The 60,948-nt window shown below is 39.5% G+C and overlaps 3 protein-coding genes across 3 annotated transcripts; 1 reads left to right on the top strand and 2 right to left on the bottom strand.

Annotated features, from left to right (window-relative positions):
• Window positions 1–29,857: 29,857 nt before the first annotated feature.
• Window positions 29,858–31,920, bottom strand: LOC149663991 (zinc finger BED domain-containing protein 4-like). The gene is made up of 3 exons (XM_089841980.1): window positions 31,618–31,920; window positions 31,188–31,560; window positions 29,858–30,360 (listed from the first exon to the last, which is right to left on the bottom strand). The coding sequence occupies exons 1-3, from the start codon at window positions 31,918–31,920 to the stop codon at window positions 29,858–29,860; spliced, it is 1,179 nt and encodes a 392-aa protein (XP_089698106.1).
• A 9,205-nt stretch (window positions 31,921–41,125) lies between these two features.
• On the top strand, window positions 41,126–42,149 carry LOC149663992 (uncharacterized). The gene is made up of 4 exons (XM_089841981.1): window positions 41,126–41,149; window positions 41,205–41,355; window positions 41,472–41,671; window positions 41,733–42,149. Exons 1-4 carry the CDS (start codon window positions 41,126–41,128, stop codon window positions 42,147–42,149), a joined length of 792 nt encoding a protein of 263 aa, XP_089698107.1.
• Window positions 42,150–53,655: 11,506 nt separating this feature from the next.
• Window positions 53,656–58,369, bottom strand: LOC149663993 (uncharacterized). The gene is made up of 5 exons (XM_089841982.1): window positions 57,257–58,369; window positions 56,549–56,995; window positions 56,110–56,251; window positions 54,267–54,411; window positions 53,656–53,707 (listed from the first exon to the last, which is right to left on the bottom strand). The coding sequence occupies exons 1-5, from the start codon at window positions 58,367–58,369 to the stop codon at window positions 53,656–53,658; spliced, it is 1,899 nt and encodes a 632-aa protein (XP_089698108.1).
• Window positions 58,370–60,948: the final 2,579 nt, after the last annotated feature.

Here is a 60,948-nt window from a genome sequence, read left to right on the forward strand (position 1 = left end):
ACATTTAAATATTTTGCAAAAGTTCAATGTACATTGAAAACTGAAATAGTTGAGAATGTGTCCGAGTCGGGACCACCTCTGATAGAACAAAACTAAAGTTGCATAGATTTTCGAAGGCTTCTTGGATCATTCTTGAGCGCGACGTGCAATATATGTATCTGTAACTTATACCCTCTTAATTTTATATAACATTCAAATACTTTCCAAAAGTTCAATGTAAATTGAAAACTGAAATAGTAGAGAGTGTTTCCGAGTCGTTACCACCTCTGATAGAACAAAACTAAATTGCATAGATTTTCGAAGGCTTCTTAGACCATTATTGAGTGCGACGTGCAATATTGGATACCCTCTTAATTTTATACAACATTCAAATACTTTCCAAAAGTTCAATGTACATTGAAAACTGAAATAGTAGAGTGTGTCCGAGTCGTTACCACCTGTGATAGAACAAAAATAAATTGCATAGATTTTCGAAGGCTTCTTGGACCATTCTTGAGTGCGACGTGCAATATTGCATACCCTCTTAATTTTATATAACATTCAAATACTTTCCAAAACTTCAATGAAAACTGAAATAGTAGAGAGTGTATCCGAGTCGGGACCACCTCTGATAGAATAAAACTGAAGTTGCATAGATTTTCGAAGGCTTTTGAACCATTCTTGAGCACGACGTGCAATATATGTATCTGTAACTGTATACCCTCTTAATTTTATATAACATTCAAATATTTTGCAAAAGCTCAATCCACATTGAAAACTGAAATAGTTGGGAATGTGTCCAAGATGGGACCACCTCTGACAGAAGAAAACCAAAGTTGCATAGATTTTCAAAGGCTTCTTCACTGTTAGAAAAAAAGGTGTTTCATGGGTGTTCGAAAATACCTTGAGGTGTTTATACACTCTTTTTGGAGTGTTTTTTAACTGAGATGGTGTTTTCTCCGTAAAAAGGTGCTAGTTGACTCTTTTAAGGTATTTTTTAAGGAAATGGTGATTCACTGGTATGTAGACACACCTTTAGGTGTTAATTGACCCTTATTTAATTGTTTTTTAGACGGAAGTAGTGTTTTTAATATAAATCTGTTCGAATGGTGCGAATAAGCACCTTTGGGCTTAACTTTACACATTTTTAGCTGATATGGGGTTTTTTTTAAGTGAAAGGTTATTGATATGAGCTTAGAGGGAAATAATCTACTAATTCTACCTGCATAGTTAAGCATCCTAAAAATAACCCAAAGATTTTAAAAATCTTAATTATTTAACATTTTTTGGGACTAGCTTATTCTAATATTTGAAGGAATTTATACTTATTTTGATTTTTCAATCATTGGAAAATAATTCTCGAAGAGTTCAATAGGCTGGAATGTCTTGGAATTAGAGTAATTAATAAAATTATCACTTGAATTTCCCCTTGACACAGGTTTTTCTCTCTCCGAGTGACGATGACGTCACGGAGAGGTATTACACTGGACGTATCTGTGTGTCTGAGATGAAACAAAGCTTTATAGCTACACAACTACTAAAAGAATCGTAATGCCGAAAAATATTTAAAATATTTCCATTTAATATTCTACAAAAAGTAAATGTTATCGTTTTGTAAGAGATCTTATCATCCTACTCGCTTTATATTAACTTTGATATGCGTGTTGTGTCTCGATTCAGATGCAATCTTCATTACTCGTTCTAAATAAACTCTGTTTTTTGTCATTCCAAAGAAAGAAGTTTATCTTAAATAATTAAATAAATATAAGTAATATGAATTATTTTAATTGACAGTATTTTACGTTAATTATAGTTAGGTCGGTTTAAGAAATTTAATTCCTAAAATAATTTTAAACATAGCTATATATAAAGTTATACTTCTAGGAAACACCTATATCAGAACTTTTGTAAATTTTGGGTATATAAGGTGATTGATTCACACTAAGAGATAAGAAATGCGCAATTGCGTCAACCTTTGGTGGAAGCTCTGCCATTAGGAGGCTAGACGTTTCTCATGTCGCACGTGTGGCGTATGTGGTGTAAACGAAAGACTAGTGCATGGTGTTGTTTTTAGAAACCATTAAATACCGGTTAGCATTGGGTGAAACAATTGGTTGTTAGACAGCAGATGAAGGTGTAACTGATAGTTAATGATTGACGTTAAATGAGATGGATATTGCAACGAAGTAACATTTTCCGAATTTCTGTATACTGCGAGTCTGCGAACGCGTTCCGGAAATTACGAACACGTTTGCTTCGATTTGCCAACTGCGAACGCGGTGACAGACAGACACACAGACACGCCCAGTCACTCGGAAAGAGGTAAAAGTTCTACTTCATTACGCTATCTCCACATTTGTTTTTCTAATGGTATATACCACATACACGCTAATCTGTACTTATTGTCTTCTGACAACACCATCATATAGTCTTCTGTGTATAACCATGAGTTAATAATATGTTAGCTCCCTATAAGTTACTCAGGCTCCATAGGCGTAACGTATCCAGCGATTTCTTCCCATTTCGCCCGCGCGGGAAAAAATCCGAATGTTGCGCTCTCTCTAGTCGAAAAAAAAATCCCGCTCGCACGGTTCCTCGACCTCGAGTCGTAGGCTGCTTTTTCACCGAGGGAGTGTTTTAGTCGTGAATGTTTATGTTTTAACAATTTAACATTAAATCATGGCGTTTGTGTCAGTACTGAGACAAAAAAAAATGCAGGAACTCCATGGAATTTGCCGATATTGATAAAGAATGCTAAAGATAAGAGTTGTTATTGTGACTTGAAACCAGAAAAATACACAACTGAGCTAAATCCAATCCACTGATCTCGTAACTGTTTTCATAACCGAGGCTACTGAGCGAAATATTCGGCTGCTTAAATAGCTCCGATATCATTGGCTAGCTTCAACTACACGCGCTTCCGGGGAAAAACCGGAAAGAAGAGTAAATAAGATTTTCGTTCACGTGGCGGCCGCAGAGCATCGCATATAATTGGGAAGCCGGCGGCGCGGGAGAAAACGCTGGAGTATAAAAATGAATTGCCTGAGTAACTTATAGGGAGATAACATATTATTAACTCATGGTATAACACATACACGCCAATCTGAAACATTGGCTTCTACTCCATTATCATCGTTGGGATTAAGATGTACGCGCGATCGGCTTAAGTTACGAGAAACGACCAGCCTCCCAATGGCAGGGCTTCGACCAAATTAAGGTTCACGCAATAGCGCTTATTCCTATCATTTGTGAATCAATCGCCTTATATACCCTAAATTTCCAAAAATTGTGAAAACGGTTTACGCTAGAAGTCAAACGTCAACAATAGCTATGTTTAAAATCATTTTATGAATAACGTTCTTAAAACCACTTAACTAGAATTAAGCTAAAATACTGACGATTAAAAAAATTAATATCATTTATATTTATTTAAATATTTAAGATAATTTTCTCTCTTCGGAACGACACAAGTGAAAGTTTATATAGAACGAGTAATGAAGATTGCATCTGAGTCGAAACACTACACGCATATCACGAGTATGATAAAATTATATCTATCAAAACCATAACATATTCTTATTGTTGAATATTAAATGAAAATATGTTAAGTATGTTTTGGCATTACGATTCTTTAAGTAGTTTTGTAGCTATAAAGCTCTGTTTCATTTCAATATTCCAAGAAGATCTTTTATATTAATATATCAAATTTGGTGTTTACTTTTTAATTCAGCTTTACTACATTTATATACAGTGTAAACATGAAATTTAACTTTCCTAATTTCACTAAATGTTACTTCTAAATATTTTGGTAAGCGTTGTTTGGATTGGTTCCTTGAATTCGTGTGTCTTTGAGGAGGTCTTGACGGTTCACAGTGAGCCGAAAATTAAATACACATTTAAATGATGTAAATCAGGTCCTTAAATAGAACTATTGAGGATATACAGTAAAAGTTAAACGTAACCATTTCACACGCATCAATTCTTACACGGTTGAATAAGGCTTACAACAGAAAAAACGTTTACCCTTAATTCACTGGATTTGAGCAGCTATTTTGAAAGACTAATCTATGGTAACTCATGTGTTTTGAAAAAAATAATTTCAAAAAACACCATTTACAGAGTCTATAGACACCTTTCTGGTATAATTATAATCCTCTATTAAGGGTGATGGTTTAAACCTAACAAGAATTAAAAAGCACCAGCGTCAATGGAATTTAAAAACACCAAATTAGTCTCAAAAAGACCTTTTCTTAAAGGGTTTATTAACACTTTTTCTGGTATTAATATACACCGCTATTCAAAGTGATTAAAACACCTCACAGGATATAAAAAGCACCTTCAGAGAAGGTATTATTTCGCACCGTTTTCAAAGGTGCGTATTGACATCCTCTCGAATGGTGCTTTTAAACACCAATAGGGGTGCTGCTGGGGATGCATTAGGAAACACCTCTAAAGGTGTCAAACAGTTCCATTTTTTTTAACAGTGTTGGACCATTCTTCAGTACGACGTGCAATATTTCATACCCTCTTAATTTTATATAACATTTAAATATTTTGCAAAAGTTCAATGTACGTTGCAAACTGAAATAGTTGAGAATGTGTCCGAGTCGGGACCACCACTTATACATCCTCCTTGACTTTAGCGAGCCGGCGCAAAAATTTTCCGACACCATCACACCCTTTCCCCACTCAAAGTAACTAAGCAAGTACCAATCCATAACCTCTACACCTTAATGCCAATAAGGATGAATACATACATCTCCTTTGCTAATTACCACCTGGTATTATCTATCATTCGATGTTGCTAACAAAGACCAAAATTATTTTGCAATGTGCTAAGGTTGTACAATACCCAACAATGGTCTAAGGCTGTGCAGTGCATGACGCATAAGTTTTTTCTCCTTTCCTAAATCGTAGAAAATGTCTTTAGCCTACCTTTTCTCTCCCAAACCTGTCGCGATTTATAGATACAATAGTTTGAAGCGCTACACCCTTTCCCTCTTGAAGCTGGCAGTTTAACAGCTCTATGATTAGACAAGGTTATACGAGAAAGAATCACAACATTGTATAAAAAAACCGTGGTTGGTAAAGGCTTGTCTATATACATGTACAGTAACACAAACTTGTTCTGATGTTGTAAGACTGAAGTCAGGCCCGATATAGAGTAATGGCAGTACTACCTATGCAAACGGTATACCTTCTATCTCTTAGCTCAGTGTCATGCCTCTACTGGGCGCGTACAGTAGCAGAAATAGGGAACAGAGTAATCTGGGCGCGCGTCAAAGTCCAGGACCCCCTTCCTCGGGACGGTGGGATATGCGACAAAGGTAAAAACGAAATACTTATTTTTCGCCGTCTTAGTAAGCAACGTCGTAAAAACCTATTTTAAATGAGCCCATCTGAAATTTTAAATTTTTTATTAGGTGTTGGAAGGAGGGGCTCTATACTGGGCTATGAGTCAGACTGAATTAAACGCTAACCGTTCTCTATTCCTACCTCTAAAATTAAATCAATCTCTGTTGAGGCTTAATAATAAAGCCGACCGTAACCAAAGCTTAGGCAAAAGCATATTTCACAACTGACGTTCAAATGTAGGATCACGTGGAAAAACTCCCCTCTCCTCTCGGCACTAGCTGTAACTCGATTACTGCTCTGCGTAATATTGCCGCGCAAGCAGAGAGAGGGATACACTGTTTAGACCCGCTCTCTACCGCCTCTACTACTGCGCAGAAGCTTTCAACGTTGATGATAAACTCGAGAAGGAGGGGATGAAAAGGGGGAAGTTACGATTTTTCAACGCGCTCTCTTTAACACTATAGGACCCTTTCATACACCCTACTTCTTCCATGGTGAAACATTCAGGAAATACAGTCTCCGAATGATTTTAAAATTCAAATTAGGTTCAGATATTAAAGATAATTTGAAATAAGCACCACTGACTAATAGCTTAGCGCTGTTTTCCTGTTAACAAAATTTCCGTTGCACGCTCTATATGTCTCGCCATGATAGTCACATCGCGAGCAACTTTTATTAAATCTCGCGATACATTTCATTCGGCATGGAGCGTGCACGAGAATTTTGTCAATAGGAAGGCAGTGCGTTACGCGATGGGTCGGGGGTCATTATTCCAAATTATTCATAAAATCTGAACCTAATTGGAATTTCAAAATCATTCGGAGATATTTCCTGGACGTTTCACTACGCAGAATGGTCTTATAATTCGTAGAAGCATCGATAAAAAATAATTTGATTTTTCATTTCACCCTCCCATTAAACACATTCTTAATCGTATTCTAAAAGACAGACATAAACTCTAATGAAATTAGAAGGTAAAACATTGTAATATTAAAAATAGAGATCCGCCCTATTCGCTGAAATTTTTTTCTCCGTATGAGTAACCAGCCCACGTCGTGACTGGCATTAATATTAACGATAATTTTTCTTGACTAACTTAAAACATTATTTTAGTGTATGGTTTCAGGCTCAGCAGGGCAATTGCCCAGCCCATAGGTCCCGACTCGTTGCAAGATTTCTGGAGAACGAAGGAATTGACGCTTTGGATTGGCCCGCTCTCTCGCCCGACTTGAACCTCGATTTAGTGTTTATGTCTGTCATTTAATAAAATATTAAAAATGTGTTTAAGGGCTAAGGGAGGTTAAGTAAAATAAAATTGAAACTGAAAGTGACAGTCTTGTTTGTAATAAATTGTTCAAGAACGCAGACGGTATTTCCTGGATGTTTCACTATGCAAAACGGTCTTATAATTAGAAGACCAATCGAAAAAAAATAGCTTTATTTTCCTCTTCATCCTCCCCTTAAGGCTAGGGGATGTCCAATAAAATATCAAGCAACAATTCAAGCTGAAAGTGACTGTCTTGTTTGTATATAATAGTTCAATAAAGCACACGAGCATTCTTCAATTTGAAACTCGAAGGAAGTCTTGTCATTTGAAAATTTTCCTCCAAATTTTATAAATATTTTTCAACTTTTAACTAGTTATCAATAATGATATTAATAGTTATCCAAAATTTCTTTAAAAAGGATTGTTTTCTTTCCTACACAATAAAAGTCTTAAAACACAAAATGGCCTAATATCCCAATAACTCCCAAAGTTAGTATTTTTGCCATAGAAAATAAACGAAAGGAGTAGCAGACCAGCAGCGCAGAGAGACCAACTTCAAGTGTTAACCGTTCGGGTTCGTTTTAGCTGTTAGCTGTTATTTTCAGTTGTGATCATTCTTACCGGCATTCATTTTTTTTTTCATTTAATTTTTAGGCTTTTCCATTTGAACGCCAGTTGTGAAATATGCCTTTGCCCATGCTTTGGTTGCGGTCGGCTATATTATTAAGCCTCAATAGAGATAGATTTAATTTTAGAAGTAGAATTGGAGAACGGTTAGTGTTTAATTCAGTCCGACTCATAGCCCAGTATAGAGCCCTCCCTCCAACGTGTGATGAAAAGTTTAAATTTTGTGATTGCTCACTTAAACTATACGTTTTGCTGACGTTGCAGACGGGATCGACGAAAAATGCGTAATTCCTTTTTACCTTTGTCACTATGACCAGCCTCTTCTTTCATATCCCCCTTTCCGTGGAATTTGACGCGCTCATAGATTACTCTATTCTCTATTCCCACTTCTAAAATTAAATCTATCCCTGGCCTCACATTTGCGCTAAACGCGGGAGGCTATAGCCCAACTTCAGGCTCCGTTTAGAGAAGCTCAATCGCGTAGCGAACATTCCTAGCATAGAAGCCCTTCTCCTCTGAAGTTGTTTCATGTATAGAATAATCGAATTTGTCTATTTGAAGGGATCTCGTGCAGCGCATATGCCATCATGAATGCGATTTTCACTGGGCTGCAATGAGTCGGGCTGAAGACCCAAACGTAATTAATGTGAGTTCTAAATATTATGATATCATGGCCCAAATAACAATATTTTCAAACCGCTTATCCTCTTCAAAAGACGCGAGTTTTCTCTTAAAGGGAGGGGAAAGTGGAAATGAAAGTGATTTTTATTGATTCTTCTACTAATCATGAGACCAGTATTCATAATGAGAAATTCAGGAAATAACACCCATAGATTTTAATATTCAAATTAGGCTAAGATTTTAAGAATAGTTTCAAAAAAGGAACTCCGACCAATCGCGTAACGCCGTGCGTTTTTGATAATAAAATTCTCGTGACACACTCCATGTCTCGCGCCACAATTGTCACATCGCGCAAATTTTTTGAAGTCTCGCCATAAATTTATTCAACACTGAGCGTGCCAAGAGAAAATTGTTGATAAAAAGGCAGGGCGCTACACGATTGGTCGGATGTCCTTATTTAAAATTGTAACGGATCGCCCCGGGAAAAACTATGTGGCCGGTCGTGGAAGGGGATTCGCGTTACAAGTCCCTAATGTCCGATAGCGAGGGGAGTTATGTAGGCCTAACTCAAATCGTCACTATCGTCCCATAGGGGATTTAAACCAGAGGAAAATAAAACATACCTTGAAGTTGAGCTTTTGAAAAATTCTTTATTTAGTTGAATGATATTTACTTTGAAAAATATTTAAGCGAAGATCCAATTGTGGAAACGCGATGTCACGCGGAATACAAATCTTGTTTTTTCTCGAAATTCGTATAAATCAAAAAAAAACGGACCCGTGCCTGGTCCCGCGGAAAACGCGAACTAACTCGTTCGAAACGAAGCGGATCTGACCCGCAGTAAACAAAAAAGCGAACTTATGGTTCGAGAACCAAACTTGAACTAACTTGACTAACACAAACCGGCGTTTCTTCTCGTCTCGGTTGAGTTTTGGGGACAAGGGTTTTTCAGATGGGATAAGAAAGAAGGAGGGGAAGCTTAGATGATGGCGGGCTGAACATAGTCCCAAAGGTGGACTAGGGTGCTCAGCCCTCCATCATCGTCTGCAGCGGCTTCAGAGGTGAGGCCGCTGCATGCACCCCCTCGGAAAAGAAGGAGAAGATGGAGAAGAAAGCAAGGGTATAGGGAGAGTGAAGAGAGTAGGGGGGATATAACAAAAAGGCACGTCATAAATATTGGGTGTGTGTGTTATTTTTTTTCAAACGTTCAATCAGTGTGTATGCGAGTTTTCATATTTCCGTGATGGCGGTCCCTCAAGATGAATTTCCGGGGGCATAATGAAGAAAAATGACGTCCGACGGCTGCGCATGCTTGGCATACGTACGTGTGACTTGGGCGGTGAAACATTGGATATCCGTTCGGATGAATAGGATACAGGCGGACGGCTTGGCCATTTGGAATTCCCTCCCAGGCAACGGGGAACAGGTCTCGATTCTTCGGGGGTTCCTGGAGATAGGGGAGTTCTTCAAGGAAGAGTTTATCATATTCGCTGAATTGGTACAGCCTGTCCTGCGGGATGGGAAGTGGGCCATAGTCTTCAAAATCTCGGTAGGCCTGAGAGCGGAGCGGAAATGGATTTTGCGGTCTCGGGATAGCTGCGTCCTCGAGGTCTAGTATTGGTTCCGGCTCGGGCTCCGGCTCGGGCTCAGGTTCTGGCACCGGTTCAGGTGTGAGGGGTCGTGGTTCGTCCGCTATAGGCGGGTCCTGTGGTGGAACGTCAGCCTGGGGGGATACTTTCGGGCTCTTGGGCTACAACCTTGGGGATGGTGTTGGCGTGATCTGTTAAACGTGGTTTGGCCCCCTGGGGGAGCGAAAGAGCCATTTCTGGAGCCATAGGCCATGGGGCCGGATATAGGAGTGCAGCCTCCAACATTACTTCTTCCAGTGTACGCCTTGGGATTCCTCCGGTAGCGGCCGCCTGAGCTTGTACGGGCCCGTCTTGGATGGTGCGTGCGTCCGGCAGAAAATTTTGACGAGGGCGTGCGGGATACTTGTTCGAGCCCGCTGGGTCAGGGCGAACGGGGTCTTGTTGAAGGTCATGGCCCAGATCCTCGTTTTCTTCGTGTAAGAGCAGTATATCTAGTTCCGGGACCGGAGGTGCGATCCGAGGAGGACGGACTTTTTCGGAGGGCGTTGGTTCTTCTTCCCGGGAAAGTGGGCCGAACGAGTGGGCAACGGGGAATGAAATAATTGGCTGCTCTCTGGGGATTGGACGCTATAAGAAATCCTCAGGTGCGACTGTGGACATCCGGCCTCTTTGTCTCCGGGGAGCCACTCTCCAATATAGAGGAGGAGGGGTAGCCATCTAAAAAGGAAAAGATTTAGAAAAGAGTCCCATAAGGATATAGTAAGGGTTCCCATTGGGATCGAGTGTGACGAATCGCAATGGTAGGAACACGTTGTTCTGATTAAACAGCTGTGGGAGCCAACCGCCTCGGGTGAGCTAGTCGAACCCTTTCCCAAGGTGGTTTTGCAATTGGTTTTCGCTTAAAACAGAAGTCTATCGGGTCTAAGTCCGTAATGTTGTTTATGCGTAGGTACTGAGCGACTTCATTTGTTGAGCGTTTCATGCGCTTCTTTCCTCCCGGTGGATAATAGTATATATCTAGTTCTACTTTGCCGGGTTGTACGGTGTGTCTATAACACAGCTCGCGAACCCATCCTTTTTTGAATGGCTTCTCATAATTTGTCGGAAACTGTTCTGCAATCGCTGGAGAGTCGGGAGAATGCATATCTTCTCCAGTACTCGTGGATTCGGACAGTTCATCCATAGGAACTAAAGGGTTAGGATTCGTGGCTTCTGACTTATTCGAACTTGGTTCATTTGGCGGACGAGGGGCTTCCCCTTCCGGACTAGTAGATATGGTATGGAACTTCGGCGTCTTTTTCACTGGCTTTGTCGATGAACTAGTCGTCGTTGTAGCTCTCCTGCGCTTTCTTCGTTGTTGTCTGTCTTCCTTTCGGTCTATATCTTCTGAAGACGAACTGAGTTGGTCTGGTAGACGCAATTTTCTTCGTCTTTCAGTTTGGGGACGCGAGAGGGACGGTTCTTTTGACGACGTGCTTTTGCTGCTCGATACTTTGCGCAGTGGTTTCTTTCTCCTTCCAATGACTGAAGATGAGGTAGGGGGGTGACTTCTTTTGCGGGGATCGTGGATCTCTGGCTCGTCACTTGAGATACTGCTACTCATCATTTTCCGTGTAGGGCTTGGAGTTGGTTCCTGAGCGACGGACAAAGGGGTTGTAAGACCTCTCTTTTCCTGTTCCGGGTCCGTTATTCGGTCGACATCCGTCGAAGTACTCAATTTTCGGAGTGTCTTTTTCTTAGGTTTAATGTCTTCGGTTGTTGACGTAGTCGGGTGTTCTCTCTTTTCTCTCTCAAATCTTGAAGCTTCCACTGGAACTTGGGGTTCAGGGGTCAGTGGTGTGGCTTCCGGGTGTGTTACTATCGGACTGACGATCTTCTCTCGACCTTCCTCCGCTGGACGGACTTCTCCCGTTGGCGTTTTAGGTTCTTTCGATCTCGTTTTCGGAATCTTGTCCACAAATCGAAAAGGTCCGATCATTTCAACAACTTCCTCGAAGGATTCGGAGGAAGGTTGGGATCTTTCCTGGGGTACTTCTTGGGGAAGTGTTCCTTCCGGAGGTGGCGTGTTGGTTTCTTTTCCTGGAGGAAAAGGTTCCTTCGGGACAGTATTTTCATTTTCCTGAATGAGTTCCGCGGTTTGGTCTTCTTGTGTTACAATGGGAGGTAGTACTCTTTCTGGAGCTGGCGCTCTGGGTCTCCGTGGGGAGGAAATTTCTTCGAGTTGTTGGTTTTCATTTCTCTGGATAGGGTCTTCAGTGGTTATGTCAATCTCGGCTGGTTGTCCCGACTCTTCTCCTGGAGATGGCGTCCCTTCGATTCCCTCTAACGGTACTTCAGGAGTTTGGTACAGTTTGAGTTGAGACATATTAATCGGGCCGGTCTTTTGTCCCGAGATCATGTCTTCTAGGACATAGACTAGTGGACTCCTCTTTTCGATGATCTTGTAGGGATCTGTCCACTTTGGACATAATTTGGCCATTCGTCCCAAGTTAGCGTTAGACAGGGGATGAGTCAATTTCCAAACGATTGTCCCAATGTCGAATTCTAGATTTTCTCTTCTGAGGTCATAGTATTTTTTCTGTTTGGCTTGAGCCAATTTGGAGAAAGTCTTAGTTAATTTCCACTGATCCTTTAAGGTCTTCAGGGTCTCCGAACGATCTTCGAATTCCTCTATGGGCATCCCTATGTCGATGTCCCATGGGAGTCTCGGTTCTCGTCCCATGTTTAAATAAAAGGGAGATCTTTTGGTCGTTTCGTGGGGCGCTGAGTTTATCGCGAACGCAAGGGCGTTCAGAGTTTCATCCCACGTTCGGTGATTATTTTCAACGTATATGGAGATGGTTTCGCCAAGGACTCGGTTCACCCGCTCCGTGATGTTCGACTGAGGGTGGTATGGCGATGTATGAATAGGTCCAATGTTGAATAATCTGCACGTGTTGCGCCATAGTGAGGACACGAACTGTGTTCCTCTGTCGCTAAGGGTTTGTTTCGGAGCTCCCCATCGACATACAAAGTTCTTCAATGCGAGGGCACATGCGTCGGCTGTTATTCTTTTTAATGGGACTAGTTCCACGAATTTGGTCATATAATCCGTAAAGACAAGAAGAAATCGGTATCCTCTCCTGCTGACCGGAAAGGGTCCCATGATATCGACTCCTATTTTGTCGAAGGGTCCAGTCGGAACTGTAGATATCATAAGGCCAGGTGTCCTACGGTTACTGATCTTGTACTGTTGGCAAAGAACACATTCTCTAACGTATCGTGTGACGTCTTTGTCAAGATCGGGCCACCAGTACCGATGTCCTACTTTTTCTCGCGTCTTGTACTTTCCTCTATGGGCAGACAGAGGATGATCATGTAAGAGTCTCAAGGCTTCTCTTCTGAGAGATTGGGGTAAATAAATCCTTGCTGGACGAACTCCCGATGATTTCCGGTAAATGAGATTGTTTACCATCTCGTACTCTGTATTTTCTGGAGGATTTTCTTGTCGGAGTTGTTCAATGATTCCGCGAATAACCGGATCTTCTCCTTGAGCGGTGATGATGTCATCGCGATCGAAGATATGAAAATTCGCGTGAGGGTAAGGTGGTAAAATTTACGCGACGTGTGAATGATCCGATGGAGCGGTCGATTCTTCCGGTGACGTGATCTGATTATCGTCTTCATCCATGGTGGAGGCTATCGACATGGCGAACAGTCCTATGGGAGCTCGTGATAGGGCGTCGGCTACGACGTTTTCGACTCCCTTCTTATGCTGCACTTTGAAATCGAATGTTTGTAGATACATGGCCCACCTGACAAGTTTCGAGTTTGGTTCTTTGAGTCCAAATAGCCATTGTAAAGCCTTGTGGTCGGTGACGACGGTAAAGGGTTTGCTTTCCAAATAAGGGCGGAAGTGTCCGATGGCCCAATAAATTGCTAGACATTCCTTTTCTGAAGTACTGTATTTGGATTCCGCATTTCGAAGATTTCGACTCGCATATGCGATTGGAACTTCTCTTCCATCTTGGACTTGAGATAGCATCGCGCCCAAGCCGGCGTCTGATGCATCTGTTGTCAATATGCTCGGCGCATCTGGTTTGTACGCGGCCAATGGTGGTGAGCTGCAGATGGCATCTTTTATCTTCTGAAAAGATTCCTCTTGATCAGGACCCCATGTGAATTTTACGCCTTTCTTCTTCAATTTATTGAGTGGAGTAGCTAGTTTGGAGTAATGAGGTATGAATCTATGATGCCATCCTGCCATTCCAAGGAATCTTTGGACTTGTTTTAGTGTCTTTGGCTGAGGATATTTCTTGATGGCATCGACCTTGGAAGGATCGATGTAAATTCCCGTTTCGTTAATTACGTGTCCCAGGACGACTGCTTCCGATTGGGCGAAGCGGCATTTCTTCAATTGAAGGGTTAAACCAGCGTTCTTCAGTTTAGTCATCACGTACTCTAGAGCATTTTTCTGCTCTTTCCATGTTTCGGAGGCAATTAGTATGTCGTCGAAGTATACGACGATAGCAAATTTTTCTCCATCTCGGAAGACTTCGTCCATTAGTCGTTGAAAGGTACTCGGTGCGTTGCAAAGTCCAAACGGTAATACGTTAAATTCGTATTTTCAAGCGTGCGTTATAAAAGCTGTCTTTGGTGCACTTCCTGGTTCCATTTCAACTTGCCAGTATCCTGATTTCAAGTCCAATGCAGTGATGTACTTTGGCTTTCCCAATTTACTGAGAGTTTCGTCGATTCTGGGAATCGGATAGGGATCTTTTGCAGTGATGGAATTCAATTCTCTGACGTCGATGCAGAAACGGTATTTCTTCTTGCCTGTACCGGATCCGTCATCTTGTTCTAGAATCACCACTGGCGAAGCCCATGGTGACGTCGAAGGTTTGATTATTCCATCCTTGAGCATGTCATAAATGCTTTGTTCTATTATTTTCATCTTGGCATCACTCACACGATATGGTCTCTTATGTATCGGCTTAGCATTTCCGGTATGGATTTCATGGACCACTAAGCTGGTTCTTCCTAACTTATCACTAAAAAGTTCTGGGAATCGGAGAAGGAGTTCTTTCAACTCTCTCTTCTGCTTATATGAGAGAGAGGTTGATTCAACTGCTTCATTAACGTTCGAAACCATTTGGGGTGAGGGAGGAAATATATCTTCTGTTACTTCTACGAATTTCAATTCTAGTCCATCTATGTTACAGGTTAAGCTTCCAAAATCGATAATAGTTTTCCAGTCTTCAAGAAAATCTTGGCCTAGAATGGCATCACACAGAAGTGAAGGGACGATGTGGAACTCTTGACTAAATTTCCTCGTTACATCTTGTTCAAATGTTATTTCAAAATCTAGTACGGTTGAGCCCTTAGTGATGGAGTATTGCCCATTTCCCATTATGATACACTCTGTTTTTTCTGAGTTCGGTTCTAATCTGTTATCCCCTCTAAATCTTTGTATGGACCGCCATTGATCTTAACTAATCATGGAAACTTCTGCACCATTGTCTATTCTAGTCTGTAGGGTTTCATGTTCAAATTTAATGTTTATTAGATGTGGATTTCTTTTTCGGGGTCTTCTTCTTCTTCGAATTGTGGCCAATTGTAACGGTGGTGTTGTCACAATTTGGTTTTTATCTTGCGGGACTATTGGTTGGCGGGAGGGAGACGTCCTCTGGAATTCCCTCCCGGGTTGGCGTTTCCCGGAAACGGACTTCTCTGTCTTTCCACCCTTGGAGATGGACATTCACTGGCATAATGACGTAAGCCACCGCAGTTGAAGCATGTGATCGGTCGATCATCCTGAGTGACTCTCGGAGGATCTTGGTTATCCTGGCTTTGGTTCTATGGACGTCTTGGGACGAGTTGCCTCTCATTTTGTTGAGGCTGGTTTTCTCGAGGCTCAATTTCAGGATTTCTCCTCTCAAAGACTCGAGTTTGTTGAGGAAAGTCCCTGGGTAGGCTTCTTCTTCGAGGAGGTCTGGACGCAAGGTGGGATTGCCTTGGTTGGGAGTTTGGCCTCGGGAAAGGAGCTCGATAATCTTGATTCGGATAGCTTTGGGAATCATTTTGGACTGGGGGAGGATTGTAATATTCGTCCCGATGGGGGTTGTTAGTGTTCCCATGCGGGATGTCCCTGTTAGTATGAGTTCCCATGCTCGGGATATTCCCTTGATTTACTCTTTTTCTGGGGGCTAGATATGGTGGGATCTGTTGTATGGATTGCTCTCTAACATCCCTATTGTGTTGTGAAACTGGATTTGGGTTGTCTTGTGACGAGGAGGGTTGGTCTAACTCAAAAGTTTGCTCTATTTGTAAACAAACATCTTGTAAATCGGACAACGTTTGCGCTGGCAAAACCATAAGTAATCCCTTAAACTCCATCCTTAAATTTTGTTTAATTATAAGGAGTAATTCATCTTCAGGTATTGGAGGGTTTAAATTCTGATTTACTTTCACGAAATAGCCAAAAAAAATCCTCGATGGACTCATTTTGGTTTTGTTTTCTATTATGTAATGCTATTCGGGCCTTAGCTCCCTCATCCTTAAGCCCAAAACGCCGTTTGATACGTCCCTTAAATTCTGCCCAATCTACTCCTGGGGGAAGGGAACGGTACCAATGTAGGGCATTGTCTCTTAATATAATGGGCATGAAAAGCATCTTATCATTCTCACTGATTTTATGGAAGCTAACATATTCCTCGAATTTTCTTATGAATTCAGGAACGCTTTCATCCTTTCTACCATAAAACGCTAATCTCTCTGGGGGTTCTAAACCTTTCACATGTCCCTGATTTGATGTTGCCAGGTTTGTAAAGGACTGTAAGACTGATGCTAGAAATGCAGCCTGTTGGGCACCTCCCGTATTTGGATTAGTTTGGGGTTGCGGATTTGCTGTTCCCTGGGTTTGACTAGCACCCTGGGTACTTTGAGAGCTACCTCTAGGTGGGGACTGAGCAATTCCCTGTGGGTTCTGTCCTGTAGTATTCTGTGGTTGTCCAGGATTTATGGGACTGGGTCTATTTGGTCTACTAGGAGCAGATGTATACCCGACCGAGCTTCTACGGGGATTTGCCCCGATGGGGGAGGTACCTTGTACCGGGACTTGTGAAATATTTGCATTTGGCGTGGCCTTTGCTATACGTTTCCTTGAGGAAACCCAATTATTCAGAGACTGTTTTGCCTTTTCATATGCACTTAATTGAACTTCTACCTTTTGTTTGGTTGGGCTAGTTATGTCACTTAACTCGACTAAATCGGCGATACTCCCCGCGTGTCTGTTTCTAGTGAGACTACTCCCCTGGGGGTAATAACTTTGTCTTATGTTCTCAAATAGGGCTAAATTGTCCTCATGTCTAGGTCTTTCTTCCTTGGTATTGAGGCATGGGGTTAAATCCAGATTATCGTCCCATAGGGGATCGTTATTTGGGTTTTGGGAATATGCCATATTTAAATCACGCAATTTAGGGGGGCGTATTATATCAGCAGCCACGATGTTAGGCTTAGCTAACGGTAATGTTGAATCTGAGGAGTCCGAATTATTATCTTGAGTTGAAGTAGACTCAGTATCGCGTCTTTCACGGTATAAATTTAAATTTGGGAACGATTCGGGAGTGTTCATTTAATTCATAAAATAATTTATTCAAAAATATTTATCCCAAAAAGAATATGATCAAACACGCCGTTAATTCCAGACAATTAAATTCAATTAAATCCATAATAGTAGTAATAATAAGCCATAACGTGATTGAATAAAAATAAAAGCGGAAAATCCTTCTCGAATGTTCGCGAGGGTATGGGACCAATATGGCGGTGTTTTGCCTAAACGTGTATCAACCTGTTGCAACACTCACGAATCGAGCCCGAGCACCCCGACGAAAAAGAGACCGAGGCCCAAAAACGACGGGCACGGCACCATTTGTAACGGATCGCCCCGGGAAAAACTATGTGGCCGGTCGTGGAGGGGGATTCGCGTTACAAGTCCCTAATGTCCGATAGCGAGGGGAGTTATGTAGGCCTAACTCAAATCGTCACTATCGTCCCATAGGGGATTTAAACCAGAGGAAAATAAAACATACCTTGAAGTTGAGCTTTTGAACAATTCTTTATTTAGTTGAATGATATTTACTTTGAAAAATATTTAAGCGAAGATCCAATTGTGGAAACGCGATGTCACGCGGAATACAAATCTTGTTTTTTCTCGAAATTCGTATAAATTAAAAAAACGGACCCGTGCCTGGTCCCGCGGAAAACGCGAACTAACTCGTTCGAAACGAAGCGGATCTGACCCGCAGTAAACAAAAAAGCGAACTTATGGTTCGAGAACCAAACTTGAACTAACTTGACTAACACAAACCGGCGTTTCTTCTCGTCTCGGTTGAGTTTTGGGGACAGGGGTTTTTCAGATGGGATAAGAAAGAAGGAGGGGAAGCTTAGATGATGGCGGGCTGAACATAGTCCCAAAGGTGGACTAGGGTGCTCAGCCCTCCATCATCGTCTGCAGCGGCTTCAGAGGTGAGGCCGCTGCAAAATTATTCATGAAATTTCAAACTAATCGTAGTTTAAAAATCGTTCGGTCTTATTTCTTGGATGTTTCGCTGTCTAATGGAAAAATCAATAAAAAATTACTTTATTTTCCACTTCACCATCCCTTTAATGAACGTCTGATTTGTTTAAAAGTATTGCGCCACAAGACCAATCATATATATTCGCATAAGGTGCCATAACATCTAATAAGCATTATTACGACAAAGATTCGATACTCGATTATGAATTATCGCCACTCTAACCAAGTTTGCCAGATTGTGAATAAAGGCTGATTACTCGTGACCTATTCATCCGAATTGAATTTGGTTAAAACTTTTCAAATATGAATCGACCCCAAGGAATCCAAAAATCGCATTTATATCCTCGAGAATCCAATATTTTCAAAATTGATAATTTTAACATTTCCGGTTTCCGGTATAAGTATGCAAAGGACAACTGTGGAACGGGTAAAATATGAAAGAGGAATGCAAAACTTTTATAACGCACTTTATTCCAGAGCGCTAGCTTGAATAGTTTTTGAAATATAGTAAAATATGTGCGAAAAACGCAACGCGCAAAGACTTTTTTAACAGTCTGTACATGCTGCTAGGAAATTTTTTACACGGTCGTAATCATTGTAAGACATAGTACCGCGACTTACATAATATTTTTGATATATATCATTCATGCGTTTTAGAATAGCTTCGTACTAGCATTTAATAAATTCGGCTTGATCATTTAAAAGCTTGAAGTGAAATCTCATAAAACTAAATTTCTCGTTCATTTTCCCTGCTTCGGCCTTTGTTAGAGTGAAGACGCTACCATCCTCGAATACTATATTCCCCTTCATAACGGTTATTTTTATTTTCAAGTTCAAGTAACGATAATTACCCCAGTCGCCAGTTTCCATAGCTGAATAGATCTCCGTCCACTCCTCCATAAATTCCTTCAAAACGTCTTCCGAGATGGTGACAATAGTTCCGTCCTTTTTTGTCAAAAGTAGGCTTGGCTCGTATCCATTCACCCCGAACATGGCTGAGCATTCATTACCTAGTCTAACGCGGGCGTTCACGTGGTAATCTCCTACTTTGGAGGACATTCCTACGACAGGTCTTTACGGCTTAAAAGCTGAGGACTGAATGATCTTTATTGCGAGATTTTCTTGAGTGCGGGGTTGACTGGTGCTTTTCTTTTTTGTATTGCCCTTTATTGGCCACTCACCAGATGGTTTAGGACCTTAAAAGGGGGCGTGGCTAAACCATTTGTATTGTTATCAATGGAATCTGTATTTAGAGTGATTTATGACTCATACAAACGTGTTAAGACATTCCATCGGCTTTTTATTTATACGTAACCACGCTCAGACGCGATGGCTTTTAGGGGCGTGGTTGAGCCAGTTGTATTGTTAAGAATGGAATTTATTTTGTGATTTATTGCTTTGTTAGTTGGTGACTCTTCCTACCACGAAACATTTAACTGATTTTAGGTGTTTGCCCCGAAGGCATTATCCTGACAAGTCTCTACATGTTTAAGATATTTTTGTTGCGTTACCCGAAATTACAGTAATATTTTTAAAATACCAAAATTCAAATTCAGCTAGAAATACAGTTACTAGGATGAAAGTAACTGCCCTGGCTTTAAAGAGCTTCGCGAATTAACGTCTGCTTAGTAACAGTGTCCATTTTAATCTAACCTTTCATCCACTTATTGGGGATATAAATAGCGTCTGATTTGGTCCGGACCTCATTTGATTGTTAGACGCCGCCAGGATAAGATGAATCGAGAAATTACCCGTCTAGAAACGTTTGGTGGATTTTCGAGTACATTTGTAAAACCGTCAGAACTAGTCCGTCATGGGTTTTACTATTTAAGTTCAGGGACCGACGCTGCTAAATGCCATTTTTGTGTCTTAATACTACGAGGATGGGAACCTAACGACAATGTTTTCGAAGAGCATCAGAAATTCGAGGCAGACTGTCCATTACTTCAAGGATTACCAACAAATAACATGCCTATTTTCATCCAAAACCCATTGACTAAAGACATGCCACCAAACAGAAAGTACATAGATGTCCCTCAAAAAGAGTGGGTGAAAGAAAAAGTCATTCCGCCAACTCAGCCCATACCAACAACACTTACTCCGAATGACGATATTGTACTAGGAATTAAACGCGTTAATCTCGAGAAAGCTATAGTTGAAATGTTTATTCAAGAACTTTTACGACATGAAAGTTAGATCCTATTGCTGTAATATATTCCATACCTTATTACGTTTTTAAATTATGAAAAGTTTTAGAAGCAGTCAAAAAACTTGAAATGTAACTCTATCAATAAATATAAATTTTCCTTAATTTGTTCTTTGTAATGCTATTATACCTACTACAGTCTTGACAAAACATTTTCAGTGGTGATAGTGTAGGGTGTTTTTAGAAGCAGTCAAAAAACTTGAAATGTAACTCTATCAATAAATATTAATTTTCCTTAATTTGTTCTTTGTAGTGCTATTATACCTACTTCAGTCTTGACAAAACATTTTCAGTGGTGATACTGTAGGGTGTTACTTAGCTTTTCTCAACACATTTCGTGTTAAAAGTAAAATATTTTTGAACATTTACATTGCATTGTACCCACACGAAACGCGTCATTTAAAATTCCTAAAATCCCATAGGAATATATGTGAAATTGAATAATCCACCGAAACGAAAACAGTTGCATTTTAGCAACACGAAACGCGTCATTTGAGAAAAACATTTCAAATGTTTAAAGCGTTGAAATTAATTCTAACTAAAATTATTCAAATCATTCCTATTTTCAGTTTGGTCTTTGAGAGTTCCTCAAAATGATTTATGGCTTTGGGGAGGGGTGAATGACCTCTGGCCCCTTAGATGCATTGGAATTTATTTTTCTTTAATTGTGACACCCCACAAGTTGGTTTATGACCTTAAAAAGGGGGCGGAAATTGAACAAAAGAATTTATTTTGTCAATTCTTTAATTGGACCACACACCAGGTGGTTTAGGACCTTAAAAAGGCGCGTGGTCGAACCTGTTGTATTGTTATCAATGGAATTTATATTTAGAATGCTTTATGACTTGCCCAAACGTGTTAAGACATGTTTATGACATTAAGGGGGATCTATTTTTTTTCTAATTGTATCACGAAAGTATAAAAGGGCGGATCACGCTAGGCTACTCATTCTAGAGGGCCGGTAGGCCCTTCTAGATAAGAACGCACACCCTCCCGTAATGTTAAAGAAATAATTCACAGATTATAGGCTTAGCGTCCCTTAGAAAATGCATGGGATTTTTGGTGGTCCACTCCATCGAAAAACTCAGAAACTACTGCGAAGTTAAGGTTCGGAACACTTTTGAATTATCAAGCAACTATTGAATGTTGAACTTCTGAAGTTTGATTAAGAACAATTAAGTCTAAGTATTTTATTTTATTTAATTTATAAATCATGGTAAAACCGTTACATATATTACACTGTTTGCATAGTATTTTGTTCAGCCTTTATTGGGTTTGTGGCGCATAGGATAACGCGTCAGCCTATGGAGCTGAAGATTGCAGGTTCGAGTCCTGGCAAGATCGGTGTTGATTTTTACAGATCTTTTATTCAACATAAGTGAAATAATCCTATAAATACAATGTTTGGATAATTTTTTTGTTATGAAGTACGGGCTTGTGGCGTAATGGATAACGCGTTTGCATTCGAAGCAAAACATTGCAGGTTCGAGTGTTGGAAAGCTCGTTGTCTATTTTTAATGAAGAATCTTAGTATCAAGAAGTTATATCAGTATCTCAGAGAGAAGGTATAAGATACCTTTGTATTCACGCGCCATAGTCCCAGTCCCCCTTTCAAAATACAAGGGGGACGTAAAAGGAGGCGCCGGGCTATTTCGCATCTTCTCAGTCGGAAAATATGACTAATTTTCGTCACTGGCGTCGTCGCGCTGACGTGAGTTTTCAAGAACCAATGAGATGCTGGTTGTAATTTAGAGACGGGGATTGACTCCGGACCTACGTTTGGACTGGAGATAAAGCTGGAAATCTGGCGAATTTATACCTTCTCTCTGAGATACTAGATATAACTTCTTGTTGGTATATATAAGGGAAAATAACAAACTTTCAATGAAATGTGCGCGTGCTGGCGCGTGGTTTAGAAAGAACGTGTTTTTTAAATCTATACAAAAAGGTCAACTAAACTTAATTGAGTCATCAACCGCCTTTTTATATGAAATAAGTGAATTAATTTACCACCCGCCTACCAATTGTGAATTAATTTACCACTCCTTTGCCAAATGATTTAAAATTTTAATCTTTCCCATAAAATAATGAGAGGCACTTGGAGTGAGCCAATATGCTCACGAACATCTTACTGGAACATCGAATTAATGACGTTTGACAAGCATGTAATTATTATTTTTATAGTAGATTAATACAAATTAAGGCTGAAGGAACAGATATTATATAAAAAAGACTTGGTTTGCCCAAGCCTTAAAAACAAAACGATAAGAGTTTTTCCAGTTGTCTGAAGCGCGGATATTATTTTTTTCTATTGAATTTTAAAGACAATCCGTATTTTACTACTCTTTAGAATTTAATTCCATCACCTGATTTTACTGCTAATGGATTAGTTTCCTATAAATTAATTGAAATAAAAATTTACTTATCTCAGATTTTTCAACAACAATTCCATTTTCCTGAAACATTTTATCATGCATTTATTATTTTGAGAGATATCGTGTAAATTTAATCAAATTGACTCTTTCTTTTTTAATTTCCGAGAATTTTCCTTTCAAATGGTTTTAAACACATCAAGTTTTCATAATGTTGTCAACTAAATAGCAACTCAACCAACACTTCTAAAATCTTCCCCACAAGTACTGACATACACAGCTCAATAATTGTGACTGTGCTTAAAGAGGAAACGAACCCCTATATCAAATATAAGAAAGGTGATAACTGCCCCTATTGTATTCGAAAAGACCGCATATAATACATTATTACTGAGAGTATTATTTGAAAATTGAAGTACGTTCTTCATTGAAAAGAAAAAATTTCATGATAAAATGTTTCATTAAAATGGAATTGTTGTTGAAAAATCTGAGATAAGTAATTTTTTATTTCAATTAATTTATAGGAAACTAATACATAAGCAGTAAAATCAGGTGATTGAATTAAATTCTAAAGAGTAGTAAAATACGGATTGTCTTTAAAATTCAATAGAAAAAAAATAATATCCGCGCTTCAGACAACTGGAATAACTCTTATCGTTTTGTTTTTAAGGCTTGGGCAAACCAAGTCTTTTTTATATAATCAGTTTATTTCTGACCTCTGTTGATGCAAGCCAAGAAATTTTCTGCTCCCAAACAAAACTTGTGAGTTATTCCGTACCCATATCTTAGTGATTTAGTATTTTTAACTTAGTATTTTAAATTTTTTATAAGTATTTTCATTTTTATAAGTACTTTCAATTTTTTTATAAGTACTATCATTTTAACTTAGTTTTTTACAAGTGTTTTACTGTTTTAGTATTTGACTGTTTTTTATAAGTACTTTCATTTTAACTTAGTATTTGACTTTTATAAGTACATTACTGTTTTATTGTTTTAGTATTTTATTGTTTTAGCATTAGTGTTTTAGTATTATTATTTAGGCGTATTCAGATTTATTATTAGTATTTTGTGTTATTTGTATTTTTAAATTATTGCAATGGCCAACTCTAATGTAGAAATTTAACTCCCTATTGAAGTTGATAGTTTTTTAGTCGACTTTCCAGACTCGTTAGAAATAGCATCTTTAAATGCCGATGACACGTTCTTGGCAAACTATTCTACACACCCTTCTATGGCTAACAATAGCCCTCCTCCTACCCCCAGTCTATGGTTAACATTACCCCTCATTCTATAGGTAACAATAGCCCTCTTCCTCCTTTATCGCCTCTGGAAGAGGCCTTTCAAAACGACGACGTTTCTTTCTTAGCCGGCTATTGTACTCCCCCATGGCTCCATCTCAAAATGAATCAATGGATCAAGGGGAAGGACAGGTAGGGGGTGGGGCTCTTACTCCACCACCTCCATCTCCGCTAGTTGCACCACCAGGTGTAAACGTAATTTCTAGCGGGGTGGTGTCCTTCCCCAATTTTAATCTTGATGGATGGGAAATACAGGTACAATTCGACAACAACATCGTCGAATCTGTAAGCGATTTCCTAGAATACGTTTTGGACGACTGTTTACCCGATGACATGATTGCAATTTCGATGACAAGCATTAGTAATCCAGGCATTCAAACCGCGGACTTTAGTTTCAGAAGAAGGGATCAAATAGATATTGGATTCATACTAGAATTAGTCGCTGATAAGGCGTATAACTCGGAAGGAGGGTCCAAGCTTTTTCTCGGCCCTATAGGAATAATCATACAGCGCGTGAGGTTGCCCCAAGCCGCCAAGCGTTTCAGGCTATTGGTATCTGTAGCTTCGAGACTTTTGCCAGGGAGAAGAAATGCATTATACAAATCAAAAATAGCGATCGGCTATGTCTCCCACGTGCTCTAATTTTAGCTAGAATACACAGGGGGCATACAATGCATCCCCTTGACAAAAGCCTCGAGGCAGATTTCAAAGCCCTATGTCGTTCCGATATTAGGAAAAAGGCAGGAGAGAGGCTTAGAAAGATGGCGGAGGAATTAGCCCTGGCGGCGGAAATACCATTGGACGAATGCGCGGGGGCGGGTGCTCTACCTCGATTTCAATCATACTTGGTTGATTACCAAATAATAGTATTTACAGTTAGAGTAAACGTCCCCTACCGTATTTTCGGGGAACCAGATTTTGATCCCGGTACCGATGGTAATCCAAAGCCGCGGCTATACCTTTTTAACTATGAAAATCATTTTGACGACATCACTAAACCTAGCCCTCTCTTCCATTTTAATTTTTTCTGCGAAAGGTGCCTTGTGGGGTATAACAACTTAGACTTTAACCACGCTTGCAACAAGTATTGTTATTCCTGTCAAAGGGCCGAAGCTTGTGATGGGGGAGAAATAAGATGCGGGACCTGCCATCGCGACTTTAGGGGGCAAGAATGCTTTGACGCCCATACGGCTAGTGGAAGCAAAACCCTATCAGTCTGTCAAAGGGTTTTTAATTGCCCCCGTTGCGCGAAAACAATAGATATGGGGAAACGCAAGTCACCTCACACTTGCGGGGAAGTTTATTGCGTTGTCTGTACTAAATTCAACCCACACCCTCACTATTGTTACATGCAGGTTACTGACTCTAAAGCCCACCCTGCGTCTAAAGAAGCTAAGACCAATCCTTCGGTTACTATCTTTTATGATCTCGAATGTGTTCAAAATACCCCAGACCCTTCAAACCCCAATTCTTTCCTACACACTCCTATCTTATGTATTTCTCAAACAATCTGTGATCAATGCATTCTCGAGAAATCCGATCAATTTAATTGCGCCACCTGCGGCCCTCGAGAACGGGTGTTTCTCGGGAATGATCCTGTTCTGGATTTTTTAAATTATCTTCAAGAATTCCACAATTCTCCCAAAATAACTGTCATTGCCCATAACGCCAAGGGCTATGATTTACAATTTCTGTACAAAGCCATGTTAGCCATCAAAGCGTGGCGCCCTCAAGTAATAATGACGGGAACGAAGATTATGCAAATTCGATATGAGAATTTGACATTTATAGATAGTTTAAATTTCATTCCTTCCCCCTTATCTAGCTTTGTATCCACTTTCGGTTTAGACCCTAGTTTAAATAAGGGACATTTCCCGCACTTGCTCTTCAACTTTGTTCCCGAACACGTGTTTGATCCAAAAGATCCTACGCGTACAAATTATGTCTTGGAGGAAAGCATGCCTCTTTTAGAATCTTACGCGCCAGACCGGCTAACCAAAAAACTACGTTCGGTTTTAATTTCTTGGTACAACGAACAAGTTAAAGCCAAAAAAGGTTTCAACTTTGTTTGAAGAGTTGATCCATTATTGCCGTTTGGACGTCAGGATTTTAAGAGAAGGGTGCTTAAAGTACAGGGAGATTTTTGAGAAGATTGCGGACGTTAACCCTTTTACCACTGCCGTGACAATTGCCGGGCTCTGCAACGCCATTTTCAGGAAGGACCACCTAGCGCCAAATTCAATTGGAATTGTTCCACCTCACGGCTATAGAATGAAAGACCCTCAATCTAAAGTAGCCATCGAGTGTCTGAGGTGGGAAGCCCATAAGCGCGGGGTCATTATTAAGTCGGCTTTTAACGGTTCGGAACCTAAAATTTTGAACATTAGTCGACGGGCTTCTAGTAGACGATCTTGGCGCAGATCAAAAGGTCGACTACCAATTCCAAGGTTGTTTTTGGCACGAGTGTAGAAACTGTTTCCCGGTAAACAGAGACCTGGTTTTGCACGGTGACGTCACCCAAACTTTACACTCCCGCTATACTGATACTTTGAACTGTAATTAGAGGCTTAGGGAGCTGGGGTATAAGGTAATCGAAATGTGGGAATGCGTATTCCACAAATTGAGGGAGCAAAAGCCCGAAATTAACACCTTTCTCTCTTCCATTCATGTCCAAATCGATGCGTGGGAACCACTCAATCCCCGTAACGTATTTTTCGGGGGACGTACTTCCGCTCTGTGTCTTCATCACAAGGTTAAGCCGGGAGAGGAGATTCGATATGTCGACGTCACTAGTCTATATCCATGGTGTAACAAATACGGTAAACTACCTTACGGCCACCCTACGATCTTGACAGACAACTTCCCACCCATTAACGAGATTGAAGGTTTTATTAAACTGGATATCATGCCCCCTCGTAACCTCTTCCACCCAGTTTTGCCCCAAAAGATCGGGGGGAAATTGTGCTTTGTCCTGTGTCAGCTGTGCGCTGAAAACAAATATCAGGGGGATTACACACATTCCGACGAGGAAAGAGTTATTATGGGGACGTTTGTGGCGAACGAAGTCCATTTAGCGGTTAGAAAGGGTTACGTGGTTGTTAAAATCCACGAAGCCTGGTCGTATAAAATATCTAAGTACGACCCCGTAACTAAATCAGGCGGGCTTTTTAACAATTACGTCAACTGCTTTCTGAAGCTAAAACAGGAAAGTAGCGGCTGGCCTTCTGACGTAGTAACCCAAGCGCAGAAAGATCAATACGTAGCCGAGTACTACGAAAAGGAAGGGGTAAAACTTGATCCTAGCTGTATCGAGAAGAACGCTGGCAAGCGTACCATCGCCAAACTGTGTTTGAATTCGTTTTGGGGCAAATTTGGTGAGAGGACTCGGCTTGACAAGGTAGAAGTCTTCGATGATCCACAGAAGTTCTTTAACTTGTTCGATGACCCAGCATTTGAGGTCAAGACCAGTTTTTCTTATGAGATTTTTCTACATAAATTACGCCAAAATAGCACTATACGTATATAGGCAATTTTGTTTCAATATTTTCCTATAAAAGCACAGTTTTTACCTCTCCGTGTGACTTAGTCAAGGAGAGGTTCTGTAACGGCCATGTCTGTGTGTGTGTCTGTCTGTCTGTCCGTAGTTAAACCCACGTGACCGGGTTCGCAGTTTGCGTATCGGAGCAAACGTGTTCCCAATTTCCGGACCGAATTGACAGTTCACAGAAATTTGGAAAATTGAATTTCTCTACGTTGGCTACTCTATACTTGAGTTCTCACACCACCATGTTTGGTCTTCGTCCATCCCACATGAACACCAGTCTGGTACTTTTCTGGCTTCCAACACCACCATCTTCTGTTCTTTGTCAATTCCACATTGACACCAGTCTGCACTTACACTGGCTTCTAACACCACCATCCACTGGTCTTCCGTCTATTCCACATATACAGGGTGTTACAAAAAGATGTGTCACAAATTCAGGGGCGCATTCTACGGGTCAAAACAAGACTAAGTCACCAAAGAACTATGGTCCAAAACTGAACACCCGCGGAGATACGGGCCATCAAAGTATCACGTAAAATGCGATGAATTTTCCCTTCAAGTGAAGCGACGAATATGGCTTGACCAACTTGTTTTCAATTAATTGGTCATAATTGAAAAAGATTCGATATTTAAGAAACGATCGATTCTGGGGCAGAGCTAAAAGCATTTTAGACCAAAAAATTAAACATTTAATTTGGTAAAGTGTTTTAATTTGGCCTAAAGTTACAACGGCGTTTTCAGATCGCTGTAGTTGCTGAGTGGCTTGGCTTTTCATTCATTAAAACGATGGCCCATTCAACTTCTTTGTCAAGCAATTATGGGCAAATTCTTGATGCTCTCTGCTTCATTTTTGCGTTACCTTGGTTCACTGATATGCTCGTTACCTCGGAAACGAACAATCCAAAAATATCCCCTGAGTTTATCTTAATAATTCTTTTTACATGAATCGATTTATAAGTATTGCGATTTGCTTTGCGAACGTTTTGAACTTATATAAATTTTGACCATTTAAAGATATTTCATAAGTTATATTAATGTATATATTAGTTATAAGATTCACGTTTTGCATAGACATATTTGTTTTCGTATTATAGAACCTTCAAAACCTTTGTAAGAAAGCCGTCTCCGAAGGGGCAAAATATTCATTTTATGGAACAAGATCGTAAGCTTATCCCAGACGTTAATTCAAGATTGTTTATGTTACCTACACATGATGATGTTCTTAAACTACAATCAATTCGTTGATAACTGTATTATTATAATTGTACCAAAATAATCATTGTATCGAAAACTATAGTAACGACTGCTAAAACTCAAATGACCATAAAAGTACAAGGTTATAAGGGTTTATCATCATATCATAAATATTTAAACATATTTCACCTCGATAAATACACCCCACTTCTTCCATATGCAAAACAGTTCGGCATAATTCCATGATACCCGAATTGTCATTCTACAGGGGGCTCCGAATATGGTGGGAGATATTGAGTTGAAAACTCTTTCAATGGCATTTCGCCGTCCCGAGTTACCTTCTATAGTTTCAATTAATATTTAATTAAATAATCAATATAAATCATTCCACCCTATTATATGAGATATGTTGATCGCTAGATGAACGATTCAGCGTGTAGAATAAACGCTGCATTTTAGTCGTAGAGATACATTACAATTTGCCTGACAAATGTTTGAGATTATGTCATCATGACCTTCACAGATTTAAGGTAGTCACAATTCAAGATTACGTTTGGAGGTTTGCGGGGTTAACTTATTCTACCTGCCTGCGATAAGGTGTCGCCACAAGCAAAAGCCACAAACTGATGATTAAGCTCCCGTACGTTTATACCACATGCTGTGGATTAAAACACGATGTTGTCCCGCGAACCCGTTAAGAAACATTAAAGGGAGGGTGAAGTGGAAAATTAAAAAAAATTTTATCGATTGTTCCTCTAATTATAAGACCAGTGTGCACAGTGAAACATTCAGGAAATACCTCCGAATGATTTTAAAATTCAAATTAGGCTCAGATTTTAAGGACAATTTGAAATACTCCCCTCAGACAAATCGCGTAACGCCCTGCTTTTTTGTTAACAAAATTATTGGAGATACGATTAAAAATCACTTGATTTAAGATTTCACCCTTTCTTTAATAGACGGTAGTTGCTGTTCAAAGCGGTGAAGATTTATTGATGAAATATTTCGGAATATTAGTCTTTATGTCACTCTTGGTATGCTTTGAAGAAATTTGTGATATTCTGTTACAAATAATAAATGCAGATACCTTAAAACTAATTTTTCATTTTATTATAATAGTTATCACGTAATTAACAGAACTTTTGGAAAACTGTTACAAATGGCGGATTTTTATTATTATTAAAAGTGTGGAATAGCAAATAGTGCGTATATATGTTTAGGCGACTTGTACCTACAACAAATTTATAGCTATATATTAGGTATGCCTAGTTTTTGACACTGAAGTTGTCTATATTCTCTGTAAAATAAAACATTTTCGACGTGAGATAAGGAAAGCTGAGCTCTTCTAGCTCTTTCTAAGGATCCAGCGACTGAAAATAGACGTTCTACGTCGCTACTAGTTGTGGGGGTCGCTAAAAACCTTTTGGCTATGTTTGACAGATCTGGCCACGATGCTTCGTAAAAAGGCCAGTAATCTAATGGTGTCATAGCACTTCCTTGGTTTGACATCTGAACAGGCATGTTAGCATCCAGATACTGATCTAGTTGCGATAACCTTTTCGACGAGCTGCAAGGCTCGTTTTCGACAATGGCCTTTAAGAGACTAAATCTACCAGTAGGTTTATTATTAGTATCATGTGGTGTTGGACGGCGCTGAGGTATATACTTTTTAATAATGGACAAAGCCTCCTCCATTGTATGGGTTGCAAATTCGGGATAATCCGCTATCCACTCTGGTTTGCTGAAAGGGTCTAGGGAAAGTTGTAAATAACAGGGTTATAGCGGGCAAACACACATCGTGACTTAGAACCCTATGACACAAAACTAAGAGACAGTACGTTTATAACTAGTGATAATGGCCATTTACTAACTCCCCTTCAGATCTGGCAAGTATGTTTCGTTAATTATTCGAAAGACCGTATAACATAATTTATTAGTTCCAATTGCAACTATCTTTACGGTTGAAAAAGATTCGAGGAATAACGTTTCGTGAAGGAACCCTACTCGTTAGGCTGCTCTTCAAAGAAGACGACAGATGGAGGACTACCCCAGGGCTTGTACCCGTTCTGAGTTCCTTTTTACGGAGATGCCTAAAGCGTGAAGTCCCTTCACGAAACGTAATATCTCGTATCTCCACTAATTTTATAGATGGGCAAATGGTTCCTAATTGAAATAATTATGTACGCTTTGCAAAGGTCCACAGAAAAACAACTTAGCACAAAGCTTTCCTAAAATGATTGTGTTAAACTTCAGCTTAGAGGATAATTGTTTAAAGTATTTTGCAGAACAATAACTTAAGCCGCGTTTACACGAGAGACTTTGACACCACATAGAGATATTTATAAAAGGCCGATTAATGGCAAAATCAAATTTTTATTCGACCTTTTGAAAAAATCGGTGTCATAATGTCCAGTGTGAACGCGGCTTTAATGTTGGACCCAATATAATTATAGAGTTTTCAAAAGTTTTAAGCAGTTGGTAATTTCTGAGTCCATTATTATATCGAAACTCCCATATATAAGGTTGTCAATAGGGTTCTTAGCCTCATTCTGTTTCGTAATGTGTTGTATTTGCATACTTGAAAACATCATTAGTTTTTGTCGTGGGTCCAATATTGAAGCAATAATGAAATGCTCGTCTTTAATCGTTTCGTTAAGTCTTTTTGACATCTCCTTCAAAATAAGGTCCTGAAGTTCAACAAAAAATTCTGTACTGCAACGTCGCACTTGAATGAACGTTTCAAGAAGAACCGCAATGGTATCACTTGCAGTTGGACCCGAGTCTTGTAATTTAACTGTTGCATCTTTGAGAGGCTTAAGAAGGGTTAGGAGGTCTTTTGCTTCGCCTTCCATGGTAAATAAAAGATTGGAAATATTGTCTATCTCTTTGCTTAAAGCTTTTTCTTTTCTCGCTAAAGCTAGCGCATGTTGAACACCTTCCAACATGTTGCTCTAGGAAATGCAGTGATGTTTTAAATTCACCTTCATATATTATAGAACTGATCTTACCTCTGACAATCGTTCAATTGCGTAATAGAGGCTATTCCAACGAGTAGCACCCGGCAATAGCAAATCTCGCCCGTTCGTTAAATTCTTCATTTCCTCGGTAAATTTGGGAGATTTTCTAAAGAAGTTAATTACTTTATGTGTCATTTGGATCAATTTGTTAGCTCTGCCAGTATTCTTCTCTTGTTTAATGGCGGTATTTATGCACAGTTGAAGAGAGTGCGCAATACATCTTCCTCTGTGCCATTTCAAAGCTTCACTGGGTGCAAGACTTTCAACTACGATATTCGATTGTGTTTCACTCATCTTCTCGGCTATTGTTGCTTGATCATGGTGTACCTTTTCGCCAAAAATCAGTGGCCATGGACTCCATGCTATACAGGGTGTTTCTGAAAAGTCCATCACAAATTAAGGGGCGTGTTTATGGGACCAAACTGAGCGGAAAGTACCAAAGAACATGGGGTGTACAACATTTTGTTACGGAGATATGGCCTTCCAAACATTCGCCCCTAAAACAAGGAAATATCCAAAAATGAGGAGTAACACTTAAGACCGACTAACCAGCTTGTTTAAAATTACTAGACAATTTCAATAGCCTTTAATCGAACAATTGATTTCTACCTTTACTAATCAGAAGCGTATAAATGAGTAGAAGTATGCCTACGGTGGTAATGTAAAATTAATCCCAAGTGACATGATGTTTCAAGATCTTCCCAGCACCAAGTAAAATGGTTCTGATTGAAAGGACTTTTATTAGCACAGCGTAAACAACGTTATTTTCAGGAATTAGTCCAAATGTCCACGGGCGGCATTACAAAAACGAGGCAGTCTTTCGAATGATACTTGGACATGTTGGAAGATCACTGGCTTGTTCCTGTTATCTCAAACCGTAAAAAGCTACGCAAATCTTCATCATCACGGACAACACTCTTGTACGTTAGGTATGACCTTGAGAAAACCTAAAAGGACATCTCGAATGTATTTGAAAAACCCATCTCCAATTAAGGGGCGTGTTGTTTGTTTCCAACAGAGTAAACTCGCCCAGGGAACAATTACAATGCAGAGCCACGTTTCGGCGTTAATGGCCCACAAAGGTGGTCCCAAACAAAAGAACAAACTTTAATTTGTTTCGTTCAGTAAGTGTTTCATGTGTCATAGATAAAACGCCATGATTAATGCACAAAGAAAATGTTATTGACAAGTTTTCGGACCGCGATGCTGAAATGTGGTGGTGCACCATCGTGCATGAACCACATTCTGTTTATTAAACCTAAGGGTACGTCTTCGAGTAGTTCTGGTAAATCGTCCCGTAAGAACTACAAGTAAGCCACACCGTTTAACCTGGGCTCTAGGAAATATGGCCCAATTAAATTGTCACCCACAATACTACACCACACGTTTAAGCTGAATTGTACTTTGTGAATTCTAACGCAAGTTGCGTGTGGTTTTTTCTTAATCAGCAAACCAATTGGCGGCTGCTTGTTTTTGGATCGTCCTCGAAAATAGTGAGAACTTCGCCTATTCTTAAAAAACAGAGCACTAAAACAGAGCACTATGTTTTTTAAGAAAGGAATAAAAGAGGTTTCACGTACATGTGTTTGTTTTATTAAACTCATAATTCAACGAAGTCTGTTACAATGCCTTTCTTCACAAATGCCGAATATGCGGATATGCACCTAATGTATGGACTAGCCGAGGGGAATGCCGCTGCAGCTGTACGCTTGAATCAGGAAAGATTTCCGCAGAGGCGACTACCAAATCGACTGACGTTCGAGGCTGTGGACAGACGTTTGAGGCAAGATGGACGAATCCAACCGGCTGGACCTCAACCTAGAGCGAGAGCCATCCCAGAGGCCGTAGAAGACGAAGTTCTCACCATTTTCGAGGACGAGCCTGAATCAAGTACCCGCCAAGTTGGTCGCCGATTAGGCGTAAACCACACGCTCGTGTGGAAAATCCTCAGAAGCCACCGGTTTCATCCTTTCCATGTTCAAAAAGTTCAAGGTTTGAATCCAGCGGACTACCCACGACGCACGGCGTTTTGTCAGTGGTTTCTGGCTAAAGTAAACGATATCGATTTCCCACGGGATTTGTTGGTTACTGACGAAGCTAACTTTTCACGGGATGGTATTATTAACTTACATAATAAACATCAATGGTCCCAGCTAAACCCCCACGCAACTTGCGTTAGAAGTCACCAAGTACAATTCAGTTTAAACGTGTGGTGTGGTATTGTGGGTGACAATTTAATTGGGCCATATTTCCTAGAGCCCAGGTTAAACGGTGTGGCTTACTTGCAGTTCTTACGGGACGATTTACCGGAACTACTCGAAGACGTACCCTTAGGTTTGGTGAACAGAATGTGGTTCATGCACGATGGTGCACCACCACATTTCAGCATCGCGGTCCGAAATTATCTTAACGCGACCTTCCCTTTGCGGTGGTTAGGTCGAGGTGGACCTGTGGAGTGGCCTGCTCGATCACCCGATCTGAACCCTTGTGATTTCTTTCTTTGGGGCCACCTGAAAGACTTAGTTTATCAGACTGAAGTGCCCGATGTTGAAGAGCTACGTCGACGAATAATTCACGGCTGTCAAACAATTCCCGAAACTCCAGGCATTTTTCAACGTGTAAGGGAATCATTTGTAAGACGTGCTAATGTGTGCCTTAACGCGGGTGGTGAACACTTTGAACAATTTTTGTAACTAGTTGCAATTAAATGTTAAAACTTGTCAATAAATTCATTTTCTTCGTGCATTAATCATGGGGTTTTATCTATGACACATGAAACACTTACTGAACGAAACAAATTAAAGTTTGTTCTTGTTTTTGGGACCACCTTTGTGGGCCATTAACGCCGAAACGTGGCTCTGCATTGTAATTGTTCTCTGGGCGAGTTTACTCTGTTGGAAACAAACAACACGCCCCTTAATTGGAGATGGGTTTTTCAAATACATTCGAGATGTCCTTTTAGGTTTTCTCAAGGTCATACCTAACGTACAAGAGTGTTGTCCGTGATGATGAAGATTTGCGTAGCTTTTTACGGTTTGAGATAACAGGAACAAGCCAGGGATCTTCCAACATGTCCAAGTATCATTCGAAAGACTGCCTCGTTTTTGTAATGCCGCCCGTGGACATTTGGACTAATTCCTGAAAATAACGTTGTTTACGCTGTGCTAATAAAAGTCCCTTCAATCAGAACCATTTTACTTGGTGCTGGGAAGATCTTGAAACATCATGTCACTTGGGATTAATTTTACATTACCACCGTAGGCATACTTCTACTCATTTATACGCTTCTGATTAGTAAAGGTAGAAATCAATTGTTCGATTAAAGGCTATTGAAATTGTCTAGTAATTTTAAACAAGCTGGTTAGTCGGTCTTAAGTGTTACTCCTCATTTTTGGATATTTCCTTGTTTTAGGGGCGAATGTTTGGAAGGCCATATCTCCGTAACAAAATGTTGTACACCCCATGTTCTTTGGTACTTTCCGCTCAGTTTGGTCCCATAAACACGCCCCTTAATTTGTGATGGACTTTTCAGAAACACCCTGTATGTTTTAAGAACGTAATTATAAATAAATTTAACCTTTTTTCTCCAATAGACGTTTACTTTGATCCAGCTGTGTAGTGTCATCTTTCTTACAAGCAGAATCTTGATCACCTTCATGACTATCGTTGGTAAATATGGAACTGTTTTCATCATCATGACATGGCAACCAGTCTTCAGCAAATAGTTCAAACATATTCAACGCTTTTGTTATATTAGTTGCGTTGTCCGCACAAACGGATGAGATCTAATCGTAATGAATTGTCTTAACTATACTTATTAAACGTCGGCATTTCATGGAAACATATGGAATGCTGGTAACAAATATATTTAGAAACACACCCTAACATCCTCTTCAGAAGAGGTGTTAAATCCGGTCTTAATAAAGACAAGTTTGTTTCGTAACCTGTTTTTAAACATTCTTACATGGATGAAGGATGCGCGTGAAAAATATTCGACGCTCTACAGGATGTGCAACTCCCTATACTAAAAAGTAGACAAGTCGATACTAGCGCCGCCTGGCTACCAGCGCTGGAAACCCTCGCGGGAAAAATAAAAAATACAGGACATAAGAAAAAAACAACTGTTTTGCTTCTAGCAGACGACGCTAAGGAAAAAAAAACGATGGTAGCGCGTGTTTTTTTCTCGTGTCCAGTATTTTTTATTTTTCCCGCGTGGGTTTCCAGCGCTGGTAGCCAGGCGGCGCTAGTATCGACTTGTCTACTTTTTAGTATAGGGAGTTGCACATCCTGTTGAGCGTCGAATGTTTTTCACGCGCATCCTTCATCCATGATTCTTACAGAAAAGATATTCAACAAACCCTTACAAAAATCTTCTTAAGAGTTCTAAAGGAATTTCTTTGGAACCCTACGGAGCCCTTGGGATAGTTTTCTAAAGAAACTATCACCAAAGACTTCCTTGGAATTTCCTAAAGAATTCTTGAGATAAATTTCCAAAGAATGTCTTGGGATTATTTTCTAAAGAAATTCTTTAGGAATTCTTGAGATAAATTTCCAAAGAATGTCTTGGGATTATTTTCTAAAGAAATTCTTTAGGAATTCTAGAGATAAATTTCCAAAGAATGTCTTGGGATTATTTTCTAAAGAAATTCTTTAGGAATTCTAGAGATAAATTTCCAAAGAATGTCTTGGGATTATTTTCTAAAGAAATTCTTTAGGAATTCTAGAGATAAATTTCCAAAGAATGTCTTGGGATTATTTCTAAAGAAATGCTTTAGGAATTCTTCAGATAAATTTCCAAAGAATGTGTAGGGAATATTTTCCAACGAAATTCTTTAGGAATTCTTCAGATAAATTTCCAAAGAACGTGTAGGGAATATTTTCCAACGAAATTCTTTAGGAATTCTTCAAATAAATTTCCAAAGAAAGTCTAGGGTTAATTTCCCAAAGAAATTTGTTAAGAATTTTAGAGATGAATTTCAAATGGCCAGATATATAGAAATGATGCTTTACATATAATTATCTCAAAACATTTTTACCCAAATTGTTTAGCTAAAGTTTTCCTAGATAGACATTAACTTGATGGTTAGGCTTGTCCCGTAGCTAAGGCTCAGCAAGCGCTGAAATGGAATGTTATATTTACCTATTTTTTTTGCGTTTAATCATCCGTTTATGTAAAGGATAAAATAGATTAAAAGTAAAATAAGAGTAATTAAAATCGTTATGTTTAGATTTACAGGGAATCTAAGCTGTCAGTCGGAATTGTTGCTTAATTCTCTTATGGCATGTTTTATCTTTATTTCGAGCGTAATTAGAGTCCAAAATAAATATTTTTTAAATAACATTGTAGACAAAATTAGTTTAAACGCATTTCTGATACTCGAAAAACTCTCAGTGAATATACATTATTAAATTTAACAACAACGTCTGTATCTACTGCTTGGCCATTAAAGCCTCCAAAACCCACTTAGTACCCCATACAATTGCACAAGGTAAAACTTTCTGCCGTTTACGGATGTTTTTAAGTCGATTAAATGTCTGACTTTATAAGCAATTTCACACTGCATGCGAGAACTTCCCTCGCTATAAGACATTTCCCAAGTAAATTCCAAAGACATTTCCCAAGAAAATTCCAAAGATATTTCCCATGAAAATTCCAAAGATATTTCCCATGAAAATTCCAAAGATATTTCCCAAGAAAATTACAAAGATATTTCCCAAGAAAGTTACAAAGATATTTCCCAAGACTATTCCAAAGATATTTCCCAAGAACATTCCAAAGATATTTCCCAAGAAAATTCCAAAGATATTTCCCAAGAAAATTCCAAAGATATTTCCCAAGAAAATTCCAAAGATATTTCCCAAGAAAATTCCAAAGATATTTCCAAAGTAATTTCCAAAGAAAAAGAGGCCAATATTCCCCAATTTCCTAAAGAACGCCTTAAGGATTTCCAAAGAAATTTCCCAAGGAATTTTCTTAAGAGTTCTTAAGAAGATTTTTGTAAGGGAAGTTCAGCTAAAGTGAAATTGGGCTTAAGAAGCCAGCAAAGTCTAGCGACGAACTTTGATATCTTTCCCGACTCTGTTTGTAGGTTGAGTCTGCTTTCCTGTCTCCGGAGACTAAACCTAAAAAACCAATTCAACCCAAATTTCGGTCAAGCATGTCAAAGTTTGTCGCGAGACTTCGCTAATTCTTAATGCCTAGTTTGAGCGTGAAACGTTCACCACACGGTTTATGAAACCCAATTTTCAAGCCTTGTCTGAATAGGGTGTAACTGTCGGAATGAAAACTTTGCAAAAGCCCAACAAATGTAATCCTTATGCAATGAAGAAAGAAAATAGAATGAGGGTTCTTATAGCTACTGGAAGGGTATTAGTAAATGGAAAGATATGTTTACAGATATAAAGCTGCACCCACAACGGGTTCGTGTTGCTAAAGTAAATCGGACCAATGATCTGTAAAATAGAGCTACAAAAATTCGAACTGGGGAAATCCAACAACCTTCCGTTGTAAACTGGACCATTACGCTGTAAAAGGAAGATACAAAAACCCGTTGTGGGAAAATCGTAACCTTTCTAAAAGTGTCCAATGGAACGGAGTCAGACGATGAAACAGCACTTAACTGTAGATAAATAAATACCTGACGCGGATCAAGATCGACAGTTTGCAGAATACTTAGGAGCTTTTGAAGAATGTTTTCTCCTGAATGCTTTTCAGGAAAATGGATAAAAGCTACAAGACAATTTCGAAGAATCCAATCGCTGTCGGTGAATTGACATCTCACACCAAGTACAGGCTCCCTTCGATTACTAGACCATATATCCAAGGTTAAATGTACAGACTTTTTATCGGCCTCATTGATTAAGTCCTTTAATTTCGGTTTAATGTTTAACACTCGAGTTTCAAGTTCACGAACTAGCGTCCTGCGGCTAACAGGATTTAAATGTGGAGCTAAATATGTCATCAGTCGCCTGAATCCCCACCCTTCTACAACACTAAATGGTACTCCATCAACATTTATGAGGGCGACTAAAAGTTCCTTCAATACATCTTGTGCATTAGAATGTATGTCCACTTGCTTGAATTTCTTCTTTGGCAATATGCAAGTGCTGAGAAAGTCTTCTTCTAATTTTCGCTTAGAAATAGCCGTAGTTATTAAAAAGTCGTTATTCTTGGACTCCTGGTGTTTAGTCTAAAAATGATAATGTAATTTAAGCAGATTTAAAGTCAGATTTATAATATTAAAGTTCTTTAAAAAACCGGATATTGTAAATTACCTTAAATGACTATGCAATGGGTGATACGAACTTTATAAAGAGTGATTCAAAAAGGGTATTTGTACCGAGAAACTGTGGAATCTATGGCGATTATTAGCCGAAAACAGAGTCCTGCACGGGCCGGGCTCAAGCCCGGTCCAGCCCGAGGCCCGGCCCGATCGGGTCGGGCTGAGTCGGGCTTTCCACTTTTGAAAATTGTATCGGGCCGGACCGGGTCGGGCTTTCAAAAATTTGGAAGTAAACGGGCCGGGCCGGGCCGAACTTGATTCTCATTTAATCCAAAGTTCAAATGAAAGATTATTTAAATGAGTATAAGCTTCTAAGAACAAATGTGACGAACAATTATCAAAAGAAATGAATAATACACGACGCTAAAGCAAATATGAATTCAAATCATTGATTTTATGTAAAAAAATATAAAAATTACAACTGAACTACGTGTAACGGGCCGGGCCGGGCCGGGCCTGTTCAATTCATTCAATATGTCGGGCCGGGCCGGGCCGGGCTTGGTTAATGCATGTAACGGGCCGGGCCGGGCCGGGCCGAAAAACCAACTATGTACTCGGACTCGGGCCGGGTTTTGGGCTTATTCAAAATTCTAAAACCGGGCCGGGCTTGGGTCGGGCCTGAAAAACTCGGCCCGTGCAGGTCTCTGGCCGAAAATAGTCTATGATTTTAAATGTCCCTTAAAGCAAAGCGCGGGTCTAGTGGATCCCCTAAAAGTTAACTTTCCTCCTGAACTCAGGGTTTAGCTTGGCGAAGGCTAGTGGGCGGGATTTATAAGTGCACTTATAAATCCCACCCACAAATGCCTCTAGCCTTCGCCAAGCCAAAACTGGAGTTCGTAAAGAAAGTCAACTTGTAGGTGATCCACTGGACCCGCGCTTTGCTTTAAGGGACAATTAAAATATAATCTCTAAAAAACAACTGGGGCGCCTTTGCAATACCAATTCACACAAGCGCGCACCCATTTTTCTGTAAAATTTATTTCATACGTATGATATTAACAACTGAGTAATTAATAATTTATCTATGCGTAAAATACCCCAATCATAACTGCTAAACTGTATCCCTTAGGGCAAAATCCCGTAGAATGTTTTGGACTTCAAATCAATCATAGAACCCACAGTTGTGCGATAAAGCTACCCTTTTTGCAACACCCTCTATAATGATTTTCAAAACTTTGTAAAAAAAAGCACGTCAAAAGTAAAAACACATACCTCAATGTGTCGCTTGAAGTTGGCGGCTACAGAGTAGTGCAGCTTTTTCATACAGTGATTACATTGGAGGGCCACCTTCGATGTAACACTCCCATTTTCGACGATGTTACCTATGTACTGGTAATGGTTGTTCAGATTACCAGAACCAAATTTTCCTCGTAGAAACTTTTCGCTAAATATATCATTCTTTCGTAATATCACTTCAGTTGAGAGTGAAGTAATAATATCATCTAATTGCTGGGATTTCTCAGTACTAGAACCCGTAGCTACTATAACCGTGGAGGAAGACATTTCACCGCGTTTGACAAAGCCCGACTGTTGCTGATGACATAAAAACTCACCACGAACAACGTGAGTGACCGCGGATATAGATATTCATACTGAAACACACATTCTAGAGTATCTGTAGATCGCGTAGCGTCAATAGGCCAAACATTAGGTATTCTGTAAGGGGGAAAAGAAGTGGAGACAATATCACAACATTATCTGAAAGGTAGGCCTAAACAACTGTGTTCAGTGAACCTTCCGCATGCACTACCTTGTAAATGTTAACTTAAACATATTACATCATTCCTGATAAGAGAGTCTTTTATTGCGATATTCTTGAAATTCAATCAAACCAGCTGGAAACCCATTATCTTACGATATGTTTATAATCGTATGATACGTAAAGAGATTCAGTCGTATTATGGAGCGTTCACACTATCCAACTTTAGTCAGCTGACATAGCTGACCTGACAAGTCGGGCCGACATATCCGGTAGTGTGAATGCCGCACCTGACCCAACTTTTGTTAGACCACGAACCCGATTTTTGTCGCCCCGGCACCCGACTTGAGTCAGGCCGACTAAAGTCGGATGGTTCAATAGCCAATAAAGAACGCGAGAATATTCACGTGATAAATGACGTAAATAAATTTTTCCGCTCGTTTTCGTTTGTCGTCTGCTAGACTAGGGAAAAGAGGCTTAAGGCTTTAGCAACAAAGTTAAGAATATTATCATCATCATGACGTCCAAAAATAAACCAGAGGTAAGACTATGGTTTTAAATAACATAATTGATACTAAAAAACCTTCCTTTCGTAGAAATACAACTGGAATGCTGCCAACACGAGAAAGTTAATTGACGTCGTAAAAGATCATGAACATATTTATAATCCAAAGCACCAGAATTACAAAAAAAGCGGCTTGAGAGACCAGGTTTTTCAAGAAATAGGAGCTTCTATTGATTGTTCAGGTACGCTACACGTAGACCTTTTACAACGTCCTGCATGGTTGAAATGAGCATGCAGACACCATGCTTGAAATTCTGTTTACTGTTTACGTGTGGTAAAAGAAAACGTTTGAATACAGCATCCGATGTAAAGGCTCGTTGGGAGGGTTTACGAACGTACTTTCTGCGAGAATCATCCAAAGTGACGCAGTCAAAGACAAGTGGCGCTGGAACTGATGACGTGTACACACCAAAATGGGAATTTTTTAACGACATGGAATTTATCAGATCCTCTGTTCAACCAAGGAAAGGGCGGTCAAACATGGATATGGCTGAACTGGTAGTAGTTGTTTTGACTACGAATGTAGTTAAGATACATAACATATGCTTCCATTTTAAAGGCTGTCAAGGAAACCAATCCATCCTCTGTTGAAAATGCTCAATTTTTTGAAGATGAAATAATAGAGCCGTCAGACATTGAGGAGCAAGCGCTAACCAACAGCGAGACAGTGGACAATATGGCAGGGCCAAGTTCTAGCTCAAGTGCCACAGATGTAAGGTCTAATGAAAAGCGAAAAACGTCTCCGAAGCGAAAAAGAAGGAAGGATGATAGTTCGTTAGAGAATGATTTTATGGAGGAAGCCCTAAAGTGCCTCAAGTCTACGCCTCCAAAAAAAGAGGTGGTAGACGAACACGATACATTTGCGATGTTTTTAGCAACCCAATTGAGAATTTTGAGCTCGGAAGACTCCGATGAATTGAAATTAGCAATAATGAAATTAATTTTTGAGAAGAAACATAAAAAAATGTTCATGTGAATGAAAATGTATTTATTTGTTTTTAATTAAAAGAGCAGAAACCGCTAAACAATTATCATATGCCATAGAATTATTAATAATTATACAATCGTGCCCACTGTTTTTCATATGCACCCTCATTACAGAAATACGCAGTAAATTCATCTCTAACAGACTTTGCTGCTTGCGATGCATAGCACCCTTGATTTTGTAACGCTTTTAAACTGCAATCATCTGATTTCTTATTCCTGCTGGTTTCTACATCATCATCACCAATATCATCATCTAACATATTATTTGATTGTTCTCGTAAAATATTGTGCAATGTACAAATGCACAGAACAATCTTTTCTACGTTTTCAGGGCTGGCCTGAATAGTTCCCAGCAAAATGCGGAACCGTTTAGCAAGAATCCCAAAACAATTCTCAGATATCCTTCTGGCTCTTGAAAGCCTAAACATTTAAACATTCATAAATACTAAAGAAATAGTAATGAATTCATTACGTTCAGTTTTAACCTGTAGTTAAACACTCTTCTTTGAAACGTCAGCTCGTGTTTCGAAAACGGTCTCATAACATTAGGTTTTAATGTAAAAGCTTCATCCCCAACAATTACATAGGGCATAGGTTTGTTGCGGCCTGTTAATGCTTTGGGTTTTGGTAATTTATCCTTATCTTTGGTAAGTGCTTCGTGGAGTTTTGTGTTTGTGAACGTGGCCCTATCATGGCATCGACCATTAGTGCCAACGTCAACAAATATAGCCTAAAATGGAATATAATACTTTAAATATCATTCAATCCCTGGACAACATGGGGTTCGTTGTACTTTAGCATTAGCATCTACAAGAGCTAGAAGTATCACGCTGAAAGTGCCCTTATAATTGTAAAAATACGAGCCAGAGTTTGGTGGTGCTGTTACATTTATATGTTTGCCATCAAGAGCTCCAATACAATGATCGAATTGCCACTTAGTTTTGAAGTCTTCCGCTATTTTATACCAGTCTTCTGTTGATTGTGGGTAAAGAATGTGGCTGTCAAAACAAACAAAATTAAGAACAGTTCCAGATATTTAAACCCCGTGGCTTTAACTTTACAGTGGCGCTAGTTCATCATATATAGCTTCACAGGTCTCGTACACTATGTTGTGAATAGTACTTAGGCCCAAACGGAATTGATAGCTAAGGGAATGCATTGTTTCTCCTAAATGAAGACAAAAGAGTTTGGTCCCATTTCCACAAAAGAATCCCAAATGTGCAAAGGGATGTAACAAATCTGTGGCAAGAAATCTCAGTGTTACAGCGAGTGTCTCTGCTGCTGGTACTGCTTCTCTAAATAATGTATCTTGTTTTTCAATTCTAAATTTTACAGCGTTTAAAATGTAGGTAAAGGTCTCGTGAGACATTCGAAGATAATTCCTGTAATCCAGGGAATCTTCAAGCCTAAGTCCTTTAATTAAATTAAAAGCTCCTTTCTCGTTTCGTCTTGAAATCCATTCTTTCACCCATATTTTGCGCTTCGTTGTTTCACGTTTACGTTTCTTTTCGGCTAGTATCTTGATTCCCAGCAACGAAGCTGCTTGTTTCCTTCGATGATCGGTATGGAGATCCATTTACATAAAGGCTTTAAAATACGCAATGCAGCTTGGAGCTCAATCAAATACTACCTCAACAGTCGATAAATATAATAGTGGCAGACTATTCAGTCGAAAATAAGTTTTAGTTCAGTTCAGATCAGTTTATTAGGGGCATGAGTAAGAACAAATATCAAACTGACAAGTCAGATAGTGTGAACGGTGGGCTGACTCAAGGCTGACCTGACAAGTCGGTTCGCGAAGTCTGGAAGACTAGTCGGCTGACTAAAGTTGGATAGTGTGAACGCTCCATTAATGTTTTTTACACAGGTTCGAATAATTCGTAAAACAATTATACTTTTGTAAAAAGACTTGAATGGATAAATAAATGGGATTGACCCCTAAATACGGGTTTTCCCTCTTCGAGTTTGAACATTTCATTAGGTTTAAAACCAAGAGCTTTACTTTACCGAGTTAAAAAGAAAGCTTCTGGTGAATCATTTGATCTGCAATGTTTGTTCGCATTGAAGAGTCTTGGTTCTAGTAGCCAGCTTCGCTTGCAGTGAACTGATTTAAGTTTGGAAATATCAATTATTTCGTCATCAATGATGCAATTTGAGCAAAACACACGCGATATACTAATTTATTTGCATAGCTGGATAATTTTACCCTAATTTACACAACAAAATGTAAACTGATGAAACTTCATAGGCCTTTTATTCACGTAAAGCCGAAACTTAAGGTCACGGGAGTCAATTTGTATATTCTGAAAAATGTAAAAGCGATGTTCCAGGATTTGCCCACAACTGTTGTCAAGCCAACGAGTAAAGCGCTTTTACGTGTAAGTAAGAGCGCCTAGCTATTGGAAAGATGTCGTGACAACGGCATGAACCTAGTAAAACCGGCGTTTTTAACCAGACCGTGGCACCCAATCTCGCATGTCTGTTATCGAACCCCTGTGGAAGTTACGTTTGCCATCGAACATTCGTGGATATCTGTGTCGTGGTACATTCTTCTAAGACAAATTCACTATCGGCCACGTATGCAATAAATGACGCATACGGCGACAAACGACCAATGCTATTTCTCACGTGGTTGTAATACTGTATGACGCGTAATCCTTCGAAAAGTAGTCGCCTAAGTACATTGCTGCTAGTAATGATTGATAACTACACCTGCTAGATCAAATGTCAACCAGTACATTACAATGTTTTTTAAAGGGTCTTAAAGTAGACCAATTAAAAACATTTGTTTTGCTATAAGAAGGGACTCTGCTAGTTTCAATCAGAAAAAACTTACAGTCCAAAAAGCTATGGAAAACTGTTCAAACGAGGAGCTAACCGATATGCACCTTATGTATGAACGAGCATTCGGGAATGCTCTGGAAGCCAGGCGCCTTTACCAAGAGATGTTTCCTCAACGTCGATTGCCGTGTCGTCAAACTTTCGGGGCGGTAGATCGACGTTTGCGAGAGACAGGGCAACTACGGCGAAGGGGTGGAGCTGGAAGACCCCAAGATGTACCCGAAAACTTAGAAAACCAAGTCCTGCAAATCGTACAAAATGATCCCGGAACCAGTACCCGCAAGGTGGAAGATCAACTTGATGTAAATTGTGTAAAGGTTTGGAGAATCCTAAACAATCACGGATTTCACCCGTACCACTACCAGAAGGTTCAGGCTTTAAATCCAGATGACTATCCAAGGAGGCCACAGTTTTCAAACTGGTTTATCCAACCATGTGTTGCGAACCCCCAATTTCCAGGCATGGTCTTAGTGACCGACGAGGCCACGTTTGCCCAGGACGAAATCATCAACTCTCACAACATGCATCAATGGAGCCAAGAGAATCCGCATGCCATCGTGGTAGCAAGTCATCAAGTCAAATTTAGTTTAAATGTTTGGTGCGGTATTGTTGGTAATCTTTTAATCGGACCGCACTTCCTCCCACAAAGACTTAACGGTCAACATTATCTCCAATTTCTAACTGAAACGCTACCGGAACTCTTAGAAGATGTGCCCTTGGCTCAGTGGCGCGACATGTGGTTTATGCACAATGGCGCTCCCGCTCATTTCAGGCGCGACGTTCGGGCACATTTGGACGCCACCTATCCTGGAAGGTGGATCGGTCGTGGAGGACCTGTTGCTTGGCCAGCTCGTTCGCCCGACCTCAACCCTTTGGATTTCTTTCTTTGAGGTCATTTGAAGGACATGGTTTACCAAACGGAAGTTCCAAACATCGAAGAGTTACGTCGACGGATCATTGAGGCATGCGAAACCATCAGAAATACACCAGGAATCTTTGAACGAGTTCGTGGGTCTTCCGTTAAGAGGGCCGAAGCTTGCGTAAGAGCTCAAGGACAACATTTTGAACAAAGAAGACCGGCAAAAACCGGTAGACACTTGGGGCCTGTAATGTTAAAAATTATTGTCTCCGTTTTGACCATTTCTTGCTATGATATGAAAATTGGATGGTAAAGGGATGTGTTTCACAAAAAAAGGAACACTAAATAGTCAGTATTCTGGGAATGGAGGGGCGACAAAAATTTCCTCCGTAATGTTAAGTATAGGCGGAATGATCGACTTTAGCCACGGATACGACAGCCTTCCCCCACACCGAAACACTCGGAGTTTCGAATTTCTTATACAGAATTGATGTAAGAAAATTGTGGGAAAGGTATATCTTGTAACTGCAAAGGGTACAGCGTCCACGACGAAATAAAATCACTGGAATTTTGGTCTAAAACACTCGGAAAATAGTCCAAACGCCTGTAGAAGTGTTCGACTTCTCGTACACTGCTGCATTGCGGTTCGAGTGACATTCAGGGGCTTTGCACAGACTATTTAGTTGACTCATATAGTCTTTGGTTTTGTCAAACGTAACCTTAAACATAGAGAAATAATACCAAAAACGGATGCTGGAGTAGAATTTTTTATTTCAAATCAAATAGTTTACGTTTCTACATTGTTCAACAGTTTAGCATATGTCGGGAAGCCCTTCCAGCTCAGAGGCATCTTCACACACGACACGCAATTTTGACTGGTACCAACTGCCTCGATCGACATGGCGGCGATAACCGAGATACCAGATTACGCTACTAACATGAGCACAAGCGCCTATCGTCAAACATCCACCTTTGCACGTACAGTACCAACCTAGAATGGCATGAATACCATTACCGTTGGGTACATATCGAATGAGGGCTTGATGAACAACTGAGCTGGAAAACTGACTAGGCACACGAATCCGGATTAAATCATGTTCAAGTTTGGAAGCGTCGATGTTGAAAGAGCCCGATTTCTCGACAGTCAATGCGACGTAAGACTCAGCGCGCTTGGTTTTAAAATCGCTCATGATCACCTCGCGTACATCGCTTTCCCTAAGTACCGGAAAATCATCAAAGTCAGTGTCCTCAATTCTTTTCCATAGAGACGGTCTGCGAAGTATATGTTCGCGCTCTACTAGCTCCTTCAGCGGATTTGCGTTCGTCGAAACTGCCACCATTCTTTCGACGGCGTCTTCCCATGTCCCTTTGAGATGTAAGTCTGGATGGTACGCGTTAATCAGGGCGGCTGCAATTTGAAGAAGTTCCGGTACTACTGTTGTAATAGGCACTTGTATTCTACTTTGGAACAAACGGAATATATTCTGCAAAGTACCACTTCTAACTTCAACCGGCCATCTGACGTAGGTTACCTGTCGGGAACGATTAACCTCTTGGGTGTTTACTTGCTTCTCGCCTTTAGACAGGAACGACGGCATTTGTAGGTCAACACCCAATTCTGTAAGTAAGCTGTTGGAGTCTCGGAAACCTCGGTCCGCCAGTACGACGTCACCAACTTGAAAAAAGGACTTTAGTTCTTCTCTCTTTTTGATAGCATGGTTTAATATTCGAGCGACATTATTGCGGCCATTAGCAAAGTATGGTCCAATTATATCCAGGATGTAACCAGTAGTTGTAACCATAAGAATTAACTTGAGGATATGCTGGCCTTTATGCACGCAAAATGATTTTTGAAGAACAGTATAGTCCTTGGATCTTCCAACCTTAATATAGGTACCATCTACAATAGTAATGAGGGAATTAGGCTTGTTTCTGGCAAAGAGGGTTACTGCTGCCTTTGATTGGTGGTTAGTTAGCACATTTTCTCGTGATATATGTTGAAGGCCAAAGTGACTCGGCACGAAACGCTCCACTAAACCCCTGATGCACGCCGCCACTATATTTGATACCGTACGTTCAGTTAAGTGAAATAAAGCGGATAACACTTTATTGGAGACGCCCATTCGTAGTTTCAACAAGAATACTACTAGAGCTGTCTTTGAAGAACAGCATCTGATTATACCAATAACTTCCTCAATTGTAGAATGAACCTCTAGAAAGTCTTTCATAGATAATGAAGTTAACACTTTACAGTCTTCATCACTTCGTATGACGTTGTCAAAGCTCCTCGTCTTTAAGTCCTTAACACACTGTCTAAGGCCCGTAAATAGGTGGTTGATGTCCCTGGATGTCATGAGACTTGATCTACTGGTGCAGTGAATACTATTAATTATTTCAATGGGAACTCCCCGTCAACAAGATGCGTGGAGCACATGCGGTTGTCCTGGTGAATAAAGATTGCCCGTTCCACAAATATCTTTAACCGATCTCCGGCTTTTACTCTGGTGCGTGTACTGACGCCACAAATGAAGCAAGTCTTTGAATGTGGCCTGATAAAACTTTGGTTTATAGTAATGGTGTTTGATGCCGTATGACTACGTGTTACTTGCGAAACCGGCTGTTCTTGTGACATCGTTGGTACTGCTTCTTCAAAACCCGCCTGCCTTTGCACTTGTGATGTTGGTTGGATTGGTACTAGCAAAGGTGGTACGTCTGGTACTTGCGACGTGAATGGTTCTGGTACTTGCGAAGCGAATGGTTCTGGTACTTGTGAAGCGAATGGTTCTGGTACTTGTGAAGCGAATGGTTCTGGTACTTGTGAAGCGAATGGTTCTGGTACTTGTGAAGCGAATGGTTCTGGTACTTGTGAAGCGAATGGTTCTGGTACTTGTGAAGCGAATGGTTCTGGTACTTGTGAAGCGAATGGTTCTGGTACTTGTGAAGCGAATGGTTCTGGTACTTGTGACGTGGATGGTTCTGGTACCTGGTTTAACGGTTTTGTTGGTGTAGGCGAGGGCGATGATGTCGAAGAGCCATGACCGCTACTGAAGGACGATTTGGAAGCATTTAAGAACGTTTGAAACTTTCGCGATAATCCGGCGCATTTTAAACAAATCTTTGTCGTTGTGCCGTTAATTGCAAGTGGTAATAAGTCCTTAGTGAAACGGAGAAAACGCGCGAAATTAGCTACAGCGCGAGTACCTATACGTCTACTTGTAGTATTGTTAACCTTCCGATTACACGCGTAGCATTTGTTCGGAGCCATCTCCACATTCGAACAGACATAAGTTTTGTGATAAAGGAAGCTCGTAAGATCATTCGTACAAGCTAAAATCTAAATACTTAGCCATGTATAAAAAACTATCAAGGGGAATGTGAATGACCTTACGATTTATTGCCGAAAACATAAAGGTCATCTAGAAACGTAAACGACTGCACTTAAATAAAAAGTCATTGATAAAACGGGGAATAAAGCATGTTTTTTATTCTTGTTGAACAAATGTAAAGTCTACTTTGCCAGTGCTCACCAATCTAACCAGTAACCCCCCACCCATTCCCATTCCCCTTGATAGTTTTTTATACATGGCTAAGCATTTAGATTTTAGCTTTAACGAATGATCTTACGAGCTTCCTTTATCACAAAACTTATGTCTGTTCGAATGTGGAGATGGCTCCGAACAAATGCTACGCGTGTAATCGAAAGGTTAACAATACTACAAGTAGACGTATAGGTACTCGCGCTGTAGCTAATTTCGCGCGTTTTCTCCGTTTCACTAAGGATTTATTACCACTTGCAATTAACGGCACAACGACAAAGATTTGTTTAAAATGCGCCGGATTATCGCGAAAGTTTCAAACGTTCTTAAATGCTTCCAAATCGTCCTTCAGTAGCGGTCATGGCTCTTCGACATCATTGCCCTCGCCTACACCAACAAAACCGGTAAACCAGGTACCAGAACCATCCACGTCACAAGTACCAGAACCATTCGCTTCACAAGTACCAGAACCATTCGCTTCACAAGTACCAGAACCATTCGCTTCACAAGTACCAGAACCATTCGCTTCACAAGTACCAGAACCATTCGCTTCGCAAGTACCAGACGTACCACCTTTGCTAGTACCAATCCAACCAACATCACAAGTGCAAAGGCAGACGGGTTTTGAAGAAGCAGTACCAACGATGTCACAAGAACAGCCGGTTTCGCAAGTAACACGTAGTCATACGGCATCAAACACCATTACCATAAACCAAAGTTTTATCAGGCCACATTCAAAGACTTGCTTCATTTGTGGCGCCAGTACACGCACCAGAGTAAAAGCCGGAGATCGGTTAAAGATAATTGTGGAACGGGCAATCTTTATTCACCAGGACAACCGCATGTGCTCCACGCATCTTGTTGACGGGGAGTTGCCCATTGAAATAATTAATAGTATTCACTGCACCAGTAGATCAAGTCTCATGACATCCAGGGACATCAACCACCTATTTACGGGCCTTAGACAGTGTGTTAAGGACTTAAAGACGAGGAGCTTTGACAACGTCATACGAAGTGATGAAGACTGTAAAGTGTTAACTTCAATATCTATGAAAGACTTTCTAGAGGTTCATTCTACAATTGAGGAAGTTATTGGTATAATCAGATGCTGTTCTTCAAAGACAGCTCTAGTAGTATTCTTGTTGAAACTACGAATGGGCGTCTCCAATAAAGTGTTATCCGCTTTATTTCACTTAACTGAACGTACGGTATCAAATATAGTGGCGGCGTGCATCAGGGGTTTAGTGGAGCGTTTCGTGCCGAGTCACTTTGGCCTTCAACATATATCACGAGAAAATGTGCTAACTAACCACCAATCAAAGGCAGCAGTAACCCTCTTTGCCAGAAACAAGCCTAATTCCCTCATTACTATTGTAGATGGTACCTATATTAAGGTTGGAAGATCCAAGGACTATACTGTTCTTCAAAAATCATTTTGCGTGCATAAAGGCCAGCATATCCTCAAGCCAATGCTTATGGTTACAACTACTGGTTACATCCTGGATATAATTGGACCATACTTTGCTAATGGCCGCAATAATGACGCTCGAATATTAAACCATGCTATCAAAAAGAGAGAAGAACTAAAGTCCTTTTTTCAAGTTGGTGACGTCGTACTGGCGGACCGAGGTTTCCGAGACTCCAACAGCTTACTTACAGAATTGGGTGTTGACCTACAAATGCCGTCGTTCCTGTCTAAAGGCGAGAAGCAAGTAAACACCCAAGAGGTTAATCGTTCCCGACAGGTAACCTACGTCAGATGGCCGGTTGAAGTTAGAAATGGTCATTTGCAGAATATATTCCGTTTGTTCCAAAGTAGAATACAAGTGCCTATTATAACAGTAGTACCGGAACTTCTTCAAATTGCAGCCGCCCTGATTAACGCGTACCATCCAGACTTACATCTCAAAGGGACATGGGAAGACGCCGTCGAAAGAATGGTGGCAGTTTCGACGAACGCAAATCCGCTGAAGGAGCTAGTAGAGCGCGAACATATACTTCGCAGACCGTCTCTATGGAAAAGAATTGAGGACACTGACTTTGATGATTTTCCGGTACTTAGGGAAAGCGATGTACGCGAGGTGATCATGAGCGATTTTAAAACCAAGCGCGCTGAGTCTTACGTCGCATTGACTGTCGAGAAATCGGGCTCTTTCAACATCGACGCTTCCAAACTTGAACATGATTTAATCCGGATTCGTGTGCCTAGTCAGTTTTCCAGCTCAGTTGTTCATCAAGCCCTCATTCGATATGTACCCAACGGTAATGGTATTCATGCCATTCTAGGTTGGTACTGTACGTGCAAAGGTGGATGTTTGACGATAGGCGCTTGTGCTCATGTTAGTAGCGTAATCTGGTATCTCGGTTATCGCCGCCATGTCGATCGAGGCAGTTGGTACCAGTCAAAATTGCGTGTCGTGTGTGAAGATGCCTCTGAGCTGGAAGGGCTTCCCGACATATGCTAAACTGTTGAACAATGTAGAAACGTAAACTATTTGATTTGAAATAAAAAATTCTACTCCAGCATCCGTTTTTGGTATTATTTCTCTATGTTTAAGGTTACGTTTGACAAAACCAAAGACTATATGAGTCAACTAAATAGTCTGTGCAAAGCCTCTGAATGTCACTCGAACCGCAATGCAGCAGTGTACGAGAAGTCGAACACTTCTACAGGCGTTTGGACTATTTTCCGAGTGTTTTAGACCAAAATTCCAGTGATTTTATTTCGTCGTGGACGCTGTACCCTTTGCAGTTACAAGATATACCTTTCCCACAATTTTCTTACATCAATTCTGTATAAGAAATTCGAAACTCCGAGTGTTTCGGTGTGGGGGAAGGCTGTCGTATCCGTGGCTAAAGTCGATCATTCCGCCTATACTTAACATTACGGAGGAAATTTTTGTCGCCCCTCCATTCCCAGAATACTGACTATTTAGTGTTCTTTTTTTTTGTGAAACACATCCCTTTACCATCCAATTTTCATATCATAGCAAGAAATGGTCAAAACGGAGACAATAATTTTTAACATTACAGGCCCCAAGTGTCTACCGGTTTTTGCCGTTCTTCTTTGTTCAAAATGTTGTCCTTGAGCTCTTATGCAAGCTTCGGCCCTCTTAACGGAAGACCCACGAACTCGTTCAAAGATTCCTGGTGTATTTCTGATGGTTTCGCATGCCTCAATGATCCGTCGACGTAACTCTTCGATGTTTGGAACTTCCGTTTGGTAAACCATGTCCTTCAAATGACCTCAAAGAAAGAAATCCAAAGGGTTGAGGTCGGGCGAACGAGCTGGCCAAGCAACAGGTCCTCCACGACCGATCCACCTTCCAGGATAGGTGGCGTCCAAATGTGCCCGAACGTCGCGCCTGAAATGAGCGGGAGCGCCATTGTGCATAAACCACATGTCGCGCCACTGAGCCATGGGCACATCTTCTAAGAGTTCCGGTAGCGTTTCAGTTAGAAATTGGAGATAATGTTGACCGTTAAGTCTTTGTGGGAGGAAGTGCGGTCCGATTAAAAGATTACCAACAATACCGCACCAAACATTTAAACTAAATTTGACTTGATGACTTGCTACCACGATGGCATGCGGATTCTCTTGGCTCCATTGATGCATGTTGTGAGAGTTGATGATTTCGTCCTGGGCAAACGTGGCCTCGTCGGTCACTAAGACCATGCCTGGAAATTGGGGGTTCGCAACACATGGTTGGATAAACCAGTTTGAAAACTGTGGCCTCCTTGGATAGTCATCTGGATTTAAAGCCTGAACCTTCTGGTAGTGGTACGGGTGAAATCCGTGATTGTTTAGGATTCTCCAAACCTTTACACAATTTACATCAAGTTGATCTTCCACCTTGCGGGTACTGGTTCCGGGATCATTTTGTACGATTTGCAGGACTTGGTTTTCTAAGTTTTCGGGTACATCTTGGGGTCTTCCAGCTCCACCCCCTCGCCGTAGTTGCCCTGTCTCTCGCAAACGTCGATCTACCGCCCCGAAAGTTTGACGACACGGCAATCGACGTTGAGGAAACATCTCTTGGTAAAGGCGCCTGGCTTCCAGAGCATTCCCGAATGCTCGTTCATACATAAGGTGCATATCGGTTAGCTCCTCGTTTGAACAGTTTTCCATAGCTTTTTGGACTGTAAGTTTTTTCTGATTGAAACTAGCAGAGTCCCTTCTTATAGCAAAACAAATGTTTTTAATTGGTCTATTTTAAGACCCTTTAAAAAACATTGTAATGTACTGGTTGACATTTGATCTAGCAGGTGTAGTTATCAATCATTACTAGCAGCAATGTACTTAGGCGACTACTTTTCGAAGGATTACGCGTCATACAGTATTACAACCACGTGAGAAATAGCATTGGTCGTTTGTCGCCGTATGCGTCATTTATTGCATATGTGGCCGATAGTGAATTTGTCTTAGAAGAATGTCCCACGACACAGATATCCACGAATGTTCGATGGCAAACGTAACTTCCACAGGGGTTCGATAACAGACATGCGAGATTGGGTGCCCTGAATGTCACTCGAACCGCAATGCAGCAGTGTACGAGAAGTCGAACACTTCTACAAGCGTTTGGACTATTTTCCGAGTGTTTTAGACCAAAATTCCAGTGATTTTATTTCGTCGTGGACGCTGTACCCTTTGCAGTTACAAGATATACCTTTCCCACAATTTTCTTACATCAATTCTGTATAAGAAATTCGAAACTCCGAGTGTTTCGGTGTGGGGGAAGGCTGTCGTATCCGTGGCTAAAGTCGATCATTCCGCCTATACTTAACATTACGGAGGAAATTTTTGTCGCCCCTCCATTCCCAGAATACTGACTATTTAGTGTTCCTTTTTTTGTGAAACACATCCCTTTACCATCCAATTTTCATATCATAGCAAGAAATGGTCAAAACGGAGACAATAATTTTTAACATTACAGGCCCCAAGTGTCTACCGGTTGTTGCCGGTCTTCTTTTGTAAAATTTAATTAATAAAATACTACCTCGATGCTCATTGCACCCTTTAAAAAACATTGTAATGTATTAGTTGACATTTGATCTAGCAGGTGTAGTTATCAATCATTACTAGCAGCAATGTACTTAAGCGACTACTTTTCGAAGGATTACGCATCATACAGTATTACAATCACGTGAGAAATAGCATTGGTCGTTTGTCGCCGTATGCGTCATTATTGCATACGTGGCCGATAGTGAATCTGTCTTAGAAGAATGTCCCACGACACAGATATCCACGAATGTTCCATGGCAAACGTAACTTCCACAGGGGTTCGATAACAGACATGCGAGATTGGGTACCACGGTCTGGTTGAAAACGCCGGTTTTACTAGGTTCATGCCGTTGTCACGACATCTTTCCAACAACTAGGCGCTCTTACTTACACGTAAAAGCGCTTTACTCGTTGGCTTGACAAAGAAGTTGAATGGGCCATCGTTTTAATGAATGAAAAGCCAAGCCACTCAGCAACTACAGCGATCTGAAAACGCCGTTGTAACTTTAGGCCAAATTAAAACACTTTACCAAATTAAATGTTTAATTTTTTGGTCTAAAATGCTTTTAGCTCTGCCCCAGAATCGATCGTTTCTTAAATATCGAATCGTTTTCAATTATGACCAATTAATTGAAAAGAAGATGGCCAAGCCATATTCGTCGCTTCACTTGAAGGGAAAATTCATCGCATTTTACGTGATACTTTGATGGCCCGTATCTCCGCGGGTGTTCAGTTTTGGACCATAGTTCTTTGGCGACTTAGTCTTGTTTTGACCCGTAGAATGCGCCCCTGAATTTGTGACATATCTTTTTGTAACACCCTGTAGAAAAATCTGTACCATTGGCTTCTACTCCATTATCATCGTTTGGTTTTATGATATACTCGGCGATCAGCTAGGGTTACGAGAAACGTCAAGCCTCCCTAAGGTTGGATCGGCCACCAAAGGTTTTCGCAATTGCGCTTTTTCCTTACTTTTATAAGGGAAACGATTTACGATATACCATAATTTTAAAAGAATCGGTTAAGAGGGCTACGCTTCAATTTAAACGTCAATATAAGCAAAGTTTGAGAAGATAATAGGTATAACTTTATTTTAAACAAAAAAAAAAAAGTTTAGCAAGTTTACACAAAAATAATCACCCTCCCATAAAAGCCACATGAGCAATGCTGCTCGTGCGTGGCTGGGAGTTTTTCAATTTGCTTCTATTAATCAATATACATACAAAATATATATATATATATATATATATATATATATATATATATATATATATATATATATATATATATATATATATATATATATATTTTTTTTTTTTTTTTTTTTTATAAATGCTGTTTTTGTGTTAAGTTATAATTATAATTAGTGTTTTATTTTACATTAAATTTCGCAAAGTTACTAGTTCAGTATTAATTAACCACTTAGTTATTAGTTGCTTGAACATTTTATATGTTGTGGATTTTTTTATATTAATGTCTATTTTATTAAATAGTTTTGGTCCTAAGTATGTGGCATGCTTTTGGCCTATGGTTTTCAGTGCTCTATCTCCTAATACATTCGAGTTTTCAACGTGTCTGGTATTGTACATGGTATTTGGGGGTAGGATAGAACTTTTTATTGAATAAGTATATAATAGAATTGCTTTTGCATATATTTGCGTTACTGAGAATACTTTAAAATCCTTATATAGTACAATCCGTGACTCCATACGATCTCTTTTAAGGCATATTCTTAAAATGTTTCTTTGCATTATTTCCAATTTATTAATGTACGTATTATAGGTTCCACCCCATCCTATTATGCCGTAAGTAATCACAGATTGCACAATGGCAAAATATACATTCCTCAACCACTGCGTTGTTAAAAAATTTCTTAGTTCATAAAATCTAGGGAGACATATTCTTAATTTTTTTACTAAGCTCTGTATATGGTTATTCCATTTAAGTTTATCATCCACAATAATCCCTAAATATTTAATTTCATATACTCTTTCAAGTGCTATACAATTTGTATTACAATTCCGACAGTCTCCAGTTTTATGGATTATCAAGTTAAGATTAATCTCAGGCGTATCTCTAACCGAGAAGCACAAATATTTTGTTTTTGATATGTTTAGCGTCAGAAGATTACTATTCAATGTTTCACACACCCTCGTCAGACTATCCTGCGCTGTCCTGTAAGTTTCTTCCCAAGTGTTTCCACAAAAAAGTAAAGTAGTGTCATCAGCAAACGACACCACTTTACCATTTATATCCAATTCACATAATTCATTGATGTAAATTAGGAACAACACTGGTCCGAGTACAGTACCTTGGGGGATACCAAACGTTATCATCTCTGGGTCACTATATATATTATTGATTTTAACGAGGGTGTATCGATCCATTAAATAGCTTTTGAACCAATTAAGTGGTGTTCCTCTAACTCCCGCTCTTTCTAGTTTAATAGTTAATTTTTCATGTGATACTGTGTCAAATGCCTTTTTAAGATCTAAGAAGACCGCCAAAGCCCTTTTGTTTTTATTAAGAGTAGTATATAATTCTTTCGTTAATTCCAATATGGCATCATTTGTACTCATTCCCATTCTAAAGCCGTACTGATTTGGTGAAAAGAAATTACATTTCTCTAAAAACCCTACCAATTGAGTTTTTACTATTTTCTCAATTATTTTGGAAATATTACTTAAAAGTGATATAGGTCTATAATTTCCTGGGTTTTTTTTATCTCCGGATTTATAGATAGGTATGATTATAGATCTTTTAAAGATAGTGGGAAAAGTTCCTGTGGATAGTGATTGGTTAATTATATGTGCTAATGGCAAGGAAATGTCTTTTCGAAGTATCTTTAAAGTTTTTACGCTGATTTTATCGTGTCCACTCGAGCTCAGGTTTTTTAATTCGCTAATTACAACTTCGACGTCATTCGGTGAGATTGGGGAAAAAAACAGGCTTTTATCATTGTTTGGTGTATTGTCGCTAAGTGTTCTGTCAGAATTAGTCAGTATATTTCGGGCCAGATTTGGGCCTACCGAAGCAAAAAACTTATTAAACACATTCACCATTTCTTTAGAGTTATTTTTTAGAGTTAAAATTTCATCGTCGTGTATTATTTCCTTGATCAGGTCTAGTTTTTTTGTCTTTTTAGTTGTTTCATTTATTATTCGCCAAATAGACTTTGGATCGCTAGCAGCTTCAGACACCTTATTTTTGAAATAACTATATTTCGCCGTTCTAATTATTGAGTGTAGCTTATTTCTGTATAATTTAGCAAAATTCTTGAGATTCCCATTAAATGGCTCACTCTTTACTCCTTTGGCCAAAGCGTCTCTTTTCCTTATTGAAACTATTAGCGATGTTGTAATCCAAGGCTTTAATTTTTGATTTTTGTGAGAATGGCGTACTCGATATTCTGTTGTGGCAGCTTTAAGATACTTTTGTAAGGTTGTAAGGAAATTTTCAGATGCACGATTACAGTCATTTTCAAGTAGTACGTCAGTCCATTTTTCTAGTTGCACATCAGCGCCTAATTTTTCGAAATTTATCGTACTTTTTGTTTCAGATAGGTGTTCTATATCACGGTTAGTAGACAGTGGGATAGTTATAAAACTTGGATAGTGATCAGTTATATTAGTCTCTATTATGTAGCCGGTGGTATTAAAATTATCATTCTTCTTAATGAAGATGTGGTCAAGACATGTACTAGAAGTTACTGTAACTCTTGTTGGCTTATTAATACACGAATTAAGGCCACATTCATGTAAGATTGTTAGATATTCTGCGGAAGTAATCTCAGCTGAATCAAGAATATTAATATTTATATCACCAATCCACAAAATCTTGCCCATACGTGTTATTTCCGGTAGTTCTAGATTAAGGCTTGTAATAAAATCTGTTAAATTGTTGCTTGGTGAGCGATAGCATCCAATTATTGTATAAGTACAATTATTTGGTAAAGTAACATCAATAACCATAGTAGTTGCACCTTCGATTTTTAACTCTTTCTATTTTAAACGATTTAACTATTATTAATGTTAATTATTGAAGATTAAAATAATTAAAAATGATTCTATTTATTTAAATATTAAATATAAACCTCTCGTGCAAAGAGAGAAATTAATCTTTGCCTCCTATATCTACCAAGGCCCGTGCATGCGATATATTTCCTTCATGGCCTCATACATCTATCAAGGCCCGTGCATTGTGATATATTTCATTCATTGCCTCCTATATCTATTAAGGCCCGTGCATTTCCATACATTTTTCAAAACAACAACCAAAATGGGAAGCTCCTCTCAGAGACATAATATTTTCTTTTCTCTGTATATGAAAGGAAAATATGGATAATATTGCGCTCCTTCTTTAATGGTATGAATCTTTGCCTGTCTATTAATATTTTACGTAGGAGTAATACGATTTTAGCGAAGTCTAGAAAGGATAAACATAAGCGAGATTGTTTCGGGAAAAAAATACTGCTTCCACTAATGGGTTTATACTCCTTGTTACTGTTGTATAGAGTAATCATGATAAAAGCTTAAAAAATTACGAGAGGACAGACCTTTTTTATCCTCTTGTTTTATTCTTACTAAGAATATGAAACATTTATTTTGTATCAAAAAATATTTTTTGGTGCTAAGATTTGTTTAGAAAAATCCAAACGGTTAGGCATTGGTAAAAAAGACATGCGTAAGCTATTTGCAGAGATGATAATTGTTTTACATGTTTTAAATAAGACTGAAGCTTCCACTATTGTGTTTATAGTCCTTGTTTGTTTGACTGAAAACGATCTAGGTGTAGATAACAGTCAGAAAGAAAATTTCAAAAATATATATTTTTATTTAATCAGATACGTCCAACTGTTGAAAATAGACCTTTTAAATTTGCGGGAGCCATTCTCGATAATTTTTCTTGGCTTGTAGGTTGTCAATTTATCTACCACTAAATATTTGTGTTTGGAAGTTGGATATTAAGTCAAATTAAGTGGTTATAAAGAGCCAGCAGGTTTTTGCCGCTTCTTTTTGTGTGTATTTGATTTTTGTATGTAAAATGGAGGAAGATAATGTTGAGAGTAAGGAAGAAATGCGGAAGCGCGAAGCGCGGGAAAGGATGAGGGCAAAAAGGTCGACGTTTATATAATCTTCTCGACACGGAGAGTTAATATTTTGGTTTTCCCAACTTGTTTTCCTATAAAATTCTATTTGTCATGAAAGGAATTTTACTAGGCTCCCTGTGTTCGTCCTCTATATTCTTAACGCCAGTGATTAGATTCAGGAATCAGTGCGACAAAACCAGCGTTCATGTGAACGAATTCGCGGAAATTGAAGCTGATGGCGTAAAGCAGACGCTTATCGAGTAAATCGGAAGCGGGAACTGCTTTCTGTTCTATCAGCAATCAGCTTGAGGTAACAGTGCCTTTGCGAACGGGCCTTAAGATGATACTGAGAATAAACGAAAGTGATATCTCTGCTCTAAAAGTGGCAGGTTAAACGGGAGACCGGGAGTCTTTATGTACGCGGGAACCTCGTATTTTCATTGCCGACTTACGACGACAATGCTTTAAGCCTTTGCTTTACTGAATTTTCTACTTTGATTTAAATATTAATTTTTCAAGCTAAGTATAATTTTTGTGGTCTAAGTGAGACCATTTTTGTTCGTAATATATTTTTTACTAATAGCTCCTTAGAAGATTGCGTCAAGTCTTGTTTATTTAGTAATTTTAGCTTGACCATTGCAAGCAAAACTCTGAGGCCATTGCCCAATGTTCACTGAGCCGCTTCGTCACATTATCTTACATTATCACATATAATGATAAGTTTAACCACGGATATCCTGTTGAGATTGTTTTAGATTTCCTAACTCTCGATTTTGAAGTTATATACTGTATAGTGACACTCGAAGTTCCGATTTAATGTTATAAAAAGACTAGGATCGTTAGCCGATATCGTAAATTAAACGATGTCAATATCAAAGCTTACCTGAAACACGGATACCAATTTTTTTAATTCATTAATCTGAAATAAAAATATAATCTTTCATATTTAAAAAAATATTCAGGTAGTATTTATAAAATATTAATTAAAGGACGCAGTAATTGTCTAGATTAGTAAAATCCATTATCGGTAAGTGTACTCATACAAATGGCCATTTGATTAAAGTTCCTTTATAGAAACTAGTTCAAAAGAAACGAAAATTATATTTATATTTCCCCTTCATATCACAAAACGTTAATATTTCTATTTTGGAATAGAAAAACTGTGATAAAGGATCCATTACATAATTTAAGGGAGGTGCTAGGCAGTAGCTACGAAGTCAACTTTACAATAAAAAATTAGCATTCCTGGATGATTAGGCGATTTTTATTAAAATTAAAGATGAACTAGCAGTAAGCTTTTCCCTTTTAACAAACCTGACGCGGTCAAACTACACAGTAGAAACCAAAACCATATTGAAGAGGAAAGATCTCGAAGAAAATTTCATGGAAATTATAGCAGTAAGCACTTTTCATAAGAAATATATTCATTAGTTCAACAAGCTTAATTGATATTTTTTTTTC

The sequence above is a fragment of the Phalangium opilio genome, unplaced genomic scaffold (assembly GCF_054372755.1).
Source record: "Phalangium opilio isolate 3A_F unplaced genomic scaffold, DU_Popi_V2 ptg000061l_1, whole genome shotgun sequence".
Classification (NCBI taxonomy): domain Eukaryota; kingdom Metazoa; phylum Arthropoda; class Arachnida; order Opiliones; family Phalangiidae; genus Phalangium; species Phalangium opilio.

Bases quoted from the DNA above. Each gene is read 5' to 3' on its own strand.
- LOC149663992 (XM_089841981.1), top strand. From the start codon at position 41,126: ATGACGTCCAAAAATAAACCAGAG. The intron at 41,150-41,204 runs GTAAGACTATGG...TTCCTTTCGTAG, and splicing joins CGTCCAAAAATAAACCAGAG to AAATACAACTGGAATGCTGC. The intron at 41,672-41,732 runs GTAGTAGTTGTT...TCCATTTTAAAG, and splicing joins ACATGGATATGGCTGAACTG to GCTGTCAAGGAAACCAATCC.
- LOC149663991 (XM_089841980.1), bottom strand. From the start codon at position 31,920: ATGAGTGAAACACAATCGAATATCGTAGTTGAAAGTCTTGCACCCAGT. The intron at 31,561-31,617 runs GTAAGATCAGTT...TGCATTTCCTAG, and splicing joins CAATTGAACGATTGTCAGAG to AGCAACATGTTGGAAGGTGT. The intron at 30,361-31,187 runs GTATGCAAATAC...AACTTTCCCTAG, and splicing joins AAAACTAATGATGTTTTCAA to ACCCTTTCAGCAAACCAGAG.
- LOC149663993 (XM_089841982.1), bottom strand. From the start codon at position 58,369: ATGGTTATTGATGTTACTTTACCAAATAATTGTACTTATACAATAATT. The intron at 56,252-56,548 runs GTGTGTGAAACA...TTAACAACGCAG, and splicing joins CGCAGGATAGTCTGACGAGG to TGGTTGAGGAATGTATATTT. The intron at 54,412-56,109 runs GTATGGAGTCAC...TGTTTTTTAAAG, and splicing joins AATATGCCTTAAAAGAGATC to GGTGCAATGAGCATCGAGGT.